Consider the following 72,089-nt stretch of genomic DNA (forward strand, 5'->3'; position numbering starts at 1 on the left):
CTTTTGTCAAATGAATTTGCCTTCAATGTCTATTGGCTGAGCCCTTACTCTTCAAGAAATGGGAAGATTTATTTGATCATAGTAAATGAAAGACTGTAAGTCCCTCTGAGGTGATTCATATTTGGGCCTAATTGATTATTAGTGTAATTGCTGTCAGGGTTGGGTAGCTTGATTATTAATTGCTTGTTCTCTGATAGGACCCCCAATGCTGAAGTGATACCCATTCATGATAGACTGTTTGACCCTCGGAGATGGGAGAAAGGTACCCACAAGAAAGCGACCCTCAGAGGTCATCTGTGGGCCACTTCACATGATCACTATGGCTAAATAAGCACTACCAGCTACCAGTCAATCTCTTCCCTGCCTCCCTCACTTAATATAACTTACACATTTCTCTTGCTAAGCTTTGTTCCTCCTCCACCAGTGAAGAAGTCACTTCTTCTATTGTCCTATCCATCTTTCAAAGTTCTATTCAAATCTGTACTCTGCAATAAAATTCTCCCTGAGAAGTGTAGTGGATAGAGTGTTAGAATCAAAAAGACCTGGGTTTAAATTTTACCTCAGATACTTATTAGTCTATATGATTCTGGGTAAGTCAGTCAACTTCAGCAGTTTGTAGTAAACTGAGGAGATTATGATAGATGGCTACAAAGATAACTCCCAACTGTAAATCCATCATCCTGTGACCCTCCTCTGACATCATGATGTTAAAAATAAAGAAAAGATAATGTAGTTAAGCTGGAGGGGTGAGAAGACAACAGCTAATGGCAATGATGGAAGAAGGCACCAATCTCTTTCCTATGTTAGGACTGCTTGCCGTCAGAAAATAAAATTAAGGACAAATATCAATGATAAAGTTAGGGAGATAACGTTCACTGCTATTGTTGACCCTTACATGAATACCTAGATTTAAATAGGAAGAAGAGAAACAGTCAGGAATGGTGACAAACACTAACAGATATATAGGTTTTTTCTTGTTTATGCTTGGTTTGATAATAATTAACACAGGGTCATTTACAAGATTATCTAGATACTATCTTTCTTCTTTTTAATAATTTTAATTTTCAAAATACATGTAAAGATAGTTTTCAACATTCACCTTTACAAAACCTTGTGTTCCAAATTTTTCTACCTTTCTTGACCCCTCCCCTACATAGCAAGCAATCCAATATAGCTTAAACATGTGCAATTCTTTTAAACGTATTTCCATATTCATCATGCTGTGCAAGAAAAATCAGATCAAAAGGGAAAAATCATGAGAAAGAAAAAAGTAAACAAAAACAATAACAACAAAAAGGTAAAGATACTATGCTTTGATTCAGGTTCAGCCCTCATAATTCTCTCTCTGGATGTGGATGACTCCATCACAAGTTGATTGGAATTGCCTTGAATTACCCCATTGTTGAAAAGTCCATCACAGTAGATCATCACATAATCTTCTTATTGTTGCCAGTATATACAATGTTCTCTTGGTTCGACTCACTTCATTTAGCATCAGTTCATGGTAAGTCTTTCCAGGCTTTTCTGAAGTCAGTCTGCTTGTCATTTCTTATAGAATAATGACATCCCATTATATTCCTATACCATAATTTATTCAACCATTTCCCAACTGATGGGTATCCACTTAATTTCCAGTTCCTTGTCTTTATTAAAAGGGCTGCTCATGTACTATTTTTCAGAATTATGTATAACTTTGGCATGCTAAAGCAGCAATTATTTATTTTTAAAATAAATTTTATTATATTTCTCAGACGCACATTTTCTCCTTCCCACTCTCCTACCTCACTTTCCCAACTGAGAAAGCAGAATAAAAACCCAGTTTTGAATGGGGGATAGTTAAGCAAAACAACTTCTCTTATTGGTAAGATATCATTTAGCTCTATAAATCAAATGTTTTCTTATAATCAACAAACAATAAGAATAATAGAATATTATATTTTTTACATCCTTTAGTCAATTCAGTGATGGTGAAAATTTATGAAAGTCTGCCGATTCTTTTCTTATGCTCATCAAAGATTCCTTTTATAGGTACATAAATTATTATCATGAAATTTTTATACAGATGGAGAAATAGGCATATAAATCAATAGATAGATATTGATGCTCTCTCAGCCATCTCTTTTTTTTTTTTTTTTTGGCAGTTATAAAGGCTAAGATTTTTTCATGTCTTTCATATCTTCCCTTCCTTCATATATCTTGATGTCCTTATAATTATTTTGCCTTCAGATATACTATATCTGAATGTACTTGATTCAGTCCATCTGCTTTTCCCACTTTTGTTCTCTTCAGCATCATTTCTACTTATTCTATAAGTATACTTGGTTATTGTGACATCAGAGGCCAAATATGTTGGTTTCCCCGACTTGGATGATGAAAAGTTTGTTACAAAAATCTTTGCAGATCTTTTCTATCTTAGATCTGTTTGTTGTCCTTCTTCCAGTTTTAATTTATATGACCTGGGGATGAATCTGCTCAGTTGGATCTCTTCCTAAGTTTGCCCTAAATTGGCTTTATTCTCCATTACTTCATTCTTTCATGAGGTGATGCTGTGCATAATCTTCTGCCACTTCTCTATGTAAGATTTTACAAATGATTTTCTATTTTAATCGGGTGTTGCCCTTGGCTGCTATATCCCTCTACTTGGCAAATAAGTCAAGAATTTGCTAACCATGCAGTTAGATTCTTTTGGTCTCCTTGTTATGACATTTGATTTATATTGATTAAATTTCTATATGAAATTATTGTAATTGATGTCAATGTCTTTTTGTCCACTCATTTCCCATTTTTTGGCATCAATAACTCTTTTAGATGTGTCAGGTCAGCTTTGTTTTAATTGCTTGGCATATCTTATTCTCATTTTTATTCTTTGTTCTAGCTTGGTATTAAATTTGATCTATGCTTTAATAAGTCCATGATCTGGACATACAAAGACAGGTGGTTCAGGAATTACTTCTACATCTGTGACAGATCTGTTAAAATATAATGGTAGAAATTACCTCTTCTTTTTCTAAGTGCTCACAAACCATCCACTAATTGCGTTGGTCTATTTTTTGCAGATCTGTGGGACTCCACTCTCTCCTTCTTTTCCCAAACCAGGGAGGCAATTGCCAATCTCTGTTTCTTCAGCACTGCTTAGTTTTCTCACAGTCCCAAAATGGTTCTTGCCAGTGGTTCAATCATTTAATCTTTATGGTCTTCAGTTTCCTCATCTGTGGAATGGGAGTAACCGTACCTGCTTTATCTATTTTACAACAGGATTGTTGTGAGGCTTAAATGAAATAATACTTATGAGGCTCAGAGAACCAGAATTCAATAAACTTTTATTAAGCACATGTAAGATCCTGTGCTTAGTGTTGGGAAAACAAAAATAAAAAAAAATAATGTTACGACTTTCCTCATTGTTGTATCTGTACATGTTATATTTTATTAGACATGGCTTTTTCAGGGTCACAGAACAAATTGGTAGCAGAGTCACTGATTCCTAGGCAAATGTTACCATGGTAAGCAGAAAATGGGTGTTGTTATCTAATAATTGACCAGCTTACTCTTGGTTGTCCAGGAGGCAACATTCTGACCAAAGCAATCTGGACAGGAGTGGGAAACGGAGAAGTAACAGGAGGTGGGGTCATGTATGGCAGACTAACTTTTCTCAGTTATTACAATGAAAGACTTTCTAATTTTTGATATTTAACAATAGGATAGACTGGCTTGAGAGGGAGCTGCCTGTCATTGGAAGTATTCAAGAACAGGATGGATGATGGAATTCCATGGATGCCATGGAGGAAATTCCTAACTAGGGTAAGAGGTTGGACCAAATGACCTGAAAGTTTCTTCCAGTTCTAAGATTCTCTGATACTCTGGATTAATTCTGGAGGCAAAACTGAAAGTCCCCTGGTTACTAGGGACAGATTCCTAGGGGAGATGGGCAGACTAGAAGAGTCATGGATGACCTCTCTCCTGATGATTCTCCCAACTCATACAAGGGGAAGATGAAGTGGATAGCCTGTACGTTGCTGAAGGTCAGCTGCCTGATCACTGTAAAAGAAACCCAAGCCTTTGCAGTCCTCCCTCCTAGCCACATAGGCTTCTTTGGGCATGAGGGGCAGATCCCCTTTTCATTACACATTGAGGACTCTGGCATTTTCCATCACGAATCCCTTCTGAGGAATTTGTCAGAGCATCTACATGTTAGGAACTTGAAAGGGGAAAACTGCTCCCCAGGCCCAGGCAGGAGCTGGGGAAAGGGAGATAATAAAGACAGTGAGGGATATTGATGGCATGTAAATGGATTTAAAAGTTTGCAAAAGGTTAACCACATCTTGCTGTCTTGAAAAATTTCCCTCGAAATGACTTGTTAGGAGACTTCTTTTACTTTTCTCTGTGCTTTTCTCTCCTCTCAAATGTATCTTTTACAAAGCTGGTAAATCAATATTCCTAAAACACCGGTCTATGTCACTTCCTTAATCAAAAAGTTTCTGTGGCTCCTCATTGGCCCTGGTATGCCCACCTCCCTATCAACTTCCATATTACTTTTATTAATTTTTGCATTTAACTATTTGTGGTGATCCATCCTTCTCCCTTTCCCTCTGCCTCCATGGAAGGTCATTGAGGGCAGGGGATATCTCACTTTTGTCTTCAGCAGAGTCTTTATTTCTTAGTAGGCATTTGGTATATGCTTATTGATTGATTGATTGATTGAATAGATGAAGAAACAAATTAAAATCCTGCTGCTTATTGCCTGTTTTTGAAGAGAACCAATGATATCATGGGACGATGTCTGAGAACTTAACCTAAGCAAGGCAGAATTGCAGGAAGTCATCAATCTTACTCTCTTCCAAAATCATTCAGATCTACTGGTAGGACAAAAGTCAGAACTATTGGTAATGGCCGGGGGTGCAGTGGATGACCTTGGAATCTTATAACTTCCTTATAACTCCTTATAACTGCCAGGTGCCCCCTACCTCATTATTCAGGAAAAGGGAGGCTGATAATTCTTGGAACTGCATAGTCCATTGGATACTCCAGAAGGAAATCCCTAAGGGTCCCCAATGACTTCTTACTCCATACACAGCCAGATTCATCTTCCTAGCACATGCATTTGTACAACATAGCTCCTTCACACCCTGCAGTGCTTGCTGTTCATTCCATATGACTGACTCCCGATTCTCCCACAGTGACACCTGCCCCCTCCCTGCTGATGCCTGAGATCCATCTGACAGCAGAAAGAACCTTCTTTTTCTTGATGAGAATGGGGACGGTTGCAAACTGGCTAAAAAAAGGGCACACATACACACATTGTCAAACTCATACTGTTAGGTAAATGAATGATTTCAGAGCTTTTTCAAGAGCAAAGTTTGATGTGATAAAGGAGAAAGAAGGAAAGGGCCCTGTATGCCTGGGAATGTGAATGTGAGAGCTGCAGAGATAAAAAAAAATAAAGATAGAGCATTTATTAAACCACTAAATGCTGAAGATGCAAATATGGGCAAACAAGACAGTCTTTACCCACATGGAACTTATTAAGAATGGAACAAAGAAAGCTGGAAAAGAGGGAGGGGAATTACCTGCTTTGTGGTATGGTATGGAAAGCTGTGGGCAATGGAAGGGAGATGCAAGAAAGGAAAGAAGGAAGGAGGGAAAGAAGGAAGGAAGGAAGGAAGAAAGGAGGAAGGAAGAAAGGGAGGAAAGGAAGAAAAGAAGGAAGAAAGGAAGAAAAGAAAAAAAGAAAGGAGGGAAGAAATAAATGAAGGGAGGGAGGGAGGAAGGAAAGGAAGGAAAGTAACAAGTGGTGATTAATGTGCCTACTATATGCCAAACACTAAGATAAACATTTACAAATCTTATTTAATTTGACCCTCACAACATCTCTGGGAGGTAGACGCTATTTTTACCTCTATTTTACAGTTGAGGAAACTGAGGCAGCCAGCAATTAATTGATTCACTCACACAGCTAGTGAAAGTATGACACTAGATTTGAATTTAAGGCTTTTTGATTCCAGGCCTAATGATTTATCCACTGATCCATCCAGCCAATGATAAGTTGATAGGAAGTCTTAGGGTGTCACAATGCAGAATCAGAGATGTAACGATTCTACAATTCATCACAAAATACAGTATTTCTTGTGCTGATTAAAAAGATCCCACTATCTAGTCCCTACATTGTATCTCTGAAATAGGTGCAAGCTCCTATTCTTTAATGTGTGAGTCATTGATTCTGGCACAGAAGCAAAAGTTCTTATTTTCAGGTCATGGGTTGGTGCTTGTTGTGCTTCAGAAGCATTTATTGGTTGTCTTTGCGTACACTTGAGAGGCTTTTGAAGATTCTGAGGTAGGTCTTGAGGTGATGAGCTTATCACAGACCAATAGCAATTGTTAAGACCTCAACTTGTCTCCATATTTCTAGTAGCAGAAGGGGTATGAAAGAAGGGGATAGTGCTTAGAGTCACTCTGTTAGCCAGAGAACCTAGGCACCTCTGTGCCTGGGAACACTGAACATCGCATCATCAATGCTGAAAATTCTACGGGCACAAACCAGGAGACCATTTGCCTGGGGTCTGAAGTGATGAGCAGATGGCCACGGAGGCAGAGACCATAAATTCCCTGTTTGGTCCCATATCCAGTCTGGAGTTTATTGTCTAGATATAATTGCTCTAATTGCTATTTTCATGGCCAATAGCATTATGTGAGGGTGCTAAACTCAGAACGTTTTTAGTGAGCCTTAGGGCTGAAAATAGCCATGGATGGATTAGGTCTTGAGGCAAAAGGGAACAGTAATAGAATTTGGATCTACACAGGAATACATATGTCACTAGGGGCATTTCAATGATTTAGAATCTTAGATTCTAGAGTCTTAGATTCCTAGAAGCTGTGTGTGTCCTGTGCTCAGGGTCCCATGATGTCTGACTGCCAGGTCTTGTGACCTCTGACACAAGTATGTCTGAGAAGGGCTCAGCTGTGTTATTAAACATGCTCTGAGCTGCATTTTTTCTCCTCCAGATTATTTTTCCTATCTTCTATCAACTCAGCTCCAAAGGCAAGGCAGGAGGGTCATTTTAGGTACACCCAGCCTCTGGAGCCTTTGTGTTCCCCAAAACAACATCTCATTTAACCAGACAAGAAGGTGGTTCTCATTCTAGAGTTCTGAGGCTCCTTATTTTCATAGCTTGTTTGCAAATAGCTTCCCAGTAGGAGAGATTATCTTCCTAATTCTTTGAATTGGCCCTGCATCTCTAATTATGGCACATGGAATCAATAGAACCTTTAAGTGATAGAATCATAGAAATCTGGAGCTTGAATGGACCTTCAAGATCACTTGGTATAGCCTGACCAATTTACAGATAAAGAAATTAAGGAATAGTGTAAGCCTTTAGGAAACAAAGTGATGACTGCTAAAGGCAGTATGGGTTCAACAAAAATGAGTCATGTTTGGGTTTCCTAACTCCTTTTGTCATGGTAACTAGGCTGGAAGATCTACAGGATGTCATAAATGCAATATAACAAAGTCCCAAGAAAGTAATTGGTAAGGTTGTTGTGAGGATCAAAAAAGATAATATCGTAAAGCACTTTGCAAACCTTTAAAAAACTATATAAGTGGTAGTTCTTACTGTTATTATGAGGGCTAAATAATAATCTAGTTAGATAAATATAGAAGCTGTTAAATGGCAAAATCCAAAGAATAATCATTAAAGAAAGATGTCAGTCAGTGGAGATGTCTGTGATAGAGTGCCTGGGGCATATGTCCTTGGTCCTATTTTACTGGATATTTTAAATCAGCTATTTGGATAAAGGTATAAATGACCCAATTAGCATATTTTCTGGGAAGTAGAGTTAATAAGTTGGACAACAGAATGGGGATTAAAATATTTTTGATAAATTACACATTGGATGGAATCTAAGGAGACAGAATAGATATGTGATAACACTGATAGAGGGAACTAATTCTTTCTACCAATGCAGGTCAATATTTTCTCAACAACAGACTTAGAGAATCATTTAGAGAGCTAAGAAATGAATGAAGGAGGAAACATCTAATTTTGGCTGACCACATCATGGGGGTCTCCATTGTTTTTGGTGAGCAGAAAGTGTCTCATTCAATGCCTTACCACTATATGGAAACACTAGGAAAATGTTGATGTTAAAAAGATCCATGATGGAAAACAAGCACAATATGATTCATACAATCATAACTGTTTGGAGGACTGTCATACAGAAGAGGAATTAGTCTTTCTCAAATTCACAAAGTCAATGTATTTCAGAGACAGACCCAAAACTCATGTCTAATAAAGATTAGAGAATAAACATTTATTAAGCACCCTGTATAAGATACTATGCTGTGTTATAAATATTACTTCATTCAATCTAATAAGATGAATTTTAACAAATTATCCTTGTGATAGGTTCAATAATAAGTCTTGCATTTCTTTAAAAAATTAACTGCATCATTGGAAAAATGAGGATGGAAGCAACAGGAATAAAGAATACTGTGAGAGAAATCTGGGCGTATTGACAAACTTCAGTAACTTAATAAATTAATTCAACATGCTATAAAAGCTAGTGGGCTGTTATTCTGCATTCTAAGGGACATAGCATCCAGATGCAGTAATTCTGCCAGATGCTGCCCACTTTAGACCACAGCTGGAATACTGGGTCTTGTTCTGGGTGCCCCATTTTATCAAAGATATCACTGAACTGGAATCCCTCAAGAATGGTCACAATAGAAAGTCCAAGTTGTGCTATTTTAGATTGTAGGAACCAGAGATGTTTAACAAGGAAAGAATGATACTTTAATGATAGCAAGATCTCACTGATTGGAGAGAGTTCCATCCCAAGATGAAGATACCCCCTGGTCTATGCCTTCCCTACATGTGTGATGCTTGTCTTCATGGTCTACCCAATGTAATAGAGGCTTTCTTCAATTTCTTTTGACATCTCAAAGAGATGTAAAAAAAAAAGGGATTTACCCTTGAAGAATCTTGTTAACCATCTGTCATCCCTTACCATGTGACCAAATCATTTACTCATCCTGTCATACATTTCCATGAAGACATCATTGACTGCTGTTCCTTATTGCTACCATGTTGCGGCTTGCTCATCCCCTCCATAGGCTTTTCCATTTCTTTTTGTGCAATGTCTCTTTCCATGTCTCACTACTACAGACCACTAACAGAATGTTGGTGCAAAGAAAGAAAAAGAGAAACAAAGAAAGAAGAAAGAAAAAGAAAAAAGAAATCTGAAAGGAGACAACTTCTCTTCTATAATAGAAGTTGTCTTCAAATATTTGAAGGACTGTCACATGGAAGGAAGAATAGATTGTTCCCCTTGGTCCTAGAGGGCAGAACAAAAGAACAAAGGTTGGATTTATAGAGAGGCAGATTCAGCATTGTTGTGAGCAAAAACCAAAACAAAATAAATCTCTAACAATGTCTTAAATGGAACTGATAGTCTCAGGAGTTTCCCTCATGGTGATCAGGGATATCTATCCTGCAGAAAGCTTTTGAGAAGTCACAAGTTGAACTTAGTATCCTTTCCAGGTCTTTCTCAGCTCTGATAGCCTTAGGAGTTTCCCTTATAGAGATCAGGTGTATATATCCTGCAAAGAGTCTTTGAGACGTCATAAGTTGGACTTCATATCCCTTGGAGGTCCTTCTCAGCTCTGAATTTCTATGGTTTACTCTCTAAAGTCCCCAGAGGGGAAGCATCTTGCCCTGAGTGGGTAGATAAACTCAAAGTCCAGTGCTGAGTTCCCTACACCATCTTGTCAGATCATGAGAAATATAGCTGAAGAAATGCACAATTGAGCTCAAAATGAATTAATTCCCACAGAGAGGGAACAAAGCAAGACATAATGAGGTGTCCATTGTGTTGGGCAGGAACAACTTAAAAGGAGAAAGCCAGAAGAGAATAAAAAGAATATGGGAAATTTCACACATTTCCCCACAGATATTGCTGTGGTATCCTACTTTTGTTCAGAGAAGATGTTCCCCAAATGCCTGTTGACATAAATGATGTTAATTGAATCTGACACTGACCTTGACCCATGCCAAATGACCTTGACTCATGAGGTTCATCTGAGGAGTTATGATGGTATCAGTAGGGAGAGCTTCCTGTTGGAAATTCCTTTCACTACCAGGTATCACAGTGCCTCCAGAATTTTATCAGGTGCTAGATTTAAATTTGGTAGTGATCTCAGAGGTCATCTAGCTCAACTCTTATTTTTTTTATGTTAAACATGGTAGAAATATATGTTAAATCCAATATGTACATACATATTTATAAAATTATTGTGTTGCACAAGAAAAATCAAATGAAACCAGTAAAAAAAAAAAAAAAAAGAGAGAGAGAAGCAAAACAAAACACAAGCAAACAACAACAAAAAGAGTGAAAATGCTATGTTGTAAACTACACTCAGTTCCACAGTCCTCTCTCTGGGTGTAGATGGCTCTCTTCATCACAAGATCATTGGAACTGGCCTCAATCATCTCATTGTTGGAAAGAGCCGCGTCCATCAGATTTGATCATCATATAATTTTGTTGTTGTCTTGTATAATGATCTCCTAGTTCTGCTCATTTCACTTAGCATCAGTTCATGTAAGTCTCTCCAGGCGTCTCTGAAATCATCCTGCTGTCAATTCTTATTTCTGAATGAGAAAATTGAAACTCAGAGAGAAGGGATGAGCTCAAAGTTATACATTTAGAATTTGATGGAGGTAAAACCCAGGTCTTTTGACTCCAAATCCAATACTTTTTCCCATTGTACCACAATGCTAAATCCTAGAGAATTTCCTGAGGCATATGGAGGATGAGTAACTTGTAAAGATAGGTGTGGGACTTGGAATCACACAGCAACCATAGTTTAGAGGTGGGATTTAAACCCAGCTTCCAGAATTCGAGCCTAACATTCTAATCTAGTGACATCAATTGGACTCTTGTATTACAAAGATGGATTATAAAAATGGAAACTGATATAGTCTGCCTTCACAGTGCTAACTATCTAAAGCAAAAACTGGTACAGGGTACAAAACTGAGGTGTCGGAGAACCTGGGTTCAAATATGCGTTGGGAACCCATCGACTATGTGATTGTCACTTCCCTTAATCTCATTTTCTTTATCTGCAAATTTATAAAGAGGTAACCTCCCCTAAAGTCTTTTCCACTTGTAAATCTTTAAAACTATAATACTATGAGGAATGAGATGGGAGTGTGGAGAAACAAAATCCTTTTAAAAAGTGCCTTAGAGAGAACCAAAAGCTGTTGGAGTTACCAAGTTAATGGGTAATCATGGTGATTATATGCAAATCAGTTTCCAGCTAGCTTCTAAGGAAGACCGATAGCAAAGTGGTTGCTAAGGTAGTTGGGAACACTGCTCCCCCCATCCTTGATTGAACAAAATTGTCACAATAACACTTGGTATTGTATTGCTCTAAATCTAGCTTGGCCTCCCCCTCTTATCAAAGCTGTAATCTAATTTTTCAAACCTAAGAGAAACCTAAAATGTGAACTAACACATATAACCTTTTAAGATTTGCCAAATGCTTCATGTGCATTATCTCACCAGAGCCTCGGGACAACCCTGTGAGCTGGGAGTTACCGGTATCATTCTCCCCATTTTCCAGACTAGGAAGAGAAGATACGTAAGCCCATACAGTGAAGTAGAATGATGTGAATTCACGTTGTTGGACTCTGGAGCCAAAAGAAGTGATGGAGTGCATCACAGTAGTCCTGGAGGCTGCTAAAGCCTCCCTGCTTCCTTCACCAGCCACAGCTACAGCAGATGAGGACTTTTCCCACTCCTCGAATTTCTTCCTGGGACTGATCTATTGAGGGACCTGTCCCAGAAAAAGGGGAAGAGTTCTCCCATTCCGGTTCCAAACCTCTGTCTGCATCTGTAAATTCCTTGGAGGTAAGGATCCACTAGAACTGAATCTCAATATTCCCCATAACTGCATCTTTTTATCTGGTAAATTTCTACCCCTCCTTTAAATAAGGATGAGGATTGGATTTCATTGATAATAGGGAATACTTAAAGAGGACACATCCCATATCAAAAAAGTTTGCCTTCTTTGCTGCAATTTCAAATTTCAGTGAGCTAGTCATTCAACAAACATTTATTATTGTTGAGTCATTTCAGTCATGTCTGATTCTTCCTGACCATATTTGGTGTGGGTTTTTTTTTTTTTTTTGAGGAGGAAAATAGGGAACAAAGATACTTTTTCTGTAACTCATTTTAGAAATTAGAAACTGAGGCAAAGAAGGTCAAGTTCACAGTATGCATCTAAAGCTGGATTTGCAGGTCTTTCTAACTTCAGACCTGGCACTCTATCCATTGTTCCACCTAGTTTTTAAACACCTATTATGTACCAGGTACTGTGCTAAGAATATTGAGATGTTATATGATTTGTCCAGAGTTTCAAAGCTGGCAGAGATAGGACCTGAATCCAAGTCTTCCAAGCTCTATCCATTGAACCATACTGCCTTTTCATTCTTTAAATCCTCTCAAAGGCTATTTCCTTCAGGAAACCTGCCTTCATTCCCTTTTGAGTTTCCTATTTCTCTAATGCCTTTACTAAGGGCTCACTGTATATTCCAGTGATCACTATATTTTAAATTCATCTACTAGTCTGTGACTTCCGTGGGGTTGGGGACTCTGTTTTTTCTCATCTGTGTATCTGTCAAAGCCCAGTTGGTACTTTGCACACAGTAGATATTTAATAAGTATTTATGGAACTGTTATAGTCAAGAGAAATCAGTATGACCTAAGAAGAATAGCAGGGGAGGGATCTGATGATTCAAAAGTGAAAATATCCAGGAATAGGGGGCAACAGTGGACAAATGTGTGCTTTCTAAGCTGCAGCCAATTCTCAGCCCACTCGGCCTTGACTCACAATTTCCCCTGTACTTGAAATGCAATTTCTTTTCCCTTCCCCATTTTCTTTTTATCCTTTAAAGCCCAAGTCATACCTCTTCCAGGAAACCTTCTCAGTCAATAATGATCTTCTCTCCTCCTCAACCTCCCCCCTTTCCCATTACCACACTAAAACTTTGTCCTTCTTTTACACCTTTATCATATTTCATTCTGTATTATACTTACTTGTGTCTGTGAGACATCCTGCTACTACATTGTAAGCTCTGAAGTCAAGGACCTCATTTTATCAAAGCTCTGTTACTTCTCACTCCTTGGTGCTGCTTAGTTGTTTAATTGTCTGTATACAAAAGAAAACTTTTGGGTCATTAAAACTGCCCCCAAGTGGAACAGATTCCTTCGAGGAGGGATAGCTATCTCTCCTTTGCTGGAAGTCTTTGGAAAAGAGACTGAGAAAATCAAGTGTGGGCTTTATAAAAAGGGGGATCTCTTTCCATCTATGGCATTCTAAAGGGGGCACTGAGGACCTTGTCAACTCAGACTTTGTGATCCCAGAATACTTAGATAAAGAAAACCTTATATAATAAAGTATAGAGCCAGGAGTCGACCACATACCCTCTCCCTTTCCCATTCCACCTGAATGAACTTGTTTCTGTCACTCATCTGCCTGCCATGCGGAAAAGACATTATAATCCTTCTGATCTGCTCCAGAGGAGAAAACTAGGACAGGTGGGTGGAATGGTAGGGAGGCAATCTTCAAGTTAACCTAAGGATGTATGATAACATTTAGAAATGACCAGAAATAGAACAAACTGCTAGGGGAGGACTGTGGGGCAGAGGATTATATATCTATTGCTGGAACTTCTGAGAGGTAGGCTCCTCATCCAGAGAGGTCTTCAGGGAAACCTCTTGCCTGAGATGTGGTAGAGGGCATTTATGCTTTGATTAAGACAGACTTGAAATGGTCTGGGAGGGTCCTACCAGCTCAGGGTCTCAGCGATTCTGTCATTTTAAAGACAGCGGATCCTACTCTAGGCTCTAGGAGAGCCTTTTGGGGTTTTCTTGGTAGAGATACTGCAGTGATTTACTATTCTTCTGCTTATTTACAGATGAGGAAACTGAGGCAAACATCGTGAAGTGGCTTTCCTGGGATCACACAGCTAGTGACTGAGACCGTTTTGAACTCAGGTTTTCCTCTTTCCAGACCCTGTGTTACCTGGCTGATCCCATTCTAAGGGATCAGTGAGAATCAGGAAGTCCTTGGTTCCCTTTTAGTTTTGGCTCTGTTATTGTGTGACCCTGAGTAAATCAGGCTTTAGGACTCAGTTTTTTTTTCAACAGTAAAATGGGGACAGTGATTCATAGATTACTTACTTCCCAGTGCCGTGCAAATGAAAGGAGCCAGATTATCTAAAATCTTGTGGAATAGTAATTGACATCAATATGACTATTATTGTTATTATCATAAATAAAAAGAAGGAGGATTCATTTGTTTGACCCAGTCGTCGCCCACATGTTGGACCTTCTGAGCCATCTGGATGAAGAAAAGTTGTGTCCCTAACTTGGCAAGGCTCAGGCTGTGACAAATACTTTACTTCAAAGCGACAATCAACTACGTGTCCTTCCACACTCTCCCCCTCCCCCCAACTCTCCCCTCCTCCCTCTGCTGGGCTGTGTGGGCGGCCGGGAGGGAGGGGCCAGTGAGCCCAGTGCATTAAGAGCTGAAAAGAAGTAGCCCTTAGTTAAAAAATAAATTGGCTAATGTCTCCACTTACATTATCTCCCGTAATCACAGGACAGCTCATTCAGGCACCTAGCTCTTTCTTCTCTGCTGCTTCCCGCAGCAACTACCCCCACCCCACCCCCCACTCCCACCGCGTCCAGTCCTTTAACTAAAAGACCCTCCGCCCGCTCTGCCCGCCACAGCATCTGGGAGCGATCTCTGGGGAGAGAGAAAGAAAGCAAGCCCACAAGTGGATTGTGTCACACCTTGCCCACCGTTCCAAAGAAACAATTTTGCAAATTGCGGAAGATGATTAGCAACTAGTACTGCATTAGAGTCAATTACTGCAGGAGGAGGACAAAGTGGTTTTGTGTTTGCCGGGAGGCGGGGTGGTGTGGGGAGGGGGCGGGCAGGAAATGAAAAGGGAAAGGGGGGTGGGGGGTGATAGGGGTGGAAGAGATGGGAAATTAGAGGAGGGGAAGAGAGAAAACAGGAGGAGATGAAGAAATTCAAGAGGAGAGAGGAGGCGGGGGGGGGGGGGGAAAGGGGGTGGAAATGTAAGAGAAGAAAAGGGAGGGTTATGGGAATGAGAAATAGAAGGAAAAAGAACTGGGCAAGGAAGTAGAAGAGGAAGGAAGGGAGAGCGTGAGGGAATTTGAAATGGAACGGCTGGAAGCGGGGCAGCTTGGGGATGATGGTTTCGGGAGGTGGCAGATGTCCCAGGGTGCATCAGTTAAAGTAACGGGAAATAGAGAAGACGGGCATGAGGAAAGGAAAGAGGGATGGAGGGGCGGGTCCGAGGGAATAGGGAGGGAGCTATTGAGCGATGGTCTAGGACAGTGACTGAGAGGAAGTAGTAGGATTAATTTGAAAAGGAAGCAGAGCAGGCAGCCATCTATGTGGGGTGAAAAGAAGAGAGCCAGAGAGGATTATGCTTGAAGGCAGGATCTGTTTTTGTTTTGTATCTCTAGTCTTTTTGTACATAGCAGGTATTTAATAAATGCTTTTTGAAATGAATTGACAGGTTCCCCTCACTATCTTTCTCTTCTTCTTCTTTTTTTTTTTTTTTCCAGTTTCCTGTCTTTCTTTTTTGTAATACCAGCACTTACACAATGCATGGCACATAGTAAGCACTTAATGAATGCTAATTGACTTCTAGGACGATTAGTCATTTATCCTTTGGGATATTTAATAAATGAAGGGAATCTTGGGGCAGTCAGAGGAGCTGGGTTCTGGTCCCCGCTCTGCCAGATTCTTGCTCTGTGACATTCTGGGAATTTCATTTTACTCATTTGTTAAATGGGAAGGTTGGACTAGGTTCAAGTCCATTCAATTTGAAGCAGTGGAGATGGGGTAAAGGGTGTGTGATAGTCATGCTCCATCTGAGGACTCAAAGGTCTTAGCTTTCCTATATCCTCATGCTTCAGTTTAGATTCACCCTTAAAATTTGGCTCATCCTCAAAGCCCAGATTCACTATTTCTAGAACTGGAATATCTGTATTCAAATCTCTCTTCTGGTTCTTATCACGTGTATGACACTAGGCAAGTCACAACCTCCCTGGGTCTCAGTTTCCCTATGTGTAATATGAAGGGTTAGGACTAAATGCTCCCTGAGATCCCTTACTACTTTAGATCTATGCTTTGAGGCTTTATGATCTCATGAGAATCTAATCTGGGAGCAGTCACCAGGATTTAGTTTGTGCTTAAGTTCCTTTTAATTTTATTCTTTTGATTCTATGAATAAGAATTAAGACTATATTGAGTTATCCAGTGCTTATGTGATCGACTCCATTTTGTGACAATGAACATCATTTGAAATACATCAGGAAGGCAGGACATTGGAGTGTCTCAGTGGGTAGAGGCTTGAGTTAAGAGTTTTATTTTGAAAGTCCATACAATCCACTCCCTTTCTCCCATTTCTGCTGTCCTGTTATCCACCAGAAAGGTAGGGTTGTAAGAGGCAGGAGACACTGAGAAATAGAAAGTGTAGTGTTTGTCCCCAGAACCACCTGCTGCTGAGTGGAACATATGACTACCTGGATGGGTGTGGGATTGCTTTCAGGATATACAAGTAAATGTTTAATGATTGGCTTCCTGAAAAACAAAACAAAAACTGTGCACACAAAACACCTTTATGTTGTCTGCATTATTAACATTTTCTCTAGTGTTTTTTTAAGTGTAGATAACCCACAGAAACAATAAATGAAATCCCAATTTGTAGTCTTTGTCAATTTCTGAGGTGCAAAATTTCACAATCGGCTCTGCCAGTTCAAGTTAGCTCTACCATACTGTTGTTCAAATGTCAAATGTATGCTTGCCAAAAAGACTATTTTACGGATAACTCACATAGGGCAAACACTCATGTGGTGGTCCAAAAAAAAGTGGTAAAAGGACACGCTCAAGATGTCTCTTAAAAACTTAGAATTGATTGCACAACATGGGAGACATCGCACAACACACACTGGTCAGAATCGCCCAGCATGGCGTCCCTTCACCAGAGAAGCTGTTGTGCTTTATGAGCAAAGCAGAATTGAAGTACCTTAGAAGACATGTAAGATGCACAAAATTAGAGAAGACACTCCAAATGTCCATATAGACTACTTGTGCCTGAACTGTGGTAGAGCATTCTGATCAGCCACAGGCTGACACACTATAATTTGTTTTTAACATAGTGATGTCATTTTGATCCTCTTTCAGATTGAAGGACAACATCCAATCAAACAGCACACTATTGGATTGTGAGCATTTGGGCTTTTATTGCTTAGAAGGATGTAAATTGGACATTAGTGTTTCTTGGGGGTTAAATTAATAAATGTTTATGAAATTCTTACTATATGAGAGGTACTGTGTTTGGTGTGGTGGATACTAAAAAAAAAGAAAACAACAAAGTTATTTTTTCCTTTATAAAAGAAAGCTGCTTGGCTCTGAAGGATGTTACAATCCTCCTCCCCCATCAGAAACCATGTATAAATAAGTAAATACAATATATCTATATCTATATCTATATCTATATCTATATCTATATCTATATTTTTGAAGAGCAGTGGGGTAAGGTGGAGATAGAGTCAACTTTGGAGTTGGAAAGACCTGAGTTTAAATGCTGCTTTTAACACATCTCAGTTTGGGTAAATTAATGTCTCAGTGAATTAGGCAAATCTCAGTTTCTTTTTTTAAAATAGCATTTTGTTTTTTTTAACTCCATGTAAAGACATTTTTAACATTCATTTTCTATAAAATTTTGAGTTCTAAAGTTTTTTCCCTTCCTCCCTAAGATGGTAAGCAACTTGATATAGATTATATATGTGTAATCATATAAAAATATTTCCATATTAGTCATATTGTGAAAGGGTAAAAAGCTCTGAAAAAATAAAGTGAAAATAGTATGTGCATCAGTCGGCATTCAGATTCCAACAGTTCTTTCTCTGGGAGTGCATAGCATTTTCCATCACTTTGAAACTGCTTCAATTATTGTATTACTGAGAATAGCTCAATCATTATACAACATTGTTATTACTGATTCTGCTCACTTCAATTTGCATCAGTTCATCTAAATTTTTCAGATCTTTCTGAAATCTGTCTATTCATCACACATTTCAGGTTTTGTTGTTGTTTTCTGGAAGCTCTTTAGACCAGTAAAATTACAGGTCCACTCTCAATGCCTTTTTAAATTAACTGAATGACATCATTTAGTAGGTAGCATTTGAGTTGGTTCTTGAAAGAAACTGGAGAGTCCAAGAGTTGAAAGTGAGGAAGGAGAACACTATTGACCATCAATAGGACAAGGGAAGAGGGGCTGGATTTTGAGATGGAGGAAGTGTTAAGTCAAATGAGTTAACTTGGGTGTCCAGAAAGCAAAGGGAGGAAAGTGAGACTAGAGCAGAGGTGTCAGACTTGGAGAAGAAGGAATGGGAGTTGTTCCTGGGTGTTTTGGAGAAAATGAAAAATGGGTTTGGGAAGGACCATGGAATGCTAGAACAAGGAAAGGACTCCAGAGCAAAAGTCGCTTATAACTATTACCTTAGAGTTGTATTTCAAGGTGAATTGTATCTTCGGTCTTGTCAGAACAAAGAAAATCTTTTGTTCAGAATGGCAGTGAAGGATTTTTCTCTGATAAAAGGCTGAGGAGAAATCTCCAAAGAACAATAGATGAACGAAGATAGGGAGGTTGGGGGTGGAGCATGAGCACAGAAGAGGATCTGTAGAAGGAACTATGGTAAAAAAGGGGGGGAAAAGAAAAAAATGGCACTAGCCCTAGATGCTGAGCACTGCTTGGGACTGCAAGAGGAGATGACACTGAGGCAGTGAGACAGGAAATTAATGCCTGCGCTCCTGACTTTCAAATGTTTATCAGTATTGGGTCTGTAGAGATCTCCGGAGCGATCTCAGTTATTAGATGGTGCCCTTGATTCACTCCTATGTGCTCTATAATGAGTTCATAGGGTCATGGATTTGAGCTGGAAGAGAACTCCAATGGGTTATTCAATGCAACCTTTCATTTTACAGATGGGGAAACTGAGGCACAGAGCAATTAAATGAGTTGTCAAGTGTCACACAGCTACTAAATGGCAGAGGTGCAATTGGAAGCCAGGTCTTCATTTCCTGTGCCCCTCTCCCCAAGGCAAAGGACATATTTCTTTTTCTAGTTTTGTGAGGTATGACTTTATGTCATAGGACTTGGTGGTGTCATATAGAGAATTGTCCAGCTTTTCACCTGCAGGTAAGGAATCAGAGGGGTAAGAGAACCACTAAGGTTCTCCCAGATCCTTTGTCTTGGGCAAGCATCTGATCCAAAGATTATGATTTCAGACTCTAGGGCAGTTAAATGGCACAGTGGGCGGAGCATCAGCCCTGGAGTCAGGAAGACTCATCTTCCTAAATTTAAATCTGGCCTCAAACACTTACTAGCTGTGTGACCCTGGACAAATCACTTACCCTATTTGCCATAGATTCCTCATCTGCAAAATGAGTTGGAAAAGAAAATGTCAAACTATTCCAGTATCCTGAATATCCAGTATCATGTATAGTTGTAAGTGATTAAACAATAATATTTAAAAGTTCTTTTCTACAATGCAGTGTGGTAAAGTGGATAGGAAGGCAGTATAAGTCTATACTTATTTTAGTGGAAATAGAGTTGGCTTTGGAGTTGGAAAGATCTGAGTTTGAGTGCTGCCTTTGACATATAGTGGCTGACCTCAAAGACAGGAGGCAGTCAGTCTGTTAAATGAAAAGTAAATCTTTTCTTCCCTAAGATGGTAAGCAACTTGATATAGGTTATATATGTATAATCATATAAAAATATTTCCATATTAGTCATGTTCTGAAAGGAAAAAATTGCTCTGAAAAAATAAAGTGAAAATAGTATGCATCAATCTGCATGCAGATTCCAACAGTTCTTTCTCTGGAGGTGGATAGCATTTTCCACCACTTTGGAATCAAATGAGATATTTATAAAGCGCTTTGCAAAATTGGAAGTTCTATCTAACTGTTTTGCTGTTTTTCAGTCGTATCTGACTGTGACCCCACTTGGGGTTTTCTTGGCAGATACTAGAGTGGTTTGCTATTTCCTTCTTTAGATCATTTCACAGATGAGGAAACTGAGGCAACAGGATGAAGTGACTTATGTAGGGTCATACATCTAGGAAGTATCTGAGGCTGGATTTGAACTCCTTGAAGATGAATCTTATTGACTCCAGCCTGACTACTCTGTGCACCATGGCACTTCCTAGCTGCCCAATATAACTGCTAACCATGTTTATCATCTACCTCAGGAACTTGTGGTGAGGTTCAAATGAGATATCTGCAAACTATTTTGCTGACTTTAAAGTTCTGAGAAGTGACTGTACTTATCATTGCCAGGCAACAACTCCCATCCTCCTGCTCTACTCCCTACAATTTCCCCTCAATATTTCCCATATACAGAAATCATTCTACTTTTTGCCTAGTCTCCTTTTCCAGAAAAATCCTCATCCTCAAAAATATTTCATTCTAACGGAAAACAACAATAAGTACGTATAACATATATATTCTATAAATATAAAAAAAATACATATATATGTGGGTATAAAGATATAGACTTTTTTTAAAAAATGGAGATAAAGATAGATAGGTATCTCTATTTCTATCTCTATGTATATTTATAGCTACATTAAAAAAAAAGTTAATTTTGGCTGAGTGTGATGATATTTGCCTGTAATTCTTGATGCTTGGAAGAGAGACTGGTGGACTGATTGACCTCAGGAGTTCTAGCCACAGTGGGCTAAGCTGATAGGATATCTGCACTAAACTGACCACTGATAGGATGAGTGCCAGAGAATGCAAGGCCATTGGGTTTCCTAAAGGAGGGGCAAAGTAACCCAGATCAGAAATGGAGCAGGTCAAAGCTCCTGGGCCAGAGTGGCAACTACTTGTGAGTAGTCCTTGTGGTCTGGGAAAGATAAAGAGATCTAGTCTAATAAAAACAATCTGATAGTTCCAGAGGGAGGACCCCAACAGTTGGGAGAACCAAGAAAGGGTTCATCTTCATGCAGAAGATGGTGTTTGATCTACATCTTATTTCCCTCACCCACTGAATAGTATTTTCTTTTTTCCAGTTATATGTAGAGAGAGTTTTCAGGATTCACTTTTATAAGATTTGAGTTCCATTTTTTTCCTGCCTCCCCAAAACAGAAAGCAATCTGATATAGGTTATGCATGTTCCATTATATAAAACATATTTCCACCTTAGTCTTCCTGTGAAAGAAGAATCAGAACAAATGGGAAGAACCACGAGAAAGAAAAAAAGTCTTTAAAAAGGGAAAATAGTTATTCTTCGATCTGCATTCAGAGTCCATAGTTCTCTCTCTGGATGAGGATAGCATTTTCCATCATGAATCTTTTGGAAGAGTCTTAGATCATAGTATTGCTGAGAAAAGCTGAGTCCATCAAAGCTGATCATTGATTGCACAATGCTGCTGTTTTGATCTGCATCTTAAAAAAAGAAATAGATGCTATGAGATGGAGGCAAGAAGGGAGTGCACTCATGGAATGGGGAAAGGCCAGGACAAAGGCATGGAGGTAGAAAATGGAGTGTCATATGTGAGAAATAGAGGTCAGTTTGGCTGGATGCAGAGTCTGTAGGGGAGAGTAATATTGTAGTATATAATGGGGTCACAGCCTTCCCCAGGTGACAGCACAGAGTGTTTTAGGTCACAGCCTTTTCCAATGAGACTCAAAGAGTTTCCAGAAGATGCTCTTCCACCAGAGACCATCAGAACCTGTGACAGTGGAGCAATTATGGGAATGATGACAAGGTAACAAAAATAACAATAGCTGGCATTTATCAAGTACTTATAAGGTTGCAAAAGGCTTTACAGATATTTTCTCAGTCAAGTTTTAAGGTGGTGCTAGTTAGATGCCTCTTTATGAGTTCAGAACTAACCTTAGTCACTTACTAATTGTAAAGGACAAGTCATTTTACTCTATTTGCCTCAGTTTCCTAATCTGTAATGAGCTGGAAAAGAAATTGGTAAACCACTCCAGTATCTTTGCCAAGAAGACCTCAAATGGGATCACAAAGAATTGGAAATGACTGGACAGCAACAGTGTCCCCATTTTACAGATGAGGAAACTGAGACTTAGAAAAGTGAGATGATTTCTCAATGATCATATAGCTAGTGAAGCTGGAGAAAGAATTCAAGGTTTAGTCTTTCTGACATTAAGGCAGCACTCTATGAACTACATCATTATTATAATGTTCTACATGTCTAAAAGGTATGTACAAACGGGTTCTATTGAAATTCGGAAAAAGGAAAGGTGACTTCCACTTTGGGAGATTTGGGAGATCTTCATGGTGGAGAAGGAGGCATGAGTTGAGACTTCTCTGATTGTCAATCCATCCAATTGTAACTTTCACCCCTGCATCGTTCAGCACACTCACCTGTTAAAACATTTTTGGGAGGGGATCTGGATCTATGATTTCATCCAAGGAGGGAATTTCAGGTGTGGAAGTTCCTTCTTCATTGGTGAAGATCATTATCTTCTCTGTAATAGTTATCCCTTCCACATCACAGTTCCAATACATCGTGGGTTGGAATAAGAAATTAAATGAATTGTGGAAGCTGCAGACCACATACAAAAGCTATCAGGAAACACAAAAAGAGTTTAGAAATTCAGAAATGCATAAAATGTATGTATAGTAATATAATACCAATATATTTTATCTTTTAATACCATAATAATTCAGACTTATTCCTCTGGTTGGAAGGGAGGGCCAGAGATGGGGGAAGGGGCACCACACCATTAATTCTGTGGTATGAAAGCAACAACTATATCATGTCCTGGAGGCTTGAGGATGGGGGAAGAGGGTAAGAAAGTATGGGGGTACTCAGTTTGTAATAGAAGCAAGACTGACACTCAGGACTTCTCTCTAGGATGATCTCTTATAGCTATATTAATTTGCATTTTTATTCATGCAAATTGTATAGTTTTCTCTCTACATGAATCTCTCTCTCCTTTTCCTCCTCTAATGCCTTTGGGCTAAGTCTGAGCTGGGGCTCCTTCTTTCTCACCCGAGCCAGGTGAAAGTTCTTTAACAGATGGAACTGTCTCTCCCACCTGAGACCAGTATATTTTAGAGGGAAATGACACTATCTTCTTTTGCTGTTGAATAAGTCAGGCCTGAGATGGGAATTTTCATGGCATAGGGTAGGGACAAATTGCTTATAATGGTGGAACTTCATGATTCCAGGACAACACTTCCATCAGCCCCTTCTGTTGAGAATTCCATCAAACCAGCTGTTTTGTACCATGAAGAAAATGTGTACAGGTGAGTAACTTGTTCTTTTTTTTTTCACCTTTCACCCATATGTGTGTTGATCTAATTAGCCCTGCTTCAATTCAGATTGGGGTAAGTGGAGAGGATAAGACAAATCCCCTCCTTGCATTCAGAGCTTGGGAGCTGGTTCCAGGTTGGCTACCCAATTTTGTAGTGTCAGGGAAGGCAAAAATCCCCCAGGGACTTGTCAGTAATCCCCCTCCCCTTTCCTCTCTCCTTCCTTAGGAGTGAGACTAGATGAGGTAGCCAGATGATGGAAGGACAGACATGCTCAGAACATGATCTCACCCCATTGATTTTTCCAGCTGACCTCATCCTATTCACTGACCAGCAGGGGCTAGCTCATTTCCTTTCCATTCCATTTTTGGCTGTTCACTCACTTGATTACCTTGTTAGAGTCTTAGCTGGCCAAGAAAACACTTGCTGGCTGTTGTGGAGTGTCATGCTTTGGTTCAAAGGATCATCTGCTTCCAGAGTTTAGACTTAAGTGGGGTACCTGGAGGAAACAGACTCATAATTCCTAGAATAGCAGAATCTCAGCATCAGAAGACACCCCAGAGGGAATCTAGATCAGGCCCTACCAGAACCACAAATCCTTTCTCCAACAATCATACCCCATGATGCCTCACTGCCTTTGTCAAATACAACAAATCCAGTCACTCCCCAATAGGATAACTTTTCAAATTATTTTGCATTTAGTGTATTTCAATTCTCTTAGTTTTTTTCTTCTTCATCTAAATATCTGTGTTACTTTCTCATCTTGGAATATTATCAGATTTCTCCCATTCTCTTAGTGGTGACTTCTTCCTAGAACTTTCATTTTTGTAGAAGGGCTCAGGCTGGCCAGCTTCATTCTCCTCCAGACTGTGTTGCTGAAAGGTTTGGGCTTTAAACAATGTTTTTTTTTTTTTTTTCCTATCTCATCTTGGAGTTTCCCTCAGTCTGGGGTTCTTCTTACTCTGGAACATCCAACTCTGATCATGGCCTCCTTACCTTGTAATATCCTCTGCTGGTCCTATTTCTGTTCCCTTCTCCCATTGGTGAATTCCTCCCGAAGACTCCAATTTTTGGAGTCTGGCCCACTTTCATTCCCTTTCCCTCCAGACTTCAAAACCATGACTCCAAATTGAGTGTCTTCACCTCTATCTTCTCTCATCCTCCCTTTCCCTCTAGCCCTTTTGTTGGTTGACTTCCTTCATTAGAATATGGTATGTGGTAGTTAAGATTGAACTTTATACTCCAGATGTGGATAGTAATATAATTCCCTTCCCTGAAATGTGGCACAGAATGGTGAAATTGCTAGAGTTGAATTCACAAAGACCCAGGCCAAAACCCCAATTTTGATATTTAATGATTGAAAAATTATGGACAAGTTATATAGCCTGTCGGGGCTTCAGCTCCTACAAGACTACTATGCTTCCTTCTATCTCTAAACCTTTGATCCATCTGACCTTTCCTGGCTCAGATCAGAAGCTATCTAGGTTGGAAGCCATGAACTCACCACCACCATCATCATCATCTTCATCATTATCATCTTTACAATCATCTTCATCATCATCACTACCATTATCATCTCTTCATGATTATCATCATCATCACTGTAATCACCTTCTTCTTCATTATCCTCACTACTACCATCATAATTTCTTCATGACCATTATCACCACCATTACCATCATCCATCGCTACTATTATTATCACAACAATAATGACATGTGTATGAATAATTCACATTTCCATAATTAGTTGAGTGTTTGGAGAAATTTCAGGTCTATTTATTTAAGCTATTTAATCTTTGTAACTGTCTCAAAGTAGGTGAAACAAGCATTCCTCACTTTTCAGGGATCCCAAGGAGGGGAATGATTTGCTCAAGATCATACCAAAAGTGAGTGGCTGAGCTGGGACTAGACCCTATTGTATCCTGACTTTTAGTGTTCTTTCTAGTGCTGATTCTAAATCCCAGATGCATCCTGGGGATTTTGTGAATCTTGATAAATTTTTCAACCAGTTTTGTCTGTTTATAAAAAAAACAACAACAGCATCAACAAAAATCTGCTTACAGAATCCCAACAATACATGATGTCTCTTAGCTAGAGAGCTTGGAATCATATAACAAGGATGAGGCTCATGCAAACCTATATAGAAATTAAATCCACAATCTGGGCATACAGCTGTTTGACAAGTGATAATTAACTGCTGACAATATAATTTCAGTTTTGATGTGAGCTTGTTTTTCGTTAAAAAGTAATCAAAGAGATATTTGCATCAAGGAGCTTGGCCAACCACCAGAGGAGAGCTTGGCTCCATTTCCTGACAGATTTAAAGAATTGGCCTTCAGAACCCATGTCCTACTGGGATGGCCTGAAAGAGGTAGAATGAGGACACAGTAGAATGCCCTTTACTGAGGGGCATTTGTGTGTCTGTCCCCCAGAGTTTTAAAGTTGCTTTTTTCAAGCTGTCCCATGCCTACAATCGGTAAAATCAAAGGGTTATGCTATCACAAAATGTTGGAACTGAGAGGAACGTTGGAATATGGACTATTAGAGCATAGATTATGAGAATTGGAAGACAACTCAGAATAAAAAGAATATTAAAACAAAAAAAAAAGTCAATTAAATAGAACCTTAGATTTAAAGGACTGTCAGACTGGGACAGTCCTTAGAATCCAGAATGTCAGAGCTGAATGTCAGAGCTGGGAGGAATCTTAGAGCCCAGGATGTCAGAGTTGGGAGGAACCTTAGAACACAAAATGTCAGAGCTAGAAGGACTTTAGAATCCTCAATGTCAGGGCTTGGAGGAATATTAGAACCCAGAATGCCAGAGCTGAATTTTAGAGCTGGGAGGGCTGTTAAAATCCAGGGCTCTTGTCAGAGATGAGAAGGTTCCTAACACTTAAGATACTTTAGCTAAAACATTAGAACACAGAGCATTCTATTGTAGAATGTGAGAACTAAAAAGGATTTTTGAATATAGAACATCAGTGCTGGAATGGACTTTAGGAAATAGAATGTTAGAAATTGAGGAACCTTAGACACTTGATATCAGAGCTAGAAAAGACCTTAGATACAGAAGTTCTTATTCTGAGGTCCATGAAGTCATTTTAAACATCTTTACAGATGTATTGCAGAACAATTGGTTTCCTTTGTAATCCTATTTATTCTATTTTATGCATTTTGAAGCATTCTGAGGAGTCCATAGACTTCACCAGTCTGCCACAGGGAGCCATGACATCAAAAAGGTTAAGAACTTTTGCCCCAGAACATGTTAGGATATTGATTCCATATATGCATATAATTTATTTGTGCTTAATTGTAGCCTTCTTGGGGCAGATGGGGGGGGGGGAAGTAAAAGGAAAAAAAGAAGTATAAAGTGTTGAGGTTGGGAAAGGGGGGACCTGACAAGTTTGGGTTCCCAGATTGGTTTTACAAGATATCTCAAAAGAATTTGCAGGCCATCTCCTTAGCCAAGGAGCAAAGCTTTATTGAAATAGTAATGCTATTACAAAGCGAGAGCTTGAACTCTAAGGGAATTCCACAGAGAAACAGAAGCAAGGAGATATATTTATCCAGCTTTCAGTCATAGATATGCTAATTCTATGGCTCATTGGTAGGAGGGAGTGGTCTCTGGAATTTAGCTCTCTTGACCAGATTATTACTGACAAAATTATCAATCAGCAATAAAAGAGGAGTGGTCTTGTTCACTATTGTCTCAGGAGTTTGATCTGTGGGAGTTTCCTGAGGCTTGACACTATCTGACTAAGGAGTGTTCAGACATAGGATATGGGGGTTTCCTGAGAGCCATAAGATTTAGGACTCTTGATTTATTTTTAGAACAGAAGTCCCCCAAAGTCAGGGGACCACAAAATCATATTATATCAAAAAGTATACAGCAGAGAACAAAAGAAAACATACAAAGAAGAAAAGAAAAAATGGACAGCTCTGAACACAATGTGTCCTATTTATTATATAGGCTTTTTTGAATTGGAAATTTATTGTTTCATATTTTGAATTCTCTTGTGTTCTGCAGTGCATATGGCAATGTTTTCTTTTTTTCTATTTATTTTTCTTTTTCTATTTTGTGTTTAAGTTTCAGATAAATGAATGTATTTGAAAAAAATAAATGTTGATTCTAAGCAGGAGGGACTTGGAGATCATTTAACTTTATCCTATTTTATGACTGATGAAATAGAGGCACTTCCTTCTTTCCGCTGTCTGCTTGAGACATAAATCATCTGATACAGGTTATACATATACAATCGTGTAAATTAAGAAAAAGTATGCTTCAGTTAGTATTCAGATGACTTTTCTTTGTCTGGCGATGGAGAGCATTTTTCACCACGAGTCCTTTGGGATTGGCTTAAATCATTGTATTGCTGAAAAAAGCTAAGTCAATCACAGTTCTCCATTGTAAAATATGGTTGTATATTATTATGAACAATGTTCTCCTGGTTCTTTTCACTTTGCTTTGTGTAAGTTCATGGAAGTCTTTCGAGGTTTTTCTGAAATTATCCTGCTTGAAGTACTGATAGGATCACTTCATGTAAAGGCCTGAAACTCTTAAAAGGTATGCTTGAATCAGACAGCTGAGCACTTAAGGTTAATTACCAATTGGGCAATGATTCTATTAGCATGTGTTTGGAAAAATGATCCTTCTCACTGTTCAGTGCTGTCGATGTTTGGTGTATACAGATAATAGAATGAAGGATTAGAGGGTAGGGTGATACAAGCCAGACTCACTTTTCAGCAGGACAAGGAGGAGAAAGGTTGGTGGTGAGCCTGTGGCAGTTTCTCTGTCTCCTTCACTTCCCTCCCTAAAGACCAAGGACTTATCCTGACTCTGATTGTTTCTGAGACTTCCAAGGAACTAGCCTGGACTTTACATTTTGATGCCCAACATGGGAACCAAGAGCCTTAATTTCACTGAAGAAGTCCCAGGTAACCAGGAAATAGGGTGAGTATTTTAATAGACAAACAGGGAACTTATTTTGTTAAGGGCTAAACTAGTAACCTTTTCTAACTGAAAGGGGGCAGATAGGAAAAGATTCTCTCCCACCCTCAACTCCACACCCACCTCCGCCCTGAGGTAGCTTTATAGAAAGCATACTTAGGTTGATCAAGAGAGAAGGTTTGCTTGTAATTTGAGTGCAGATTGGTGGACTCTTGGATACATTAGAATGCAAGTCCCCTTGGTTCTTCAAGGAAGAAGAAATAGAGGCAGATAACTGGAAACTAGTGGGAAATCAACTATGTGAATACTACAATGATAAAGATCCTGATTCAATTTCTAAGGAAGCATTCTATATATACAACATAATACAATTGGCTTTAAAGCATCCTGCAAGTTATAGAAGAAAGAAAAGTTTTAAGAACAGCCAGATGAGGAAGTGTGAGGAAAAAGAGAAAGACAAAGGACAGATTAATGGTAATATCACCAGAGGGCACTGAGGATTTAAATAAACTTGAAAGGTGTGGTGATTCTCACTCTCTCAGCCCAGCTTCAACCCCACCTACACCAGAGCAGGTCCTTGACTCCCCTCTCCACTCCCCCATCAACTTCACCTTCGGGGTGGAGGGTGGAGGGGTGGGAGGGGCAGTAATATTACCAGCACTCCCCTCCCCACCCCAGCAACCCTCCAATTCAAGTCCCATTTCTTAAATTCAACCTTCACAATTGTGGAAACCAAACGAATGTCCATCCATTTCTCACACCAGCTAATAGCAGTGTAATGAAATCTTTGCTTCTTACTTTGGAGGATGTTTAAGTTTACAAATTCTTTTGACACAACTCATAATACTGGACTATAATAATGCTTTTAGGGTATCACTGCATAACTCATCATTTTGGTGATCTGGTATAAGCAAAATCTCACTGTATCCTATAAATTCAATAATTCCTTATAGCACAATAATATTCCATTTTACAACTTGATCCATTCTCCAACTGATGGACATTGTCTTAATTTCCAATTCTTATCCATCATAAAAAGAAGTTATATATTTTTGGACAATGGGAGAAATTATTTTTTCTCATATTAATAATCAATTATTAAAATTGGGGAGATCTCAGCTTTCCCTCTCACTTCACATCTTGTTTCCTGTTCAGTCTCTCAAGGACAGGACTGATGGAGGTTAGGATTAACATTCTTCTAATCAGACTTGTTATCTAAGACAAAACTCTTATAGGCAAAAACCTTCTGCCTGGACTTGGATGAGGATAAATTCTTTTTTTTCTTGGCTCAAGGCTGAGAGCAATTAGAAGAAGCATATACAGAGAGAGGGTATGGGTGTGAGTTGACTATAATGGGATGATATGTACAAAAATAAAATAAAATTAAGGATTACAAAAGCGGGAGGTACTGGAAGAAGAGAGGGAGAAGGGAGTGGTAAAACAAGATAGATAAATTATCGCATATGTTGTTGGTAGATGAAGAAATTAAAACTATCTACAGTCATATGAAAAAGTCATATGAAAAAATGTTCTAAGTAATTATTGATTAGAAAAATTCAAATTAAAAAAACTTCAAGTACTACCAGGTATACGTAGTATACCTTATTCCAGGTGTAAGATACCACATTACACCTATAAGATTGGCTAATAAAACAGAAAAGGATAATGATAAATATTGGAGTGGATATGGGAAAACTTGAACATTAAACCAATTAGAGTAGTTGTGAAGTGATCCAACCATTCCACAGAGCAATTTTGAACTATACCCGAAAGGCTTTAAAACTGTGCATACCCTGAGATCTAGCCATGATATTATTAGTCTATAAAACAACAGAATTTTTAAAAAAGAAAAATGATCTATATGTACAAAAATATTCATAGCAACTCTTGAAAAGTTTACATAAACTGGGAAATGGCTAAACAATTTGTGCTATATGATTGTGATGGAATACTATTGTATTACAAGAAATGATGGGCAGGGAAGTTTCAGAAAAATCTGGAAAGACTTAGATAAACTATTGCAAAGTGAGCAAAAGCAGAATAATAATACACACAGTAACAACAACATTGAATGATGGTCTCATGTGAATGCCTTACCTATTCTCAGAAATACAATGATTCAAGACAGTGCTAAAGGATTTATGATGAAAAAAAAAAATGCTACCCATTTCCAGAAAAAGAATTGATGAAGTCTGAATGCAGATTCTTTCCTTCTTTCTCTCTCTCTCTTTCTCTCTCTCTTTCTTTCTTTCTTTCTTTCTTTCTTTCTTTCTTTCTTTCTTTCTTTCTTTCTTTCTTTCTCTCTTTCTCTCTTTCTCTCTTTCTCTCTCTCTCTCTTCCTTCCTTCCTTCCTTCCTCCTTCTCTCCCTCCCTCCCTTCCTCCCTCCTTTTTTCCATCTCTCCCTCCCTCCTTTTCTCTCTCTCTATCTCTTTCTTTCTTCTCTGTGTTTTTTTTTTTTTCACAACATGACTAGGAGAGAACTATGTTTTATATGACTAAACATGTGTAATATATCAAATTTCTTGCCTTCTCAAGGAGGAGTGAGGGAAAAGGGAAAGCATGTGGAACTCAAACTTTAAAAAGAATGAATGTTTAAAATTGGTTTTACATGTAATTGAAATATATATTGATTGGTTGTAGCCCTTCATTCTTAAGGAGGACCAAAATGACATCACTATAATGGATTTGAGTTACAGTATGTGTGATTGTGTCTAATCAGACCAATACAAGTTCAGAATGCTCTGCCACATTTGACACAAATAGTCCATATGAACATTAGGGGTGGACTTTCTAACTTTGTGCATCTTGCATTTCTTCTGAGCTACTTCAATCCTACTTTGCTCATAGAGCATAGCACCTTCTTTGATGTAAGCATGCCATGCTGGGCCAGTGTATCCCATGTCATACAATCAATTCTAAAATAGTTTTTATATATATATATATATATATATATATATATATATATATATACACACACACACACAGACACATATATGTGTACTGCATACATATTTGTATATATATAAACATACATACATACATATTTATGCATGTGTGTCTCTCTTTATGAATATAATATCTATATTTATATCAACAAGATCCCAGTGATCTGTGACCTTCTCTACAGAAGTAACCAGGGTTCAGTTTTTATAATGAATCTAAAGCCTGAAAGTAGGATGGAAGAATGAGAAAATATAAAAAACAAAACATGTCACAAAAAAGTTATTATGGTGACAGGGATCCTCAAGACATAAGCTTAAAAGAACACAGAACTGTACCAGGATGTGTTCTCCAAAATGGTCATGTGCTTGATCAATGAGCTGACAGCCACCCGTGAAGACTATAAACTTCTGGAAAATATGAACAAATTAACTCGGTTAAAGTATCTGGAAATAAAATATATTGCAATAAACATAAAAAGAAAACTAAAGTCTCTAAAGCAGAAATGTGTAGCACTTCAGTCTTATCTATATCAGATTACTTTAAATTGAAGGAGAAGTAGCAGTTTTTGAGCAGGCAGCCTACAAGTTGGAGGCATATTCAAAGAAACTAGAAGCAAAATACAAGAAGTTAGAGAGGTGATAAAAGAATTCTTTAGCATGAAGACTTTAATTGAGAAAGTTTCATAAGAGCTGAAAGGTATAAGATGGAATTTATCAAACTTCTATGCTTCAGTTCCATAAATGGTAGCTAGTCTGCTGGTCCAAGGAGAATCATAGCCCCACCTTTGGTATGGCTATCCCCTGATGTCTTCCTAAAACTGTATCCCCTGGAACTCCACCTTATCACGTGTGTCACTATGTGCCTTGGATCAAGGCTCAGAAATCAGAATCAGATCAGGATCTGGCAGAGCAGATAGAAACTTTCTGGTCTCTTTGTCTTCTTCCCTCTCCTTGTTCTTGATTTTGTTATGAATGTGCCTCCACCCCCTTCTTTTTTTTTTTAGTTCAAGATATTTTTAAAACTTTATTTTATTATAGCTTTTTATTTACAAAACATATGGATGGGGATTTTTCAACACTGACCCTTGCAAAACCTTCTGTTCCAAATTTTCCCCTCCTTTCCTCCACTCCTTCCCCCAGATGGCAGATAGTTCAATACATCTTAAATATGTCAAAATATATGTTAAATCTAATATATATATATACATATTTATATATATATCTATACATATTTATTAGTTATCTTGCTGCCCAAGAAAAATCAAATCTAGAAAGAAAAAAAAAAACTTGAGAAGGAAAACAAAATGCAAGCAAACAACAAGAGGAAGAGTGAAAATGCTATGCTGTTGTCCACACTCATTTCCCATAGTCCTCTCTCTGGGTGTAGATGGCTCTCTTTATTATTGAACAATTGGAACTTGTTTGAATCATCTCATTGTTGAAGAGAGCAAGTCCATCAGAATTGACCATCATATAATCTTGCTGTTGCCGTGTATAATGATCTCCTGGTTCTGCTCATTTCACTCAGCATCAATTCGTGTAATAACTCTCTCCAAATCTCTCTGAAATCATCCTGTTGGTTGTTTTGTACAGAGCAATAGTATTCCATAACATTCATATGTCATAATTTATCAACCATTCTCCACTTAATGGATATCCTTTCAGTTTCTAGTTTCTAGCCACTACAAAAAGGGCTGCCACAAACATTTTTGCACATGTGAGTCATTTTCCCTCATTTAAAATGGCTTTGGGATATAAGTCCAATAGTAACACTGCTGGGTCAAAAAATAAAGTTTGATAAATTTTTTAGTATAGTTCCAAATTGCTCTCCAGAATGGTTGGGTCTGTTCACAATTCCACCAACAATATATCAGTGTCCCAGTTTTCCCACATCCCCCTCCAACATTCGTCATTATCTTTTCCTGTCATTTTAGCCAATCTGACAGGTGTGTAGTGGAATCTCAGAGTCGTCTTAATTTGCATTTCTCTGATCAATAATGATTTGGAGCACCTTTTCATATGACTTGAAATAGTTTTAATTTCTTCATCTAAAAATTGTCTGTTCATTTCCTTTGACTATCAAATGGAGAATAGCTTGATTTCTTATAAATTTGAGTCAATTCTCTATATATTTTAGAAATGAGGCCTTTATCAGAATCTTTGCATGTAAAAATCTTTTCCAATCTATTGCTTCCCTTCTAATCTTGTCTGCATTAGTTTTATTTGTACAAAACCTTTTTAATTTAATATAATGAAAATTATCTAGTTTATGATCAATAATGGTCTTTAGATCTTCTGTTCACAAATTCCTTCCTCTTCTGAGGAGGTAAACTGTCCTATGTTCTTCTAATTTATTTATAATATCATTTTTATGTATAGATTGTGAACCAATTTTGACCTTATTTTGGTATACGTTGTTAGGTGTGGGTCAGTGCCTAATTTCTGCCATACTAGTTTCCAATTTTCCTAGCAGTTTTTGTCAAATAGTGATTTCTTATCCCAAAAGCTGTCTTTGCCCCACTTCCTCCTAACTTGTTCTTGAACACAAATAATAAATGCCAATTTATGGGGAGGGAGAGAGTTAAACAAGTTTTTTTGTCAATGAAATGAGAGTGTTAGAGAAAAGAAATGGGAAGAAATTAGAGCTATGGAAGAAAGAATCGGTAAGACAATTAACAGCTTGATATAAGAAGTACAAAATCTTGCTCAAGTGGCAAATTCTTCCAAATTTTGAATGGACCAAATAGAAACCAATGATTCCATGATACAAGAAATGTTAAAATAAACTCAAAAGACTAAAAAAAATGAAGAAATAGAAGAAAATATAGATATCTCATAGCAAAAACAACCCACCTGGAAAACAGATTGAAGAGAAAATTTTAAGAATCATTAGATTCAGAGGCAGTGGGGTTAAATAGCGAATGGAGCAGGAATCTGGAGTCGGGAGAACCTGAGTATGAATCTAGCCTCAGATACTTACTAATTGTGTGATACTAAGTAAATTACTTAACCCTCATTACCTCAAAAAAATTCATTGGACTCCGTGAATGTCAGGACCAGAATTAATGCATAGACATTACGTTGCAAAAATCTTTAAAGAAAACTGGGTCTTTTAGAATCAGAGGACAAAGTGGAAACAGAAAGAATCCACCAATCACTTCCTGAAAGAAAGCCCCCCCAAAAAACTTCTAGAAACATCATAGACAAAATCCAACACTTCCAGATCAAATAAAAACTACTAAAAGCAGACCAAAAAAAAAAAAAAAAAAAAGAATCCAGGTACTCAGATAGCCACAGTTGAGATCAAATATGACTTAGCAGCTATCAATATAAAGGAGCAAGAAATTTGAAATACGATACAAAGGATATAGATTTACAGCTAGTAATTATATAACTAAAAAAAAAAACCCAAATTTAATCTTGCGGGGGGAAATGAATATTAAATGAAATAGAACATTTCCAAGTATTCCAGATACAAAGACCAGAGTTATACAGAAACTTTGAAATACAAACATAGGAGTTAAAGAGAAGAAAAAAAAAGGTAAACACAAGTGAAAATTATAAGGGACTAAAACAAGGGTCAACTCATTATATTCTAATATGAAGAAATTCTATGTATCAGAATCCTCTCATTATCAGGGATCAGAGAAGAAGTGTAATGAGATGGTTTGAGAGTGGTTCTTGTTATGTCTTGATAATCTTAAAAGAAGAATGGAAGGAGAGGGGGATAGCAATATAGAGAAGGGGAAATAAAAGTTAGACAAAATTATCTTACATAATAAAGTTTCAAAAGTAAACATCTATACAAATAAGAGGTGTGTGTGTGTGTGTGTGTGTGTGTGTGTGTGTGTTTGTATGCTGGCAGCTGACACTTAAAATCTCACTTTCATCTAAATTGGTCAAAGGAATAATACATATATATGCACAGGGTTGGATACCAAAATATATTTCTTCAACAGAGAAATGGGAGGGAAAGAGAAATTAGAGGGAGGATAGATTAAAGGACAAGTTAATGTTATGAAAAACATTTTAAGAATACATACAAATATTTTAAAATCATTTTTTGAAGTAGTAATGTAATGCCGGAGAAACTGAGGCAGGAGAGAGATTAGAGAGGTTTCAATATTTTATTAATTGGAGAATATAATTGACTGGACAGGACTCTCATCTCAAATTATCCAGTCAGACAGAGATAAAGATATACTAGGACCAAGGAATCCATGTTGTTCCCAGGGCTGGAGGATTCTGTCATCTCAAAGAATCCAGCATGTTGCATCCAGTAGCCAGCCTCCAGCAATGAATAGGAGAAACCGAACTTCTTAAATACCTTTCAGAAACAAAGAAAGGGTAAGAAGTGCGGGAAAACTTCTGTCAGGATGGGGGGAGACCATAAATCCTAAGAACTCAGAAACAGGATGTCTGACAGGAATAAGATATAAATTCTTGAGAACAGGGAAGAGTCAGATCTGCTCTCTTGTTTATCTTGCTAACAATTTATAACCTTAGGGCAAATGGTTCCCAATCTTAATGGACCAGAAGGGGGTTACAACTAAGGGAAATAGGGAGACTGAGATAAGAGAAACTCGTAGAACATTTCAAAAGAGACTGTGGCATAACAGTAAAGTATTAGATTTTGAAGGGGTGGCCATTAATTGGGGAATGGGTGAATAAATAATGGTATATAAATGTGGTAGAATGCTATTATGCTGTAAGAAGTGATAAGGGGGATAGTTTCAGGGAAACACAGAAAGATTTGTATGCACTGATGCACAATGAAATGAATAGAATGAGAATTATTTATACAAAGAAAACAATATTATAAAGGCAAAGAATTTTCAAAGAGTTAGGAACTCTGCTCAATGTGATGACCAAATTTGGTAACAGATAACTAATTGTGAAACATATTATCTATCTCCTGATAGTTAAAGAACTCAGAATTCATTATATGTATATATATATATATATATATATATATATATATATATATTTATCTACATCATGTGTATATATACATATATATGTATATTTTTCCTGGATGTACATTTTTGTTACAAAGGTTTTATTTTTCTTTCATTTTCAGTGTAAGGTAGGGAAGGGTGTCTGTTGGGGACATGAGAAGACAAAGCAGATTTTTGTTGATGGAAAAAAATATAACCAAAAAACCCCCTACTATAACTAAGACCCACTCACTACTTTGAACTAAAGAAATTATAACAAGTGAATAAGGCATAGTCCCTTCCCTCAAATAGCTTACAATTTAGTAGACTCTACTGAGGATCTTTCTGATGCAGAGAATTGTGGAAGATTTGCTTATTGTCCATTCTTGGAATATAAAACATTTTAATATATTCCAGAATCATGATCCATATTTAGTTTATGGCCAACTAAAAATGTCTTATCTATAACTGCATCATTTATTTCATAGAATCCTATAAAGTTGGAGTTGGAAGGGTCCTTAAAATATAAAATAGTAGAACTGGAAGAGTCCTTAGAATATAGAATATTAGAGGTGGGAGGGAATTTATAGATGATTTAGTCCAACTTTCATTTTATATATTGGAAACTGAGGCACAGAATTGGGTAGTGATTTTTCCTAGGGCATATAACAAGTTAGTGGTTGATCAAGGACCAGAAAAGATGTCATTTATCACTCTACTGCCATTTGGGAGATTTTTTCAGTACCCTGTGGTACTTGGTTTGTAACATCATTCCCAGGTGTATGTACTTACACCCTTCCCCAGTGATGCTTATTCTGTATTCTCGTTCTGTGCTCACAGGGCCAGATGGCTTACAGTTTTTTTCATTGTAATCCTATCTTCCAAAGTATTGGCAACCCTACCTAATTGCATGTCACCCACAATCTAATGAGCCTATTATGCTTTTCTCTATCTATGATTAACCCCACCTGACTCCATTCCTTTCTAGGCTAAGCATTTAATACCCTGTTTGTACTAGAGTACAGTTTACGTAATTCGGATTTATGGGGAAAAGGAGGAGGTAGCATAAAGTAGGCAAAGAAACAGATGAGAGAACATTTTACAAGAAATACAGTTTACTTTCAAGTTCACCAAGTAACTCAAATTCATTGGTAACAGAGTGTCTCCAAAGAGAGGTCCTATGGGGACTGCTTTAATGGGAAGATAAGCATCATTTGTAATTAGCAAAAGTTTCACACAGCAATTAATGTGCTAATGTCCTTCAGGACTGTTTGTTCCCTAAAAGTAGGTTAAACATTCCCCCCCCCAATATTGACAATGTTAATTTGCTTAGCAACTTCTTCCCCCAGAAGAATAAATTGATAACAATGCTATAAAATCATAGAGCTGGCAGAAATATTAGTTACTGTCCAACACTTTCGTTTTTTGGAAGTAAAAAAGTATAGTCTAGAGAGTAGAATGGCTAAATACAAGTTGATGGCTAACAGTAAAATTGGGACAAGACCCCAGATTTCTTGTTTCCTGGTCAAGAAACGAGAACATCACAGCACTATCCTCATCACAACACTGAGTTAGATAAGACAGGTTTTCGGATCTCTGCTTTTTATAAACACTCAGCTGCCAATTGATTTTAGTTGGCTGGTGGACTTGGAAGTGTGACTGGGGTGTTTCTTTTATAGTGGTCTATAATTTTCATCTTCTTTGAGTGTGTTGGGTTGGAGCTGTTGGAAATGCATGCAAAAGCTTTGCTTTCATGTTTAGCCATTCTTCTAGTTCAGTGTTAATTTTAATCTTTGTTCTAACAAGTCAATGGTTTGATAGCATACAGATCACTGATTCAGAAATTGCTCTCTGGTTGGTAAACCAGTCATTAAAACTATTGGTGCAGAGAAGAGTCAATTTAAATTCCACATCTCTTCCCCCACCTCACTCCCTCCCCCTCCCCCATGACGTTGTTCTATGTCCTCTGTGCTTAGTCTTCTGACTCTTTTTCAAGAAAGTATTTATGAAATCAAATATAAGGCTTCTTCTAAGCATTTTGCCTCTTTTATTTCTTGATCAGAAACTTTGCTTTTGAATGTCATCGTCATAATAGTAATAATATTATGCTAATAATGTGATGCTTTGAAATTTGCAAAGCACTTTAAAAATACTGTCTCATTCAATTCCCACAACAACCCTGGAAGGTAGATGCTATTGTTATCCCCACTTTACAGATGTAGAAACTGAGGAAGATGGCAATTAAGTGACTTTCAAAGCCTATACATCTTGGATTTATAAGCTTATAGTATTCTTTATTTCTTCTCTTTCATTCTACATACATAATCAGTTGAGAAATTCTGCTTCAGACTTTTCGCAGTAATGTGACCTTGGTTAAGCTACATCATGTCTAGACCTGTGTTTCCATTTCTGCCACATCTCTCACATATGAACTCTTACACATACACATGCACATATCCCTTCTACCATAGCTCAGTTCCCATCACTTCTCACCTAGATTATTGCAATGGCCTCTTAATTAAACTGTTTCCTTCCAGTTCCATTCCCCCTTACACACTGCTGCTGATTTTCCTTAATTATAGATCTGATCATGTAACCTCCTAATCAATCAGTTCTATTGGATCCCATATTGTCTGTGGGACCAGATATAAACTCTCTTGTTTAGCTTTTAAACCACTTCACAATCTGACCCCAACTTACTTTCTACTTTTATTAGAAATAACCTTCCTTTCATACAAAAAGAAACCCACTTATGGCTTCTCATGCCTTGCCAACTTTATTCCTGTGTTGCCAAAAATTGGGTAGAGAATCTATCCAATACATTAGAAGCCTTCCTGTTTTTTGTTGTTGTTGTTGTTGTTGTTTTTTAATAATATTCTGTGATTAGAAGAGTTATTACTCCTTTATTCTCTCTCATAATTCCTGGATATCAAATCACTTCTTCTCTTGATTGCAAATGTTTTCTAATAGATTTTAAACTTTTTGAAAGTAGGGGCTAACTCACTTTCTTCTCTATATCTCCATCACGTAACCAACCTAGTGTTGGGCATATAGTAAGTGCTTAATAAATGAATTTGGACTAACTGCTTGATATCTTTTATGTCACTTCTTGCTTGTGTAAAGGGTATGTGATAGGGTTGTGTTGTGCCACGTATGTTGTATTGTGCTTATGTGTATTCACTATCTAGATATGGTCCAAAAACATAAGAATAGATATATCTAGAGTTTTCTTCCTTCATTTTTCTCCAAGGGAAAGTTTGATTCCTGCCAAAAGGGAAACGGGAGTTTGGGGCAGAAGCTGGATACTCTGCTCTCCTTATAGAGAAGGGGTACTAGACTAGAATTATATCTATTCATTCCCTTAAATATTAGACTAGAAATAATTTTTAGAAATTATCTATTTTTTCTGATTGCCATACCTAATGAGAAAGGAGTGTCCCAAGCTTTATATCCAAGGCTTTATTCCCTTCCCACAAATTGTGCAGTGAACACAAACAACTAATAGCAAATGAGCTCTTTTCCCCAAACAGATGGCAAATAAAAATCAGAGAAAGTATGTATATGAGAACAAATATCAGAAAATATATGGAGTAAATGAGCTTTCCCATTGGGAATGTGATAACTTAGTTCAAATAAAAAAGAGAATCCTAGTTCTCAACTAAAGGGAAATTCCTCAGTCTCTAGTGTAGTCAATGAAGACATGTCTGAAGTATATGTGTGTGTATATGTATATATATATATATACATACATATGTATATATAAAACATAAATATTATATAATTGGAGGTAATCTCAGAGGGAAGGAATTAATATTAAGGAGAATTGAAAAGGATTTCATCCAGAAAGTAGAATTTTAGCTGAGACTTGAAGGAATTCAGGGAAATCAGAAAGCAGGGATGAAAAAGGAGAGACCAGTATATTTGATTAGAAGATGGAGGAAGGAAAATCTTCTGCATCATGTGAGGACATACTGCCCTAGAAAAGGGTTATTATGAGGTTAGAGCAGTGAATGCTGAGGGGGAAGATGAAAAGATAAAGGTGCAGAATATTAACGTGTATGTTGTCATCTTTTTCACGCTCCATTGTCTGGATCTATCTTATTTTTGTCCTGTGTTAATGTCCTCTTTGACCATTGAATGTCAATAAAAGTGTAATGCTTGCAAAATAAAGGAACCAATTTTGGTAATCTCGGGTCACCTCCACACCATGACAAGAGGAAGAGGACTAGAAAGGTATTCTTGTTGAAAAGATGGGCTTTTTTGACAGGGAAAAACTAGGGATCATTGGAAGACCCTGCCATTTTCCAAATGCAATCCAATCTTATCTTTTCTTCTTATCCAATACTGGGCCTTACCTTATTTTCAATCTGCAGTATCTAATAATTTTTCTAATGTATTAGCTCAGATGGAGTAACTCCATGGACCACGAATGTGGTAATCAGTATTTGTCCAATTGGTTTTTTCTGTGTTGGCTATGAGAGCCATCTATTTTTTTTACCTACCACGGATCTAATTGAAGAAGAATTCTAAGATTACCTCCCATTTTTACTACATATCTTTTATATGTACTCTATTTGAGTCTCCAAGGCTATTTGCCTAACCAAGTTAAATGTTCTCATTTCTGTAAAATCCATGCCAGTCTTGTGAGAGAGAGAAGCATTTATTTTCTTCAGTTACTAGATTAAAAAAATAGAAAAGAAAGTATGAGTCAGTCAGATATAATCCCAGAGCACTCAATCAAGAGTCAGTAGACTTGGTTAGTCCAAGATATGTTGATAAATTACTATGTGAGCTTGAATAAGACTCTTTCCCTTACTGGCCTTCAATTTCCTCATTTGTTAAAATGAAAGGGTTACTAGATCATCACTAATGCAACAGATAAATATGTAAATGCACATTTGTCTGAGTCCACATGTGACATATGGTCCCTCCAGCAGTCAGAGCTATAATCTGTGCCCTAAAAGTAGATTGTCTATTACTCAAATCTTTGACCCTTTCCTACTAGATTCAACTTAGGATTTTTTTTATTAATTATTACTTATAACTCATGGGTCATAACCTGTACTCACTCAAACCTCAGTTTTTATTAGATTGAAGAAAAGCATAGTAAAATACAGGAACATGGTATACATAGATCTATCTGAGGGTGCAACAACCCAGTTTTCTTTTAGTTCAAACTTCCCTTCCAATTTACTATTGTTTTTTGTTCTCTCTTCAATGCCCTAAATTGTGTGTGAGAGAACTAACCTGGAATTCTGGTGTTTTATGATCAAACTCTCATCTCCAAGGGGAAAAAAAAAAAAAGAATATATGAAGTTTAAATTCACAACAAGTTGCAGCTCAGAGGCTGAATAAATCAGTGGGAACATTTAAGTCACAGCTCCCTGGGTGAATAGAAAAGTAGGATTTCCAGCTTGAGGGTTCCCCAGCCATGTTGGGCACTATTTTAGCTCTATAAGAAGGCAGCTTTTCTCTTGCTAGAGCTTAAAATTTTTTCTTGGTCTCATGGTAGTTCCCAGGGAACAGGAAATAGAAGGGAAAGCTTTCCAAGTCTTATATTTGGGTGAAAAGAAAGATGCAGAAATAGTTAGCTGTGCTTTTGGTAGCAACCATGTTAACCATTTTTCGCTCTGTCCTTTCACTTTCAATACTCCCCATATGCTGTGCCCCACATTTGCAGTCATGGCCTCCAGTTAATCCAGTCAGTCTGACCTCACATGGAGGGAATATCAACTCCAATTACTTGAGGCTACTCCTGCAAACCCATTCTTCACTTTCATTAGATCTGGTAAGGCTACATCTGTCCAACTCAAACCTAATGCCAGAAGGTCCCCATCTTAATCAATATCTCTCCTCCTTTTTCAAAGAGTTTAAAATTTGCAATCCTTATAAAGCACATGGGTTATTCTAGATATCTATAAACATGATATAAGTTTATATAAATCAGCATAGACTCTGTCATGGGAAATTAGCTGTAATATTAGCACAATTCACATCCAGACACATGTCATCCACATTAGAAATGAATGAAATAAACATGAGTATATATAAAAACAGGTTAGATAATATATAAAGCACTAGCATGTAAAACTAAATTATCAATAATGGACCAATAAATATATTTCATGCAATACATACATAGTATCACATATCAGGGTTTCATATAGTAACTAAATATACAGGTCACATGCAGAAATATAATGTATGAAATCACCACCTAGAGCAAAGAAGTACAACATTACAATATAGAAATATTTATACATATGTATATGCATATATGTAAAAATATATGTAACGGCAAATATAGAAGTAATATTAAAAAATAATCAGAAGTTATAGTTACATATAAATATAAACATAAATATAAATATAAACATGCAATACAAATTTGGGTATTGTATAGCTATAAGAGTAACTACTTTTCCCACTATTCCTGCAGTAATAAGAATAGTAACTAGCATTTATAAAATGTTCTTAGGTTTTCAAAGTGATTCTTACAGCAATCCATGGAGTAATTGCCAACATTTATATAGGACTTATTATGTGTCAGGCACTATGCTAAACATTTTACAATTATCTCATTTGATTCTCGTAATAATTCTGGGAGTTGGATGCAATTATTATTCTCTTTTTATAGATAAGAATTGAGACAAACTGAGGTTAAATAACTTCTGCAGAATCACATAGTGTGAGTGCTTAAGATCATAATTGAGTTCAGGTCTTCCTACTCTTTATCCAGCGTCTTATCCACCATCTCATTTATTATTATGTTTATTTTAGAGATTAAGAAATGAGATTTAGGATCAATGACTTGCCCAGAATCACACAACTAATAACTTTGAGACAGAAATCAAACCTAGATTGTTGTGATTCAGGTCAAGTATTCTAGCTACTGGACCATCTAGCTGCCACCTTAGTTCTCTGGGCACTTGGCCAAATACTATTGGGACTTCTCCTGAAATCTGCTGCCAGCTACCCTTGGTGCAGATCAGCTAACCTGCAGGGATTGTGCTCATTCTGTGAATGGCCCAGACTGACCATTTAAGCCTCAGGTTCTGTCACTGTCCCTAGAAGCTTGCACAGATGGAGTATCAGACAGGAAAGGGGCGGCTGATGGGTTCAGTCTTCCTCAATTTGAGTAGAGGCCAGAACAGACTCAATTGAATTTTCTGTCCCTGGGATAGCTGCCAATACACTTTCTTTCTCACTCAAATAATCCACTTTATGAACTATTACATAGCTGTAACAACTGATGGACTTTTCATTTCAGATTCTACTTAGTTGAGTTTAAGATTTTTTTTTTTTGTTTCAGTCATGTTTATTGTCTTTGGACCCCATTTAGGATTTTCTTGGCAAAGATACTGGAGTGATTTGCCATTTCCTTTTACAATTCATTTTACAGGAAAGTGAGGTAAATAGAGCAATGTGACTTATTCAGGATCACACAGCTATGAAGTGTCTGAGACCAAGTGAAGCTCATAGGAAGATGAATCTTCCTGACTTCAGGTCAGGTATTCATCCACTAAGCCAACGATTGCTCCTAAATCCTATCATATACATGTCTAATACGTCTTGGCTTTAGTATGCCCTTACCTAATCTAATTAATCTGTTTGCCTAACTACAACTTTGGGGTTTGAGTTAATGAAGTTAGGACTAGCCTGTGGGTAGTGATAATATTCCTCAATGGACGGTTTGTGTAATAGGGAAGGAGTGGAAGCTTGGGTAATTGAGTCTGCTTATAGGACATATCCCTTTCACCTCTTCTTTTTTTTTCTGACTTCATTTAAGACAGCTTATTTCATATATAGCTAGTATCTTTGTGTGATCTCATCTAAAAGTTTCTTGGTTAAAAAACAGATAAAGAATATTTTGCTTTTTTCTAACTCAGCAGAGCAGGGGAAAAAAAGCCATTTCTTGCTTGCCCCTGTTGAAATTATCTCCTTGTTCTGATGGAGTCTGTTAGAGCACCAGAGAGGGAAAAGTAAAAACATATCAAAACATCCTCCAAGGCTTATTCTGTCCTACACAAGGAGAAACTTGAAGAGATGGCTCTGACATCTGCAACAAGTCAGATTTCCATTTTTTCCTCTGTGTTCTTTTACCTTCAAGGTTCTTCATGTGTCATGCTATGGTCCAGTTCCTATTCTTCCACCTGACTGACTTGTAATGCTCCTCTTACCAGCAAAATGGGGCAGGTATGGCTTCTCTGGAGCACTAGAAGACTGGCACTAGGTTCTCCATCCTATACTAACATCTGTCTTAGATCTAGCATTCTAAGAACAAGACTATTTAACCTGCAAGCAGCCAAGCCAAAATTACAGCCTACATCATCCTCAGTTCAATATTCACATTATTCTACTCAGCCTCCTTCCCTAAGTCTCAGAAGTCAAAATCATGATGAGAGGCCTATTTCCTCCACTCCTTTTTCTCTTCCATCTCCCATGTCTGCCTTGCAAGAAGCGGATTCAACATTAAATTACAGTTCCTGGAGGTTAATTTGTAAAGAGACAGAGAATGTATGTTATTTAAATAGTGATTATTAAAAACATGCTGGGGGGTTGTTACATAATAGGTAATTATCTGCCACATAATTGAGAAAACAATACACTCAATTCTAATTTCTGTGCCTTTCATGGAATGCTGAGTTAATCCTGGGGAGCAGAGGCAGCAGCTGCGATCAACTGATATTTGTTTAATAATATTCTTATTAAATCCAAATTGAATGCACTTTTAGGAACCTCATTTAAAGCTTCACTTTTATTTTGCTAAGAGAACCTGAAGGCCTTATGTCTGTGTAGTTTAAATTCCAGATTTCTACCTCATGTAAGGGACTCTAATACTCTCTTCCAGTTCCCTTTGGGCTGAAATTTATTTGGGACTATTTTTTTTTAAAGGAATAGTCACAACAGAAATAGTAGAATATAGAGACAATAAGGAAGGAAAAATTGAAAAAAGCAGAGCCCTGGGACGATTAGTCACAAGGGGCTTCCTCCATTATAATTAAAGAGTGAGTTCATAAACAATGTGCAAATAACAAGCTATTATATAGGGATCATACTTTAATTAATTTTAAGATAATAAAGATATATTTCTTTTTTTCCTTTAAAGGGAGAGTTCTTAATCTCAAGTCCATAACACCTTCTGGATTTCTTAGATAGATTTGAGGGTTCATGGACTTGGGGGAAATTTATATTTTTATTATTATTTTTGTTTATTTATTTACTATATTTATTATTACTGACTTAAATCTAGTATTTCCTTCAATTATGAAATGGGTAATAAATATTATTCTGAGAAGGGGTCCAGAAGCTTCAACAGACCGTCAGTCTTTGGCACAAAAAAAGGTTAAGAATCCCTGCCTTAAAGGGAAAACTTTTAAAATTCAAAATAGAGCTTTAGTCTATCATATCAAGGATCTTTGCAACAATTTCTTCTTTACCATAGTGGAAGGAAAGCTGAATTGGAGTCAGGAATACCTGGGGGACTAATTTCATCTCTGACACTAGCTATGTGATCCTGGGCAATAATACCTAGCATTCACATACACCTTTAAGGTTTGAGAAACATTTTCCATATTTTGCTCTTTCTGAGCCTCAGTTTATTCATCTGTAAATCTGGAGAAATGAATACTTAAAGTATCCACCTCACATGAGCTATTATGAGGTTTAAATGAGACAGGATAGGTGAACTTTGTGAACTCTAAAGCATTATCTAAATGAAGTTGTGTTGTCATCATCATCATCCTTCTACTGGCATGATTTTGTATAAATATATATATATATATATATATATATATATATATATATATATATACATATATAACACATATAAATATATGTTTAAAGTTATTTTCTTAAATTTAGCCAATGCTGTCTCCCTGTCACTTCTACCTATTGTCCCTAGTTTTTCCTTCTGGGTCCAAACTGAATTACTTTCACTCCTGTTCCATATGACAGCACTTTAGATATTTCAAGACAGCTATTCTATCTTCCTTGGGTCTTGTCTTTTTCAGGGCAAGCATCCACATAAGATGCCAGTGTATGTGTTGTCTATCCCTATTGGAATGTGAGCTCATTGACAGCAGAAGCTGTTTTGCTTTTCTATTTGTATCCTCAGCTCTTAGTTCAATGTTTTACACATAGGAAGTGTTTAATAAATGCTTATTCATTAATTTTTTATTTATTCCTGTTAAGTGTAGGAGGGGCTTTATTATCCCAAAGAAACTGTTAAACTGCCTCAAGAATGTTGTTATTCCCATCCACTATTGGCAGAGAGGAATACTGGGCAGAGAAAGACTCCTCTTCATCTGACATTGGGGAACCAGACATGTGGTTTTAAAAACCATAGAGCTAGCCAAGTAATCTCAAGATGAATCTGGCTCCAAGGAGATCCAAATAGATTTTGAGTAGCTAAAGTATTTGACTGAATCTAATAAGATGATATTTAATAGAGACCAACATGAAATCTTATATTTTGGTACCAAAAAAAGGGAGCATGTTCAGACGTATAACATGGGGTAAGCATTGATAGACAATAGTTGTTTTGAAACAGAACTAGATTATTGAGCAAGCTCAATAAGAGTCAATATGACAGGGGATCAGGACAATTCATATTTATGAGATTGAATCTAGCATCAGACATATATTAGCTGTGTTTAAAGCACTGCACCAGGACTGGAATCAGGAAGAGCTGACTTCAAACAAAGAACAAAACCAAGAGTAGGGGTAGAAGGTACAATGGATCAGATTTACACTGTATATCAGGAAATACTTTCTTTTTAAAATTTTTATTTTATTTATTTTATTTTTATTTTTTATTTTTTTATTATAATAACTTTTTATTGATAGAACCCATGCCACGGTAATTTTTTACAACATTATCCCTTGTACTCACTTCTGTTCCAATTTTTCCCCTCTTTCTCGCCACCCCCTCCCCTAGATGGCAAGCAGTCCTATATATGTTAAATATGTTGCAGTATATCCTAGATACAATATATGTGTGCAGAACCGAACAGTTCTCTTGTGGCACAGGGAGAATTGGATTCAGAAGGTAGAAATAACCCAGGAAGAAAAACAAAAATGCAAACAGTTTACATTCATTTCCCAGTGTTCCTTCTTTGGGTGTAGCTGCTTCTGTCCATCATTGATCAATTGAAACTGAGTTAGGAATCTTTGTCAAAGAAATCCACTTCCATCAGAATACTTCATACAGTATCATTGTTGAAGTATATAATGATGTCCTGGTTCTGCTCATTTCACTTAGCATCAGTTCATGTAAGTCTCTCCAAGCCTCCATGTATTCATCCTGCTGGTCATTTCTTACAGAACAATAATATTCCATAACATTCATATACCTCAATTTACCAAACCATTCTCCAATTGATGGGCATCCACTCAATTTCCAGTTTCTGGCCACTACAAACAGGGCTGCCACAAACATTTTGGCACATACAGGTCCCTTTCCCTTCTTTAGTATCTCTTTGGGGTATAAGCCCAGTAGTAACACTGCTGGATCAAAGGGTATGCACAGTTTGATAACTTTTTGGGCATAATTCCAGATTGCTCTACAGAATGTTTGGATTCGTTCACAACTCCACCAACAATGCATCAGTGTCCCAGTTTTCCCGCATCCCCTCCAACATTCATCATTATTTTTTCCTGTCATTTTAGCCAATCTGACAGGTGTGTAGTGGTATCTCAGAGTTGTCTTAATTTGCATTTCTCTGATCAATAGTGATTTGGAACACTCTTTCATATGAGTAGTAATAGTTTCAATTTCACCATCTGAAAATTGTCTGTTCATATCCTTTGACCATTTATTAATTGGAAAATGGCTTTATTTCTTATAAATTAGAGTCAATTCTCTATATATTTTGGAAATGAGGCCTTTATCAGAACCTTTAACTGTGAAGATGTTTTCCTGGTTTGTTGCTTCCCTTCTAATCTTGTTTGCATTAGTTTTGTTTGTACAAAGGCTTTTTAATTTGATGTAATCAAAATTTTCTATTTTGTGATCAATGATGGTCTCTAGTTCATCTTTGGTCACAAATTTCTTCCTCCTCCACAAGTCTGAGAGATAAACTATTCTATGTTCCTTTAATTTATTTATAATCTCATTCTTTATGCCTAAACCATGGACTCATTTTGATCTTATCTTGGTATATGGTGTTAAGTGTGGGTCCATGCCTAATTTCTGCCATACTAATATTCAGTTTTCCCAGCAGTTTTTGTCAAATAATGAGTTCTTATCCCAAAAGTTAGGATCTTAGGGTTTGTCAAACACTAGATTGCTATAGTTGACTATTCTGTCTTGTGAATCTAACCTATCAGGAAATACTTCCTAATGATGAGAGCTGTCCAAAAGCAGAATGAACTATGTTGAGAGGAAGGGAGTTCCCCATCCTTGAAGTTCGTCAGGCAGAAAGGCTGCTTAACTAAGTATCTGGTGTGCTATGATTGGGATTCTTTTCATGAAGGAGTTAGACTATATGGCCACTCCAACTCTAAAATTCTGTGATCCCATCATAGAAATAGATCATTAGTCCTAAGTGTCAAAATAACATGGCTCTCTTGAATGGATCCAAGGTTCTTTACAATTGTCACATCCCTTAGTTCTATCTGGAAGTTGAGAATGCAGGTAAGTATAGCAATTTGTAGGATGTCTCTATGAGCCCTCCAAGGTTGTAAGGCTGTTGGATTCTAGGCAGGTTCCTGTGGCTTTAGTGGCCTGTTTACAAGTGTTACAAGTACATTGAAATCCTGCCAGGGAACTTTTCAGGAAAGACTCATTCATAGAAAGACAAGAACTGAGATAACTTTTGGATGCCCTTTGGCAATATGGTCCACTTTTTTTGGTTCTCATGACCTTCTATATGGATTATGTCCACATAGAGAGTTCATTCTATCTTTATTCTGTAAGTGTATATGGTGTATATACATGCACGTACATGCTCACATGCATGTATGCATATGTATGTATGTAGCACTATTATGCAAGAAAATAAGGGGGAGGAGTCCTTTGGAGAGCCTCCACTGCCCTTGTAGATCTGTCAGTTGTGGAGATAAAATATAAATATGAGCTGTGAGTTAGATTTGGTTAATTTTTTTATGACTAAAATATCTTCTGAATCATGTCTTTTAGGATGCCTTCAGCATTTAGCGCTATGCCTGGCACATTGTAAGTGCATCATAAATGGTTTTTGACTTGAATTGATTTCCCTTAAAGTACAATTTTTTTGGGAAAGAGTATCACAACTCCATACCTACCCCTCCTGCCTGGTCCACAATTGAAGTCCCATTTCCATCACATTAAAATAACTTCTATCTTCTGCTCCAGATCCATTGGTGGCTCACTATTGCCTTTTGAATAAGTTTAATAGTTAAGGTGGAACTAAGGATTTCCTATATTTTCTAGTAAATCCTTAAGAAATATTTATTGTATGAATGAATGGATAAGATCTGGCCAAAGTGTGTAATGTACCTTAGCCAAAGGCCATCGTGATGGACCCCTACATACCTCAGTCTATCTGTCCCAATCCTCAATTTGGATTCTGGACACATATGACCAAGAGAGCTGAGGACCTTGCTGGAGGGCTCCATCTTCCCTGCTAGTTGAATAATGGCAATCAACTACATTTATTCCATTTTCCAATCCAGAAGCCCGAACTTTCCCCAAGATAATATGTAAACATGAGTTGGGGAGTGTTGAGATGTTAGGTGGTTAATGACCTGCCATAATCACCCATCAGGCGGCTGACTGTAGCAGGCATTGCATCACTCAGAGAAAGTTGGTGGCAGAAGCTTGAAGAGAGAGAAAGTTAATGAGGGGGAGAGAGTCTGCAAGACTAAAGGCTGGAGCATTAGTGATTCTGAATCTGACGCAGAGAAGGGGTTTGGTTCCAGCTCAATGACAAAAAATCAGGGAATCCTGAAGAAAGATTTCTTTTTGAGGCGTTCTTCCCTACTGGCTCTTCCATGCACCTAAAGCAGTCCCTTCTTTGCTATAGAACTAGCTACTGCCTATATCTCCCTTCCCCCCTTCCCAGAAAAACTCAAAGGAATTCATTTAATGGGAAAAAGAAATAACTCCAGTGAGAACCCCTACCTTGGGGGTCATGGAATCTCTCTGCCTTCCTTGACACCAGTGGACTCTGAGTTTAAGCCTCCTCCCTTCACTGATTTGTTTCTGGCTCTTGCTTACACTGGGCAGTTATTTAGCCAATTCAGCCTGTACCCTGGGCCCAGCGTGTTCTCATGAAAGGAGAGAAGTCTAATATTTAAGGATCAGTGAGCAAAGACCAGTATGGTCAAATTTAATTAGCAACAGGCTGGGAAGCCAATAAGTCTTTCTCATCACTTTATGTCCAGGCCTGTGCTAGAGAGATGGGAATAGAGAGGAGATGCATTTCCCAATTAAGTCATAGAATTTCAAAATGTGAAGGTAGTAGTCAAGAAGCATTTTAAAAAAATCTTTTTTGAAAAATAAATATCTATTGATATCATTGGTTTTTATATTACTTAAATTTCTCCCATTGTCACTACATTTTTCCTTCCTGGAGAGCCAATGCACATAATAAATAATATTTTAAAGAAAAAAGGAGGAAAAAAATCAGTAAAACTGATCAGTGCATCAAAAATGTTCAATACTCCATACCCATGAACTTTCTGCTTCTGCAAAAGAGTGTGGGGATGTTTCTTCTTCTATCCTTCTTTAAAAGGTTATGCTTAAAAAGCATTTCTTAAATGCACATTATTTACTAGACACTGTGTTAAACCTATGAGAATCAAAGAAAGGAAAACAAAAAACATGATCCCTCTTCTTAAGGAACTCACATTATAAGGAGAAACTTCCTATAGAAGATGAAACTTAAAATTACTTTAGAAGAATTATCTAGCTTGTATCTGAGCAGGAATCCTCTCTGTAACTTCCCCAATAATTGATCATCTAGTATTTTAAAGCTATGTAGGGACAGAGAACTCAGAACATGTAACAGTGGTCCTTCATATACAGAAGCAGTTCTTATGTTGAGTTGAAATTTACCTTGTTTCTATGTCTAGTCAGAAATCTCTTGTAAAATATCTTTTGATACCTACATCCCTTAAATCCTATTTTGGACACTTTCTAGCTCTGTGTGCCTGAAAAAGTTACTTAACTGCCCTCTGCCTTAGCTTCTTCATTCTAAAATAAGGAAAATGATAGCTCTTACCTCAAAGAGTAGTTTTGAAGATCAAATGAGAAAATATTTGCAAAGCAGTTTGCAAATATTAAATCACAAAATAATATTTTATCATCATCATCATAAGAAGAATCCTATTTTTAGGATCAAATGTTGGTTGCATTTTGTTACTCATTATTTGTGCGAATCTGGATCATCAACTCATTTATTAGGTACCTACTATGTATCAGCCACTGTGCTAATTAATTTACTTCAACTTCTCTGGCCTCAGTTCCCTTATCTATGAGACAGTGTCTTGGACTAAATTATCATCAAGGACACTTCCAATTTTAAACCTATTATCCTGTGATCATGTGAAAGTACAAAGAGCTAGGACTCTGGTAAACAGAATGTCACATGTTTGAAAGTGCAATTAAAGTGACCCATAGAAGAATAACTCACAGTTCTATAAGGCTTTCAGGCTTCCAAGTCACTTTTTGCACAACAACCTTACCTGAATGATGGAGGAATCATTTCTTGAGATTCTCCAATAATTTAATGATCTCATTAATATAGATATTCCCATTGTTGGTAGCCATATGGCTTCCATTAGCCATATCTCCTGATAATTTTGCCAAGGAGAGTCTATCCAATGAACTGGAGATCTTTCTTCATTTCTCCTGACATAATGACAATTCAGATTATCTACAGGTTGGTTATCCCTAGCTCTTACCATCTGAGCATCTTCTTTGTCTATCAAATATTTCTCTCGTAACAATTTTTACTACAAATCTTCATAGTTGCTTATTTGTTCTATGTTAAAATAGGCTCAAAGTCACTACAACCTCTCTATTGCCCTCCAGGGGATACTCATTTTTAATTCTTTAGAGACTGTCATGTTTTGCAACTCATAGCAACATGACAAAACTGTTAAAATATTGATATTAAAAAGATGGACCCCTGTTTCTGAGAAAAGGCTGGGGGTCAGCATAGAAGTTAGTAATTTCCTGAAGGCACTCCAGTCTGCTCTCCTCCCTCTGTTTAATTTTTGGCTCCATAAGTCCATTCGTACTATCTCTGCAAGAGTGAGACACTGATGGATGAACTCTCCCTGCTATACATCCAGCTGGATATCATAATCTAGAAAACAGACGTTATTCATCAACATGGTTTTCCTGTGCAGATGGTGGAAACACACTCTTTTTATTGGTTAAAGATCTTTTCCAGGAGTCTTTGCAACATTCTGGGGATTTGTGCAACTGTCACAATGTCTTCTGCAAACAGAAGAATCAAGAGAATATGCCAATCATAAGGAATCTTTGTTCAATCTGGATTCAGTATTGGGTCTCTTCTATGACAATGACTACCATTTGGGGTGAACATATACTTTTTTGATTTATGCCTTGTTTGAAGGTTGTTTTTCCAATCAATCACAAACCACAGGCATTTATTAAGCATTTGCCATGTGCCAGGCACTGTGCTAGGTGCCAGAAATACAAAGAAAAATAATCAAACAATCCATTCCTTCAAGGAACTTATTTTCTATTGAAGGAGTTTTAAAAAAATGCAGAATACATAAATAAATATATACAAAATGAAGGCAACTTTTGATTCTGGGGGAATCAAAAAGGCTTCAAGTAAAAGGTATCATTCAGTGGATTTTTTGAAGAAAATAAGGGATTTTAGAGGGCAGAGATGAGGGCAGAGATGAGGAGTGGATGCATTCTAGGTTCAATAGATAGCAAGGAAAAGGCATAGAAGTGGGATATCCAATATTGTAAGGAACAACAAGAAAGTCAGTTCCACTAAACTGAAGAGTTCATAAAGTAGAGTCATATATGCGTGCATACATATATATTCATGTATATATATGTATAGATGTGTGTATATGTGTGTATACATACATACACATACATATAGTCGAAAAGGTAATTGAAGCCAAATTAGAAAAAGATTTAAAAGCTCACCAATGGAGTTTATATTTGATCCTGGGAGCAATAGGGAGCCAGAAGAGTTTATTGAGTAGGAGAATAATATGGTCCTACCATCACTTTAGGAAAATACCTCTGACAGCTTCATGAAGGATGGATTAAAGAGAGAGAAAAGGGAAGACAAGTCAGATCTTAAATAAGGTTATCTCTGTTATACTTTTTAAGGAATCATGAACAACTCTGAAACATTTATATATATAAATGTATCTACATTATCTACATATATAATACCTTGTTGTAAAAGAACTTTTAAAGTACAAAATTTTACCATTGAATTTTTTTTGAAAATCCATAAACAATAAGTACAGTGGAATTTTTCATTCTGTATTTTAGTTAATTATGTAGTTTATTGTGAAATATCACTTGTCTGTTTCTCATTTATGTATTCATCAAAGATTTCCTTGATGTGTTTGCAGATAATTTTCATAAAATTTTGTATCTATGAAGGAGTAGACATATCCATTAGTGGGTGTTGATATTCTCCTGGGGGCCCTTTTTTGGTACTTGATAAGTGTGTATCTATGTATCTATTTATAGCTAGCCATGTGATCTTGGGTAATATATGTAGATATATGTAATATATGTATAATAGAGATATGTATATGTACATACATATATATATAAACCCACATCTGCATGTATATATCTGTGTGCACATATGCATGTATATATGTATCTATATTCATACATATACACATACATATATTTATATACACACACACATACATACATACATATATACTTTGATATCTTCTACAACTTTGATACCTTTTCTCTTTCAGATATCTTGTGAATTTATCCCCCAATATCTTTACAATTATATCATCTCCAGTATGAATCTTCTCTATGCTGAATTCAACTGATTTTCTTGTCTTTTTTTTAAGGTGTTATTTCTACATCCTCTTTGTGCACACTTGGAGCTGATATTAGAACACAAAAGTGGTGATTCTGCTGTCATGTAGTGACTACTTTGATAGAAAAAAAAGTTGGGTAAAAAGGTTTTCAGATGTTTTTCTATTTTTTCTTTTCTTTTTGTTTCTCTCTATATGCATCTTTAAATGCCCTAAGAAATAAACACCGTTGTTGAATTGAGTCTCTAGCTATACTTTAAGCTGATTTCACCCTATAATACTTTTTGTTTTAGGAGATGAATTTACTCATATTTCACCATCCTTCTTCACAATATTTTACACATTATTTTGTTTTAAACCAATGTTGCTTTTGGCGCATATCTTTCTACTTGGCAAGTAATTCAAGTGTTTGCGAAGTAAAATATTTTTTGTCTCCTAGTTATGGAACTTGTTTTATATTGGTTACATTTCTGTAGGAAATTACTGCTGTTTTGTGAGCTGTGACCTTTGACCAACCTACTGTGGGTCATCCTGTTCAGTGGTCACTACACTATCAGTCCTTCCCTGACGCTACACTATAGTAGTAGATTGTGACTCCATATAGAGTCTCATAACTGAACGTGGGAATCATGAAATTATGATTTGTTATCAATAAACATTTGATTTATATACCTATTTATATATTTATATATCTAGGGTCATGTAGAATTTCTTGGGTGAAAAGAACTCTCAAGTGGAAAAAGTTTTTAAAATTCTCAACTATAGGATTAACTAATTAGTATATAAAAGGTACCCTTTTTATCATCAACCAATGGTATTCCTTCCATTCTTGCTTTAGTGAGATTGATTTGGTATCAGGCCTTGACCCTATCTAAGAGGAGGCCACCTTAACTCCATTTCAGCACCTATATAAGTTCTCTGTATGAAATCTAGTTTCTACTTAAGGACAACTCATTCAAAGGTTATCCTTTCCTCTGTCCAGGGTATTTCTATGTGCTGTCTAGATCTGTTTTCTTCACTTTTTTCTGCCTCCACAGTGGCTGATCTCTGGCACTCTGCCAGGCAGTTTCCCTGACCTCATAGGCAGAACAAGTAGGGTCAAGACAGTGGCCATGTCTTTTTTCTTTCTATATCCAAAGCTGTTTAAAATGGAATGGGTTGTCTTGGGAAGGTTTCCCACTATTTAAGGTCTTAAAACAGAGCCTAGATAACCACTTTTGTGGGATGTCATAAAAGAATTCTTGCTGTAAGTAGTCTCAATTCTATCAATCAGTTAATCAATTAACAAATATTTATTAAACATTTACTACATGTTAGACATTTATCATGTGCTAAGGGCTGGGATTACAAAGACAAAAAAAGAAAGATTTTCTGGCCTCAAGGACTTCATATACTAATGAGAAAAACAATATATACTTAATATGAATGCTTATAAAATCTAACTAGCCATCTGATTTTGGGTAAGGACCTTTACTTTTCTGGGTTTTGACTTTTCTATTCTATTTTTCATAACCTGATAATTATCTTCTCCATTGCCTGAAAGATTAACAAACATTCCAATACTAGTTATCTGGAGAAGAGATCCTTTTCCCCCTTCCAGTTCTCCTAGGGAATGGAGTTCTGTTCCTAACTTCCACTCTTTCCAGCCATGACATTACTGTCTACTGTTGAGAATCATCATGACGATCTTTAGTTCTATCTATTCTCCAGGGATTGGCCTTCTTTGCTGTGGTCCATCTTTATCTATTTTAGTTTATCTATCTATCTGTCATCTATCTAGATATATCATTGCTTCAGTGTAGTAACCTCCAGCTGTGAAGTTTCCTGTATAATGAAGCTCATCAATTTTTTTTTTTTTTTTTTTTGCAAATGAAACTTAAAAAATTGCCCAGGGCACAAAAAGGTTAAATGACTTCTCCGGGTTCACATAGTATTTGTCAGAGATGGGACCCCATGTATTCCTGTCCCATAGGCCAGAATTCTCAACTATAGGGCATAGACTAGACTATGCCTTCCTTCATCTCTCCTCACCTTCCTTCCTCCTTCTCTTCCATTCTTCTTTTCCCCTTCTCCTCCCTTTCCTTTTCCCTTTGTCCTCTCCCTTCCTCTCCCTTCTTTCCTTTTCTTTTTCCCTTCCTAAAGCCAAGGTAAGGATCTTTTATGCTTCAGTTCACTACAACCAATTTTTATTTATCAGGCAACTACTGTGCATTTGATTAAAATATAGTATATGTGAAGAAGAGGGAGAAGGAAAGTTAAAATAATATAGAGAAGATAGTAGGTAGGAGACAAGTTATGAAGGGCTTCAAATGACAGGTAGAAGACCTCGTATTTTATTCTAAAGACAGTAGAGAGTGAATAAAGTTTTTTTGAGTAAGAATTGACATGGTGAAACTTATGCTTTGAGAATATCAGTATGGCATCTGTTTGGAGACTGGTTTATAAAGTCTTCTTTCCATGACCAAAGTCAAGAGAAGGCGCCAAAGAGCCAAGCACTACAGGGGATCAATGGTATATGGGGATGAGGGAGAATGGGGGATGAGTCTCAAGTTAAATAATTTTTATCTAAATATTTCAGGTCATCCTTTTATCAGTTCCTTAGGGCTGTGGGCAACTTCCCTCTTCTCTCATTTACCTTCCATTTCTGTCTCACTTTGGAGTTCCCCATGAGATTGGACTCATTAGTGCTATTAGCAAAAGCTCTGTCTCTCTGAAAGCCCATGATATCCCAAATAAGCTTAACAGTAAGCCTTATTCCAAAGAAAAGGGCCATGATTCATGACCCTGTAGACATTGCATGGTATTGTTGAAATAAATCCAGCAGTAGAGCCCCATCAAAAGCATAGATTATGGGAAGAAAGGGCTTAATTTAAGTAAAATCAAGTCTCCATAGACATATTCTGCTCTCTAACCTTTTTTTTCCAACTGAGAAACATTTTCTCCTACAAAGAAAAGTAAATTCATTTTTTAAAGGTTGCTTTCATCTTAAAGAGCATATTCAGTGCATGTCATTGAAACTCATGAAATGTTCCTATTTGGAACCTCCATCAGCTTTTCTTCTATCCCTCTTGTTGATCCATATACTGACTTGTTTCTCGGGTTGGACATTTCTCTTCTTGAAATTTCATCCTGGGTTTTTGTTTTCATTGCTTGTGAGAGACTGAATTGTAGATTAGAAATGGTCTCAGAGTTAATTTAGTCCAACCCCTTTCTATATCATAAGTCCTTGTTCTAAAATCCCTGAAAAATTGACATAAAATTTCATTCAGTCAGCCAGCTAGTTGGTAAGTCAACCAATACTTACTTATTTAACTCCTACTATTTACTAGGCACTGTGCTAAGATCTGGGGATATACATAAATGTTTATGGGAAGTAGACTTGCCCACAGTAGCTCAGCAAAAAAGCCTGTGAGATTCAACTAGAAACCTGACTGAATCTAGTGCTCTATCCATTGTGATACATTATTTCTCCTTAAAATTGTCTACAGCACTCTAGCTATGGTCTGACTGGGGTAGACTGAATTTAGCTAGACAATCATGACATACTGGACACATTGTTTTATGCTAAGGACAAAATCCAAAATGGATCAGGAAGGCAGAAGGGGAATCTATTTCTGTTTAAAGCTCTTCAGTATGATCCAGACATTCATTTATCATTTGCCAGTTCATTTAAAAAACATATTTAATATTATGATCACTTTTCAATGATTTTAATATGATAACCTTGTTTATCCAGTTCAATTTAGTTTGATACATATTTGCCATGTGTAAGCCCTAGGATAGATTCTAAACACCCCTTAAACGTCCCTTTCAAACATTCTCCAAAGCTTCAATATTCATACTGGTAATCTGTCTGACATTCTGACTACCCAATTCTCCAGTGTCTATAGCTCCTGTGATCTCCTGTCATGGCCCAGTTTGTTCTTTACCCTATGAATGTACAACTTACAAAGGACGGGGGATTTAGAGCAAGGTTTCCTTACTTCAAAACCACTACTCTATCCATTGTATCAGTTTGCCTTTCTGGTTCAGAATTCAGGTAGGGTTAGGTTGATTTTAAAGTAGCAAGGTTAAATTTTAAAGTAGCAAGAGATTAATGATTAAGGTTAGGGCTTAGTAAGAGCTAACTAATAAAATACTTTAAAAATATTGTTAGGGTCAAACAAAAAATGATATGATTAAGATTAGGATTAGGATTAGAATTGGGGGAGTTTAGAATTAATGTGAAAGGTTAATATTGGGAAAGTGTCAGGGCATGGTAAAGTTTAAGATATGACTGTTGTTATAAGCTTTAAATTCAAATTTGATATTAAAGTTACCACTAGAAAATGAAGAATTTTTTGACTAAGCAATGAAGTTTCATGGAGAAAATTCAACTGAAACTAGATTTGTCTAATGGCTGGAGAAAGATGATGCCATGGAAAGAACTTTTTTTTGTGTGTGTAGCACTGGGGATACTAACAGAAAACTGAGACAATTGTTGACCTCCTTTTAGTAGGATTAGACAAAACATATAAGAGGCCAGGAAATAGAATATTGGTTTGAGAGTCATAGGAATGGTGAATGGAGCCAGAGGAGAATCAATTATTATACTGTTACTGGAGACAATGGCAACATTGATTTGATTATTGTTCCCAGAGAAGTAAGTAATAAATGAGAAGGCTTACAACATGCAGTGCAAGTGTCACCAATCTGTCAAAGGCAAAGAGATATAGTGCATGGTTTGAGGTCAGCTAAATAGAGTTGGTTAGGTAGTAGTCTAGCTCAGCTCCAGGGTAGAGTTCAAAACTGAGTAGGTTATCTCCTCCGGAGAAAGAACATGATCACTGCTCTGAAGGAGTAGACTTATTTCAGGATATGGGAACAGAGGCAATAGCAAAGCAGATGTCAAGAGGTACCTACATGTATTGGATGGGTGAGGATGGGGAGGTCTGGGATCTAGCCTCAAATTTGTCATAAATTTACTTCACATCTTTGAAAAAAATCCCCTTTCCTTTCTTGGTCTCAGTTTCCCTATCTTTACAATAAGGGCATTGGGCTATTTGGTTTTGGAATTGCCTTCCTAGAAGAGGATTGCATGAATTAGGGAGTGTCTCCATGACTTTGAGGCCAAGTCTTGTGCATCTACATCAATCTTTCATGAAGTTCCTTTAAAAAGCTGTTCTTTCAAGGAAGTCTCTTTAATTAGCTTGGTGTTGATGAGCACAGTTGCATCAATTACAAACTGCCTGCTACACAGGACTCTGGAAAAAATGCTTAGGAAGCAAAATGTAGTTGGAACTCAGCAGAGTGAGGGGCCTTCTGGCCTCTTCTTACACTAATAAGATAGTATATTTTTACAGATACAGAAGATCCCTAGAGGTGGGGACCATTATCTTAGTCCAAAGGTGGCATGTGGCAAAAAATGTGGTAAAAATCAGTCAGTATATATCCCTGAGCTTCAGCTACCTCTGATAAAAATGGCAAGGTGGGACTTGGTGATATCTGAAAGTTTTTATTTCCCAGACCTAAAATTCTATGTTTTGATGCTCTTGTGTTCTAAAGTTTCTTTCAGCTATAAAATAAATAAATAGAAAAGTATATGAATAGATCAGTTATTCTGTATTTTAAGATTCCTTGAAGTTTTCTTTGATATTCTAAGATTCTTCACAACTTTCCTATTAGTCTTTTTCTGTCTTGCATGTAGAAAAATGTTTTAATGTTCCTGGGACTTCTGGGAAAGCCAACTCTAGAACTGAAGATCTAGGGGATTTCTCCTTTTCCAGGTGACATTATTGCTGTCCACAGTGCAGAAACAATAGGCGGGGGTGTTTCTTATCACTGATATGAATATAAGACCAGAGGGCAAATCTAGATAAAAGGTTTTTGGTGGTGGTTTTTTTTTTTTTGTTGTTGTTGTTTTGTGTTTTCTTTGCCTCTTTGATTGTTATCCCTTTTAATCTCAATTCTTCAAACATGCAGTGTTTTCAGGTTATCTCTTAACTACCCTCTCAGTCCCCCACTGATATTTTCACAAAAGCTTCCGCTCCCTAGTTTGACATGATTCAGTCTCAGTCCTTACTATTCCACTACTTTCCTTTTGGACTAAATTTTTCTTTATTTGTTTATTTGGTTTTGTTTTTTAAAGGCATCTTTGCAACAGCAGAGGTGGGTCAGTATATAGCATCAAAGCCATGATGTGCTACTCTATCTATACCGAGGGAATAAGACTTCAGCCTTCCTCATGCTGGCACTCACAGTAGTACTAGATCTAGTAATCATAGAAAAATATCAGAGCAGTCCATATCAATCCATTAAGCAAAAAATTCTGTATCAATCAATCAGACAAGAGGCAGAGGCAAAGAAGTCAGGAGAAGACAGACAAAGCATATAGAAACCAGGGTGGGAGATCTGAAAAGTTTGTCAAGTCAAGATCTGGAATCCCTTAGGACAGTTTGAAGAGGGAAGGGAAAATCTCTTGGTTCATGGTCCCAGGCTGTGACAAGAAAAAGTTATAAGATAGATCACACATCCTTTTTACTTATATGTGCTCTATATTCTAATTTCTCATTATCTCATGAATCTCCTGATTCAGCAATTGTTTTTTTTTAAGTAATAGTTTTTTTTTTTAATTTTCAAAACACATGCAAAAATTTCCTAACATTCACCCTGTAAAACCTTGTGTTCTATATGCCTCTTCTTCCCTTCTCCCCATCCCTTTTCCCTAGACAACAAGCAATCCAATATAGGTTAAACATGTGCAATTCTTCTATACATATTTCCGCATTTATCATGCTGCATAAGAAAAACCAGATTTAAAAAAAGGGAGGGGAAATAAGAAAGAAAGAAAAAGACATCACACAATAAAAGAAAAGGTGAAAATATTTTGTTGTGATCTACATTCAGTCTCTATAGTCCTTTCTCTGGATGCAGATGGCTCTCTCTATCACAAGTCTATTAGAATTGGCCTGCATCACCTCATTATTGAAAAGATCCACATCCATTGAAGATGATCATCACATAATCTTATTGTTAAGCAAATATTTTTGAGAAATATTAATTATGCACTTGCTATGTACCAGTTGGGCAGCAAGGTAGTACAATGGGTAGAACATTAGACTTGGAGTAAGGATAAACACATAGAAAAGAAGATAAACAGATTGATCAATCAATCTGTGTGTTAAAATTCCTTCCAGGTTTTTTTTTTTTTTTTTTTTTGGACATTTTAAGATTATAGGCGTTTACTTCATAAATTTCCCATTAGTATTTTTCTACCTTGCATGTGGGAAAGCAAAGTTCTAATGCTCCTGGGACCGCTGGCAAATCCAATGCTAGAAATGAAGAATAGGAGGGTTTCTGTTTTTTCAAGTAATACTGTTGTTGTAATAGTGTTGAAAAAACACAGTTGTTCAAATCTGTCCTGCATCACTGTGTGACTCTGGGCAAGTCACTTAGTCCTATTTGTCTTAGTTTATAAACTGTAAAATGAATTGGAGAAACAAATAGTATAAATTCCAGTATCTTTGCCAAGAAAATTGCAAATGGGGTGATGGTGGTCATGGGACATGACTGAAAAGATAAAAAATAATAACAATCTATGTTAGTTATTCTGTCAGATGATGAGCATATAAAAACAAACCAAAAAAACCTCCTTTCTTTCAGGTATATAAAAGTCTACCAGGGTTGGAGGACAACATAATAGTTAGAATTTGTATTATCATATTTCATGACAATCTTAAGAATGAGGTATTATTATTATCTATATTTTGGAGATGAGGAAACTGAGGAAGGGAATAATAACAGATAATAAGTGTCTGAGACTGGATTTTACTCAGGTTTTCATGAATGCAAATATATGTAAAATAATTTTGAGAAGCCAAGTTGGAGTTATATGCAATAGGTGGTCACACTTTTTACAGTAGCATTATTAATAATCTACCTCTTGATCATTAAAACATTATTAATATTGTTTTAATGATCAGTTCTTGATCAAGAGGTAGAGAGAACAGTGGAGATAGGATTCAAGAAGAGCATGGATGACTAGCAGGAGGTAGATGCTGAGTCCCTGATCTTGTTTTATAATAGAAAAAAAATAGTCAAAAGAAGTCTAGGACTTGGCTGATTAAATATGGGATATATTTGAGACACTCTACCTCAAATCCTCAGCAAAGTCGTTCTCACTGTTTCTAGTCTCTGCTCTTCACATCAATACTGTTGCCAGAGTAATCTACCTAAGACATAGATTGGATTGGATTGTTCCTCCCCTTTTCAGAGACCTTCAATGGGATTCTCTTCTCTATGCAATAAAGTCTCAATTCCATTTTGCTATCTGCCTTTCTTTCCTAGTCCAGACTTACCTTTGTAGACTTATTTCACATTGCTCCCCTTAATCTATCCTAAAGAAGGGAATTCATTGCCTTTCAAGGTAGCCCAATTCATTTTGGGACAGTCCTGCTGTTAGAATTCCTTTTCCCCATCCCCAACATCGAGGATAAATGTGTATTTTCACAATTTCCACTCTTAATTCTATATTCGCAGGCCAAATATCCCTCTTCTAGGTGACAGACCTTGAGTATATCTACCACATCAAATCTGTACTTCTCCAGGTTTGATATTTGCCTCTGGAGGATTCTCATTTAGAATGAATTCAAGAACTTTGATCATTCTGGTTGCTTTCCTCTTCAGATTATCAATGCCCTATATAAAATTTGGTGACCAGAACTAAACCCAATTCTCCAGATGTGGTCTGAGCAGGGCAGAGTACAACTGGGTGGTCACCTCCTTATTCCTAGAATTTATGTCTCTTAATGAAACACAATATAGTTTTCTTGGCTGCTATATCAAATTTGGTGACTCATATTGAGCTTGTGATATATTAAAATCTGGAGATATTTTGGGGAAATTTTCTTGTTACCTTTATTTCCCCTGTCACATATGTATGAAATGTATTTTTAGAATCCTTGTATAGGACTTTGCTTTTATTCCTATTAAATTTTCTTTTATTTGATTAGGTCCCATGTTGTAGTCTCTTGCACTTTTTAAAAATCTTGATTCTGTCATTCAATATCTTAGCTATACCTCTTCATTTTGAATCATTTGTGAATTTGGCTAGCATGCTTTTATGCTTTTATCCATGTTGCTGATAAATGTGGTAAAACAGCACAAGGCTAAGCATAAATTCCCCCAACACCGCACTGAAGACCTTTTCCTAACATGATATTGAACCATCATCGCCTACTCTTAGAGTCCATTCATTTTATTAGTTCTGCATTCTAACAGTATCATTAACCAGTCTATTTCTAGTCACCTTTTCCATAAGAATAACACGAGACTGTCAAATGCATTGTTAAAATCTAAAACAGTGATTATCTACATTATTTTCCTGAGTTGTCAGCTTAGTAACTCTGCCAAAAAAGAAAATAAAATTAATTTGGCATGACTAGTTGCTGCCACATGCCTTCTCATTCATTCTCATACCTTTCCATGCCCATCAAGTCTTTCTGTATAATTTCTCTGACTTCTACTAATGCATTCTGTCTAACTTCGAATTAGCTCATTTTACCTTCTGTACCACACTGTTGACTCATGCTATTCCTTATGCATAAAATGCCCTTCTCCCTTTCTCCAGTTGCTGAAATAGTACCTATCCTTTAAGGCCCAACTCAAATGCCACCGCCTTCAGAAAGCCTTCTTTATCCCTCTTGCTTGCTCTTTAATATTTTATAGCTTTCCGCAATATATACAAAAATATTTATAGCAGCAGTTTTTCTAGTAGCAAAGATCTTGATGGAAAGTGAATGCCTATCAGTTGAGGAATGGCTAAAGAGATCGTGGTATAGAAATGTAATGGGATAGGATTGTGCCATAAGAAATGATGAATATAAAGAATTCAGAGAAACTTGGGAAAACTTGTTTGGGCTAGAGGAACATGATGTAAGCAAAAACTGAGAACAATTTATGCAGTGGCTGCAAGAATAGGAAGGAGAATAACATTAAAAGACTAGAAAAGTCTGATTAGTACAGTTACTAATTGTGATATCAGTGGGCAGATGTTGAAGCAGAATTCCCTGCTCATGCATAGAGGTGGTGGGCTATAGGTAGAGAAGGAGGGATATAGAAGAAAATATCATTTTGATTGGCCCAGTGAATAGAATGCTGGGCCTGGTATCAGGAAGACTCATCTTCATTCAAATCTGGTCTCAGACACTGTACTAGTTATAACCCTGGGCAAATCACTTTATTCTGTTTTCCTCAATTCTTCATCTGTAAAATTAGCTGGAGAAGGAAATGGTAAAACACCTTACTATCTTTGTCAAGAAAATCCCAAATAGGATCCCAAAGACTCAAACATGACTGAAACAATTGAATAAAAGCAAACATTTTTTGCAAAGAGGCTTCTAATGGGAAGCATATCATTGGGAAGTAATGATATTTTAAAAAGAAGAGTACCCTTAAATGTGTGTGTGTGTGTGTGTGTGTGTGTGTGTGTGTATAAAACAAATGAGAATGTGATATATACAAAAGTTAAATAGGTATAAAGTTATATGTCATAATTTATATTTTACACACACATGTATAATTATACATGGTCATATATAATCTATGATATGATGTGAATGTGTAAACTATATACATGTCACAATACATATATACATTCATAGCTTATCTTTCGTATATCACATTTTCATTTGTATTATTTTCATTTGTTAACACTTTGACCATTTTGTCATATTATAAATTCTGTCTTTGGAGGCAGTTAGATGGCTCATTGTGTACAGTGCTTTGTAAACCTTAAGAGCACTAAATAGATATTATCAGTTAATTATAATTAGTTAATTACAGTTATTATAAGCCCTTATATTCTTTCAATATTATATGGGTGCCCATAGAGTACATGGTCTGTCTCATGATTATTATTTTGTGCTCTCATAGCAATCCATCTCTTCTGCCTTTCAAACATTTTTTTTTTTTTATTCTCTGTCACCATTTCTTTCTGTCTATCTCTCTCTGTGTCTCTGTCTCCCTGTCTCTCTTTGTCTCTGGCTCTGGCTCTCTCTTGCTCTCTGTCTGGGTCTCTCCCCCCTCTCTGTCTCTGTCTTTTTCTTTCTCTCTTTCTGTCTGTCTGTCTCTCTTTCTGTCTCTATCTCTATCTCTGTCTTTCTGTCTGTGACTGTCTGTCTGTTTCTCTCTGTCGGTCTGTTTCTCTCTGTCTCTTGTTCACTCTTATCTCATTGTAATTTCACCTTTGGGACATGTGGCAGTCCTCTCATATCCACCAACTGCCTCTGTATTACCTTTAAAGTCATTCTGAATTTCAATTCTTTAAAGACTGAAATGTTCCTTGGCTTAGCATTTACATATCTGGAAAATTATTGTATTTATTGTTTGTTGACTTAAAAAAGCCTTTAATAGTACAGAACTATCTTATAACAAAACCAATGCTTAGCTGAACATGTCTCTTTCTTCTCTGTCTTCTTACCTGAAACTTCTATCATGTCCTGGAATTTGATAACCTTTACCCTACTCACTCTTCTTTATATCAATACCTTTAGGTACTATGGTTTCATCTCTGTGAATATTCCCTCCACTGATAAAAATTTCAACCCCTTTAAAGATCAGTAAACTTCAGTCTTTGAGAATTGTGGAGGCTGTATGTAGCACACTTAGCCCTGAGTCATTTTGGGAGTTTTCTAGGCTGGTCCACATAGAATATAAACCATCAGATGCCAGACTTGTATTTAAAGCCTGTCCTGCTTGGTATAGCCTGCCAGAAGTGGCACTCCATCAACATAACCTTTGAGAGTCTAGTTTACCCTCCATACCACCATAAAGCATTGGTGGAGTGACCAGGTGAATTGTTCTGGCCTAGTCTAAGTAATAGTGGCAATAATTATAGTAGTCATATAACTCTTTAAAGTTTGTAAAACATTTTGCAAATATTTCACTGGATCCTCACAATAACCCTGGGAAGGAGCTGCTATTGTGATAACTGTGGTATAGATGAGGAAACTGAGGTGGTATATAGAGGTGAAGTGATTTGCCCAGAATTAAAGAGGTAGTAAGGGTCTGAAATTGGATTTGAACTCAGATATTACTGTTGTAGCTCCAACATTCTTTCTACACTGTATCGCCCAGCTGTCTAAGCAGTAGATTTCCTTGAACCTGAGAGAGCTCACAGAAAACACACTAGCTTTGGGGCCAGAAGACATAAATTTGAGCCCTGATTCTGCAACTTACTAATCAATTGGCTATGGGCAAGTCTCTAACCTCTCAGCACTTCAGTTATTCCATTAGTAAAATAATAATTTTATCCCTAATATTATTAAGGGGGTTTGCTGAGGCACAAATGGGATAATGAATGAAAAATGCTACATATATTGGAGCTACTTGGATTACCTCCTGGATAAGTTTGGTTCATTTCCCCACTGGATACTATTAAAGCCTTGCCACATGATTAGATATTTTCCACATCTAGATTGGCTGGATTGTGGGAAGATTTGCCAGCACAGAGAGTTCCTCTTCTTTCTTTTTCCACTCAATTGCTTTCCTGACTGGAGCATCCCAGAACACATTCTCTTGCTTGATTATTTACATGCCTAGGATGAAATGGGAGGTATAAGTCTACTCTTTAATTTAAGATGGAGAATCATCAAGCCTTATCATCTGAGTGCTCTTGCTTTCCAGGGTTCTCTGGACCTTACTAATTGCCCTGCTTCTGTGCTGTGCAGACCCCTAATATCATTGTCTGATCTACTGATGGAGCCTAAATATCCCCAAGCCTTGCCTTTTGTCTTTGGGTCCTTTGTTTTCAAAGATCAATGACATTACAATGTTGAGGTCAAGGTATAATAGTTTGGCTGATTTTGGAAGCTTTTACCACAGGTAGGGCACTAGTGATCCATTAGGACATTTAGGATACATGTTGCTCTAGATTTGTGCAGCTCAGATTTCCTTTGTATTTCCACAATTCTACAGTGAAATACAACACTTTCTTTGATGTGGGCACAATGTGTTGGGTGGTCCTGTGCTAATCAATAGTAAAGTTTTTCAGATTTAGCTTGTAAGTGCCCTTATACCAATTCTTCTGATCACCACGGGAACACTTATCTTGTGTAAGTTCTCTTTCACAATAGTCTTTTGGGTAAATGTGTATTTGGGGTTTGGGCTACATGGCCAGCCCTTTGAAATTTCACTCTCTGCAATGGAGTTTGAATGCTTGGCAGTTCAGCTCTAGAGAGGGCCTCAATGCCTTGTACTTTTTCTTGACAGGTGTTCTTCAGGATTTTCCTGAGACAATTCAAATGGAAGTGGTTCTGTTTTCTGGAACTGCACTGATTTCCGGGACATACACTAATGAGATCAACATGAGACCTCTGTAGAGTTTCAGTTAAGTAGGCAGCTTCTCTCTCACACTTTATTTTGAAGCCTCTCAAACAATGACCTAGCTCTGGCAAATGTGAATCAACCTCATCCATCTGGACATTCTTGAGTAGTCTATGGCCAAGGTAAGTGAACTTATCCACCCCATTCAGAATTTCTCCATTTATTGTGATCAATGATTCCATGGATGGATGGTGTGGCCCTGAATAGTGGAGAACCCATTTTCTTGATGTTGTCAGGCCAAAATTAGTATAGGTAGCCTAGAATCGATCCATACTCTGTTGCATCTCAGTCTCGGAGGCTTCAATGAGTGCACAGTTCTCTATGAACAAAGTCACATATCAACTCTCCCTCCATTTTAGTCTTGGCTTTAGTCTTTTCAAGCTAAATAATTTACCTTCAATGCAGAAACTGATCTTAGTGCTGTTTTTGTCCTTGTTGAAAGTGTTTGACAATATAGCAGAAATATATCATGTTGAAAAGCATGGGAGCAAATGCACAACTTTACTTCACTTTGCTGATGACTGGGAAATGTGAGAGCATTGTTCTTTACTCCATAGTCATGCAACTATACCATCATGAAACTGGAATATACTGCTGATGAACTTCTCTAAGCAACCAGATTTACCACAGTTTTTCACAAAATTTCACAACTGACAGTGTCAGCGGCCTTGGAAAGGTCAACAAATATTATATACAGACCTCTGTTCTGCTCCTGGCAGTTTCTTTTTTCCTGGAGATGTCAGGCAGCAAGTACCCTGTTGACTATTCCATGGTTCTTTCTGAAGTCACAGGTGACTACCTTCCAGGTAAAGGATAAGGCTATTAAGGAGGACTCTAGGAAGGATATTGTTAACAACAAGAAAAGATTATCATAGGAAAGCCTTTTTTTGTTATATAGATGGATAATGAAAGCATTCTTAAACTCTGGGGGGGGGGGAGTAACTTTCTCTTTCTATATAATATAAAATAGTCACTGTCTGAGTGAGCAATGGACCTCCTGCCTTGTAGATCTCTCCTGTGATGGAATCAGCACCAGATATTTTGACTTTTGAGAAGAGCTCGATGACACTCAGTACCTTTTTTTTTCAGTTGGGAAGTTTGAATACATCCTTAAGACTTCCAGGCTTTTTTATCTGCCCAGAAGTTAAAATTCCTATAGTGTATTATCTCCCCCAATTAAAGTGTGGACTCCTTGAGGTCAAGGCAGTGTTTTTGGTTTTCTTTATTTATATATCTAAGCACTTATCATAGACCTTGGAAAATAGTAAATGTTTAACACACGTCTTATCATCCATCCATCCGTGTATACATTTCATGTGAAATTCGCCTGTAACTTTTTTTTCATTTGGTTTTGTTGTCAAGATCTTCTTCTTTGCTCTGTTCCCTGCCTTCCCAGGCAAGAGGAAACATATGGATGGGGGAGGGCAGGCACTCTGCCAAAGAGTGATTATTATTTTTTTTTTCTTTGTAGTGTCTTGCCTGAAAGGAATGGCCAACAACTCAAATTAATCCAAGCAAAGCCCATAACTAGAGAAGAAAGAAGATTCTGTTTGAGTCATTTTCTTAGTCTGCTTGTTCAACCCTGCTATTAATCTATTCATCAGCTTAGCTCATTGGGAGAAAACATGCTTCTTCAGGAGTTTTCTAACCGAAAATAAATGCCTCATTAAGTTAAACATATTAACCTGAGAACAGTATTGATGTCACCCAGACTAATGAATGTCATTATAAGGAAAGCATAATGGTACACAGGGACCCTACCAGTCATTAGAGACTCTCCACAAATGTCTTCAACTAGCTGGGATGTGAGATGGAGAGGGAAGGAAAGGAGAGATAACAGAGAAGGAAAGAAAGGGAAGGAAAGAGGAACAAAATAAAGAGAAAGTTGGGAAAGAAGCACGGAAGGGAGAAGGAAAAGGAAGTTAGAAGAGAGGAGGGAAAGGGAAGAAAGGAGAGGAAAAGAAGAAAGAGAAAGGAATATGAGTTGGAAAGGAAAGGGAAAGTATAAAAGCTAGGAAAGGAAATTGAGAGGAAGCAGAGTAACAGAAGTAAGGGAATGGAAAGGGGAGGATGGGAAAGAAAGAGGAGTAGGAAGGGGAATAGAAAAAAGTGAAAGAGTTAGAAGGGAAGGAAAGAAAGGGAGAAAGTCAAAAGGGAACATGGTGAATGGAAAAGAGAATGAAGTCAAGGAAGTAGGGAGAAGAAGGAAGAAGAAGGAGTTAAGAGAGTGGAAAAAGATAGTAAGGGAGAGAACAGAAAGGGAAAGGTGGGAAGGAAGACAGTAGCAGAAGAAGGAGGGAAGGGAAGGAGAAAAGGACGAAGTAGGCACAGAGAAAGAGGGAAGGAGAGAAAATTAGAAGAGAGACAGGAAAAAGAAAAGAGTAGGGAGGAATAAAAGTGAGAGGAAGTTGGAAGGGAGTAAGGAGAGGGGAAAGATATAAGGAGAAGAGATGGAAAAAAAGTAGAATGAATTAATTAGGAAGGGTATGGAAAGAATGTTTAAAGAGGGTAAGGAAGGGAAGAAGAGAGTTCAATGAAAGAGAAGGAGGAAAGAGGGATAGGGAGAAAGCAAATACAAGTGGGAGAGAGGCAAAAATTTCCATAGAACTGTCTTCCTTCATGAATTTTTGCCCTAGTAAATTTCTTGTTTTTCCATCAGCTGAGAAAGTGAGCAAAAGGAGCAGCACCTGATATGATTCAATCATGACCATTGGGTAAGGATAGGGGTGGGAAGGAAATGGTAATATATAATGAAGGTGATATACAGGACAGGTGCTTTAGGAATCCCAAGATAGAATTCAATCGAACTCAAGATCAAGTACCAGTCCCCTTCCCCAAACTGTCCTCATCTATTTCTCCACATCTTTACTTTCACACCTTTACTTCCTGACTTTTACTTCAGCACTATTCTCACTTCCTCTAATGAAAAGCAAGATGCAGGGGAAAAGAAGGATGGGACTAGGTTTAAATCTCACTTCGACACCTGTCGTTTATCTGACCACAGATGTTGTTTCTCTTCCTCGAATCTCATATGTAAAGTGAGGGAGTGGGAAAAGATCAGAAATTCTTAACCTGTGGTCTGCATACTTGAAACAAAAAATTGATAACTATATTCCAATATACTTGGTTCTTTTATATTCTAATTTATTTCATTTTATGCCTTTAAAAGCATTATTCTGAGAAGACTTCACCAGACTGATTTCCCGAGGGTCAAGGACACAAGAAAAGGTTTTAAGAATCCATGATCTAAATGATCTCAGAGGTATCTTTCTATCCTAAATTTTCAGATTATTTCTGTTCTGGCACTATTCTCTGCACAATACTCAATGTAATTGGAATTGTGAATACATTTCTTATAGGGTGACTTCCTTGATTAATCTGAGGTGACCTAATCCCAGCATGCCTAATTTCCTTCACTTTCTACTGCCCCAACCTATTCTCTTGTTTTGGTGCAAACATTTCACAGATAGTACAGGTTAGATAGATTATCTATCTATCTATCTATCCATATACATACATACATATATATAATAAACACACACATACACAATATACATACACATAAATGAATATATATACATATGTGTGTGTATAAATATATATAAATATACACACTCAGAGAGAAATATATGTATATAAGTATGTATATAAAAATTGTGTATGTGTATGTTGCTGTTGTTTGCCCATTTTTGAAGAGGACCAATGACATCATGATGTTGGGACAAAATAGGGATGATGGCCTGAAGCAACTACAAACAGACCCAGTCTCATTGCTGATCTACATGCAAGTTTTAAGTTACTAAGTTTCTGATTTGAGCCAATTCACTCCTCAACAGGCAGCCTGGTTCACTTCCCATTATCCCACCTCTTGGCAGTTCACCACATTGGTGCCAGACAGTGCAGATACCCAATCAAATTTAGCCCTAATGTAGCTCAGAATTCCTCAACTCAAGGGATCCATTAGCTTAAACCTCTGCAGAGAACTGGGATTATGGGTATGGACCCCATGCCTCTAAGTTCTGAGTGACATTTTAAGCCCTTCACAATCCGACCCAATTTATTGCTCCAGTTTTACATTTTATCAATCCCACTTATGTATTCTACATTTCAGCCAAATTGGCCTACTTGCTGTTTCCTGAATATAACATTTCACGGCCTTGAGCTTTTGTAGAGCTAATCTCTGATGTCTGCATTAGTTTCCCTCCTCAATTATGTATCTTGGAATCCCCAGCTTCTTTCAAGGTTTAACTCAGGTATCATGTCACACAGGAAGCAACTTGAGAGGATGTTTTTTTCTTGCATCATTCTTGGATCAAGGTATAGATAGCATGCTCTTGCTCACCAAATTTGTAGAAGGCACAAATGTGAGAGGAATAACTAATAGGCAGAATGACAGAACTAGATATCAGAAGGTTCTCTAGAGGCTGAGATGATGGACTGATCACAGACAGAGAGATCCAGAATTGGAAGGGTCTTCAGAGGCCATCAAATCTGAGCCCCTTGTTGTACC

At 37.2% G+C, this 72,089-nt stretch overlaps 1 pseudogene; it reads left to right on the forward strand.

The window, feature by feature from the left end:
• The first annotated feature begins 28,287 nt into the window (after positions 1 to 28,287).
• LOC105749977 lies at positions 28,288 to 31,923 on the forward strand (annotated as a pseudogene).
• Positions 31,924 to 72,089: the final 40,166 nt, after the last annotated feature.

Source organism: Sarcophilus harrisii, chromosome 3 (genome assembly GCF_902635505.1).
Source record: "Sarcophilus harrisii chromosome 3, mSarHar1.11, whole genome shotgun sequence".
Classification (NCBI taxonomy): Eukaryota; Metazoa; Chordata; class Mammalia; order Dasyuromorphia; family Dasyuridae; genus Sarcophilus; species Sarcophilus harrisii.